Here is a 62,965-nt window from a genome sequence, read left to right on the forward strand (position 1 = left end):
TTCACATGTTTAATTTACACTTAATTATCTTGCAAGAAATACAAAGAGTAAGTTAAAAAATAACAAATAAGCTCAATATATTTAAATATTGACTAAAATTTAAATTACTGGAATGATTGATGACTATTTTGAGTGAAACAATGTGTTTCAATGTGTTTCAAAAAATTTATAAGCCATAAATAAATTATTCATGGCTGCGGCCAGAAGAAATTAAAATCCTCCCGGCCACTAGATGGCAGCGTGATTGGTTGTCACCATCACTGGTGTACGTCACTATTGCAGGAAATGGTGATACCTAGGCACTGAAGGAATAATCACTAACATTTTAAGCATTTTCAGCGGCATAAAGGTAAATATATCCGCATATGCAGTTTTACTACGCTGACAGGTAGCAGCATGCATGACAATACTTCATTTGACTTCTAGCGTCTCAGCGTCACGGTGAAAGCGCGAAATTTAAAACGCAAGCTTAGCTAACCTTTGTTCGATGAAGAAAGCTGACCAACTTTACATTAACTCGTATGAGCATATGTTTAATTTAGTATTAACTATTAAAATGTAACTTTCGAGAAGAAACACTGCATTTAATTTAATATGTTTAACTCGGTTCAGGACAAGATAGAAGCAGTCGTATTAGTGATGTTTTAACTGACATGTGTGTCGTCATAACAGGTTTTTTTTCTCATCAGATGATGCGAAGACCCAGAACCACCGCCAAATGTGTCAGTTACAATGAATACGAAAATACTGACACCGACATGTGAGTAATTTTCATCACTTTTATCACTGCTTATCTGACAAAGGGTCCAGAGCGAGGAGGACAGATTGGAGTATTCTGCTTTGTTCATTTAGTTATATAATTTAAAAAAAGTATTCTCAGATTGTTTCGACTCCCGGCCTTAATAACTATTCTGATATAAACGCTTAATGTGAATCATGCAAGTATCTCAATCATTTCTCACCAAATGTTCTACACTGAATAAGCATTATAAAAAAGTTCTTCAAAATAAAAAAAGTGAATTTCAGACTTGATCTTTGTTGTAGTAGGACAGTAAGGTCATATTCGTTAGTAAGTTTGGTGTCAATAGCTTCAGTATCTTTAGGGCTATTGAACATTTTTGACCAGATATGATCCATATTAGAAAAAAAACAACCAATCTTAATAATAAACAAAGTAGATTTTTGACATCATCTTTAATGTAGTAGGAGAATAGGGTCATGATTAATCAGTACAGAAACAGTTTGGTGACAGTAGCTTCAGTATCTTCAGAGCTATTGAGCACCTTTATTATGATTCATATCTCTATTAAAATGTGAAAAAAATTTATACAATAAAGTAAAGATGGACTTTCACACAAAATACTTATTTTATTATGAATATACTGACAAGTCTCCATTACCAGCTCATATAAATGTAGACATTTATTCATTTTTTAGAGATTATGGATTTTTACAGAATGGTCTTATTAAAAGACAAAAAATAAAAATCTTTTTTCTTTTGAAATGCATTTGTAGTTCACTCTCTGTGTTAATTCAAAATGATTGAGATACTTGCTGTCACATTTGAATTTCTATGAGGCCAGAAGTCTGAAACTGTGAATATCTGCCTAACTTTTCCGATATTGATATTTTCCTGTATTTTTTTGAGAGAATAACTATCTTCACTCTGCATCAGGTCTCTTTCTCAGACAGTGAGTGATGGTGAGGACGATGAGGAGTGGAAGCCAACAGATCCACAATCCAGTGTTTCCCCCAATGCTGCCAAAATGTCTGCAACAAGGGAAAAGAAAGCTGCTGTCACAAGGACTGCTAAACCAAAAGAACAAAAACGACCTAAAGTCACCAAAGTGTCTAGAGATGCTAAGCCTCGGGCCCCATGCAAGCCTGCTGCAGGACAAAAAACGACTTCTAAAAGAGCAAAGGATGCTGCTGAAGCTGGAATGCCTGGTATAAAAAGGAAGAAGACCCATGCTGGTTTTGAGAAGGACCAGTGTGAGGCACAGACAGACTTCCAAGAAGAAAAAATGACAGATGAAAGTGACATTACTATCAAACCAAAGGAAGAGGTAACTCTGGTTTTTCTCTCCATACACAGACGATTCCTTAACTAACAAGTAACAAATGAAATTGCTGAATGGGCACAAAAAAATTAGTCTGATGAGGATTTGTTCCTTTATTATCCTTTTATAATTTAAGAGAGTTCGAGATAATCTAAGGAAATGTGAGGAAATACACTATATATAAAATTTAACAATCCCCTAACCTGTGTAATTTGAAGATAAACACATTTTCTTCGATCTATGTTCTCTTCTTCTTCTATTTTGCTTTCTCGTTTATGTAGAGGTTATCATTCATTGTTTCACAAGTCCCTGGCACAAGCAACTGGGGAGACGAAGGATCATCTCAAATTCATCCTCCAGTGAAGAAGGAAAACCTGAAAGAGGAAGATTTCACTTTTGATGAGCCCTGTTTAAAGAAACAGAAGACTAGTGGGGCTTGTCAAGGCCAACCCACTGCTAGACCCCTTTTGGAAGGACAGCCTTGCTCTCTAAAAAACGAACTCAACATGAACTGGAACGTGACAGAGGTATGATTCATAAAACATTATGATGCATACTAAAAGGTCAAACAGATATTTTAATGAAATTACCAGTTTTATAGTAATCAGATAGGATTACTAAAAAATTTCAGAGTCCTTAATAATTTACTCATTTTTGTTGTATTGCTCTGTGCAATGTGTAAAGTTTCTTTTCTAATAGGCCTATAAGAGTTACGGTATCTAAATAAGTGAAAGTTAGATTATAAAACCCCAAATTATTGCTATTCTTTTAGGCAGAACCTACCAGCTTAAATTGGAAAAAAATATTACAAACCAAACCTTTACTCATACCATTTTTTTTCTCAATGTTTTAATCACTGAATAACGTTGTGGCAAAATAGTGATGTTTGGCAGTCATTAATTCCCACTTGAAGGGTGTGGTCTGTTCATTATAGATACACTTTAACTGTGAGAATCAGAATGTGAAAATAACAAATCCAGGAAATCCTAAAATATTGTATGAAAGTTCTGAAAATAAGCTTCTGGTCAAAAACTAAATTCACATTGTAGCTGCTATTATGGTCAATTCTTCCATGCAGAATGTTTCAAGTGCTGTGATCTGGAGACTGGCGAGGCCACTCCAGAACTTTGAAATGCTTTTTATGCAGTCACTCTTTTCAGAATCAGAATCCTTTTATTGTCATTGTACATGATGATACAATGAAATTGCAGCAGCCTTGGAGTGATGAAGATAAATAAAATAAAATAGAAATACTGTACTCACATCTCTAACAAGAAATGTACAAAATGTGCAGAAACAATTAACTATTAAATATATATGGACAAAGTTGCTAGGAGCGCACCATATAAATATTGTGTGTTATTGCACAGAGACCTGGTTATTGCACAGAATTCAAGATATTGCATTCATGTGTAGTCAGTGATTTAGCTTTTGTAAAAAGTCAGAGTGGGGTGTAGTGGGTTGAAGTGTGTGTATTCCGTATGGTGATTGCCTGTGGAAAAAAGCTGTTCCTTAGTCTGTTTGTCCTGGTTCTGATGGACCTGTACCTTCTGCCAGAGGACAGCAGGTCAAACACAGAGAAAGCAGGATGGGTGGAGTCAGTGGTGATGTTAGTCACTCTGTTAAGGCAGCCTAACTGGTAGATATCCTTCAGTGAGGGGAGGGGGCACCCGATGATCCCCTGTGCCGTCTTTACCATTCTCTGGAGGCTCTGCCGTTCTGCTTCAGTGCAGTGGGAGAACCACACTGTGATGCAGTAGGACAGGATGCTCTCGAGGTTGAGCGGTAGAAGGTTACAAGCTGCTCCTGGCTCACATTGTTCTTCCTGAGCCTTCTCAGGAAGTACAGGCGCTGCTGTGCCTTCCTGATGACAGCCATGGTGTTGTTAGACCATGTGAGGTCAGCTGAGATGGTGGGAGGGTGAAGCTGTGGACCCTCTCCACACAGTTCTCGTTGATGTACAGTGGGAGTGGGTCTGCTCTCTCAATGCTCTCACTGATGGTAGGAGGATGATGCCCCAAATCTCACCAGAAATGGCCCCGTTCATCTTTTCCTTATCATGGATCAGTCCAGTCTGTTTGCAGAAAAGCAGCCTCAAAGCATGATGTTTTCACCTCTATGCTTCACAGTGGGCATGCTGTTTTTAGGATGAAACTTCCCCTTTAAACATGGTGAGTGGTGTCTATGCCAAAGAGTTCCATCTTGGTCTCACATGACCTTCTCCCAGTCTTCCTCTGGATCTTTGAAATGGTTTCTGGCAAACCTTAGATAAGCCTTGACATGCTCGGACTTAAGCATGGAGACCTTTAGAGCACTGTAGCATTTGGATCCATAAGTAGTGCATAAATGGATTGTTCTGGGAGAATAGTTCTGGGCTGTTTACCATTCTCTAGATCCTTTTTACGCCACCAGGTCAGATCTTACATGGAGTTTCAAGTGGAGGGAGATTGTGGTCGATTTAGTATGTCTTCCATTTTGTAATAAGTGCTTCAACAGTTGATCTTCTCACTAAGCTGCTTACTTATTGCAGATTGGTTGATTCCAGTGTTGTTCAGGTCTACAATCTTGTTCCTGATGTCCTTTGACAGGTTTTGGTCTTGGTGGAGATGTTGGGGTCTGACATTTTAAGGTGTCTTTTATACAGATAACCAGTTCAAGCAGGTGATATTAATACAGGTCACAAGTGGAGAAGACAAGAACTTTTTAAAGAAGAAAATTGTCTGTGAGGGAGCGAATTCCTGCTTGTTTGTAGGAGCTTATTTTTGCACCAATAAATTAATAAATTCCTTTAAAATCATCATCTGCCTCACATTTGAAGTGTACCAATGATGAACATTACAGATCCTTCTCATCTTTTTAGGTGAGACAACCAGCAGAATCAATGACTGCCAAATCATTTTCTGCCCCACTATACATCAAAATCTTTCACTTACCGGTAAATCTGTTCAAGTATTAGGCTTAGTGAATGTGGACACAGGAAGCACTTATCCTCTAGGCCAACTGGAGCAAGTTGTAGATGTTTTTCTGCAAGTGCAAACCTCTGCTGTGCATTAGCCTAGTAGCAAAACAGATGTTTCAGTCCTGAATGAAAAGTTCGGAGCAGCAGAGCTCAACAAACAGAAGATCAAAAACTCTATTTTGGCAGCAGCATTTTTTTGCCTGTAAAGAGATTTTATTTTTTTAAGGAACACAAGCTTTCCATATCTTTGATGTCTTATATGAAAAATACAAGTTGTGTATTCACTGTGAAATATGTAATATATATATATATATATATATATATATATATATATAAAAAAACAAGTAAGATGCCAATTTCTTTAAGTATTTTTCAAATTTTGTTTACAGAAGCTAAAATCCTGGCGTACGCTTCAGTGCCATATTGCCTGCTTTCTTTTGTGTGGATGTTTGTTGTTTCCATTCATTTGGTTCTTTGTGTTTCTCCTAGCTGCTCTCTGCACTGACATGTGTAGAGAAATGGGTGTGTGCGAACATCATTCTTCTGCTTCGTGAAGAAAACACCGTGCCGTTCATGGTGCGCTATCGCAAAGAGATGATTAACCACTTGGATGCAGACGCCGTCCGAGACGTCCAAATTGTATATGAGGAGTTATGGTGAGACTACAAGGAATATATAAAAGAAATAGAAATGTAACAGCTTTAACTTTACACCCATACATTGGATTGAGACAGTTAATTGCATCAGCAAACTAACAGAAATAAATATCTGCATTTCTGAAAATGTTCATGGATTGTAGATTTTTTATGATCCACAAGATGGTGCTAGTGCACAGATGGTGAGTATTTTACTCACTTTTGTGAAACAACTTTTTGGGTGATTACTTGGTAGGTTTTTTCCCGACTCTGTAGGATTTTTTAGCTTCTCTTTTCTTCCCCACCTTTTGTGATCTGTTTGTGTTTTTTTTTGCTTTAGTTCTCTGGCCAAGAAGACCAATTCTGTGATACAAACTCTAAAGAAAGATGGGGTTTTGACCCCTGAGTTGGAGAAAACAATGAGGAGCTGCCGGTCCACTGATGAACTGGATCATGTGGTCAGAACTTTTCTTTTTAAACAATAAAAAAAAATGCATATATATATATATATATATATATATATATATATATATATATATATATATATATATATATATATATATATATATATATATATATATATATATATATATATATATATATATAAAATAATTTTTTTTATTTTATGTGTGAAACTTTTAATTATTAATTTACTTTTGTGACATCTGAAGTAGGTTGGTATCACAGTGTGTACCGTAGGTAAAAAAAACACCAATAATTTAAGTTATGTGGTAACCGGTTAAAATGCTTTGCACAAATCTAATGATTAATTTTATTAAGACATTTTTGGTTCTGTTTTCTGCACTACCCTAATCTCCTTATTATTAACAGAAAATCCAGATATTAGCCAGCAGGTGATCCCTAAAAGTCCTTTGCTTTCATCTTCCTCTGCTCCACCACTGTTTTGCTTTCACAGACAGTTTTGAGTCTTCTGATTCCTCTAAAAGACTTATATCATCCATTTGCCATCTAGATCTACTACTAAAGACTTTTATTAAGGCTACTGTCTTATCCTTTGCTCCTAACTACTTATGTGTAATTCACTCCTTTCACTTACTACTACTACTAATTGCCCCTCCATTTCTCAAAGCAGCTGATGTGCATCCCATACCTTAGAACAGTGCAGATTCCAGCTGCCCTGATAATCTCAGTCCCATCTCAAATCTTCTATTCTCTAAGATTCTTGAACAAAAACAAAAAAAACTGTTGTTTCTCAGCATCATGCTCCTCTCCTATCCCATGTTTATGAGGAATTCCAGTCTGGTTTTCAGACTCATTTTTCCATTGAAATTGTCTTTTTGAAAAAGGACCACATATATCAATCTATCAATTTACATCCATCTTGATCTGAGTTTTATTTTTTTGGACAAACTACTATATGTGTGATGCTGAAATCATTCACTGACTGGTTCACATAAAGTATGGTCACTTCTCAACACAACTCCACAAACTCATACTCCTTCATTTGGCTTAAAAGAATATTCATTACCTGACCTCTATGTACCATAATGATATCTTTTATATTTCTGTCCCTGCCCGATTACTCAGATATCCTTCTCCGTCCATCTCACTGGTCCCTCACAACAAAGGGGAGAGCATTCAGATTCTCTGATCCCTTACTTTGAAAATTCACTTCCCTCTAAAATTTGCAATATCAGTTTACTTTCACTTTGACAAAAACTCAAAACTTAGCTGTTCAGGCTTTTCTATATAATGCACTTTTATAATGGATTACTTTTTCTGTGTCTGAATTTTTTAACTGATGTCTTTTTTAATGTTATTTCTTTTTTGCAATTTTACCTGTTTTAAGTTGGTGTCTGAAAGACCCCCCCCCCCCACATAAATAGTATTGAAAAAAATAATTTAATTGTTTTTAACATCGTGTACTCCTTGCAGTATTCTCCATATAAGAAAGGCAGCAAGCTGACTAAAGCTCGTAGAGCAAAGGCCCTCGGCCTGGAAGCAGCTGCCTCTGCATTGATCAACGCACCACAAACTCTGGATTTAAGCACATGGGTACAACCTGCTACTCAAGGTAGGGAGCAAACTGCTGCACTTGCAAAGCCTGGAATTAAATTAAATATTATCTAGAATGACTACATGATCAAAGAATAGAACATTTTTGTCAGCCTTATAAAGAAAATATACTTTTTTTACCCTTAAGATGACTAAACTTTATTTTTTGAATAATTATTTGAATTTTAAGGTTCATAAATAATATAGATTTTTCTCATTGTTGAATTTATGGACCTAATACTCTTTAATGAGTAATAATAACTAATAATACACTCACAACTAAAATCAGTTTAAAGTGTAATATGTGAAAAGTTTGCACAAACATTTATGAACATATATAGGTACAGAACCTAATTTTTAAAAGTATTTTTTGAAATGAGATAATACTTCATTAGATTACAGTACATTAGATAACATTAGATTACGTTTGTTTCTGTGCGGCAGGTCTGTCGTCTCTGAAGGAAGTGACAACAGGTGTGGAGCATATCCTGGCTGACATGATAGCCAAAGACCCTGAAACCCTCACCTATGTTAAGGCTTTGTAAGATTGCTTTTTCTATCCTCCTCTGATAGGCATTATTTAGCTATGCTTTTTGTTGTTGTTTTATATTTTTATGCATGCTTGCTTTTTGGTTTAATCTGTAAATTAATTTCTTGCTTCTCACCTTACAGATGTGAGAAGAGTTTTGTGACCATCCAGTCATCTGTGTCAAAGACGGCCCTGAAGGAGAAAGAACAAGACAAATCGGGCAGCAAAAAAGCCGGAGCTGAGCACGGCAAACCTAAAGACATAGAAAAATTTCATCTCTACTTTGAATTCACCTGTAATATCCAGCGCATCCAGCCTCACCAGGTAACATCTTCGATCCAAAATTAACCTTTTGCGGGATTTGCAAATGTTTGGAAGTGTAATATTGACCTAAATAATAGGTTTGAATAATTTGTGCTTCTTTTCTATATTTTTTTTTGGTGACATGTTTTGCACAATTGAGGGTTGATAGGTTACTAAACTACCGGTATATGTTTAGCCTTGTGCAAACAACATACTAGGCACTGTTGTTTGTGAAAACACACCCTGCACATTAAGATAAACACTTAGTTATCCATTTTTTTTATTGGACATATTACAATCAGTGGCTATCCTTATTAAATAAATACTTGGATTACTCTTTTGGCTAGAGTGCTTCAGATGAGGATTTGTAATCTTTTATTCATCTTTTATACACACTTAAATAAAAACACAGATGAAAGGTTGAAACATTATATTTGGTTCAATATTAGATAGTCGGTTTATGTAACTAAAAACAAACAGATGACTAACAGAAAGGCAACCCTTTTCCTTGTAGTTGGTTTACTTAAATGTTGCTGATCATACAACTGTCCTCCTTTTATTACCACTAGAAATACACCCTTAGCAGTCTTTTCAATGAAGAAACAAATATTATTATAAGCTTAGGTAAATATATTATAGTAACGATACTTGAAAAAAAGCAAAAGAAACTGTTATGTCTCGCTGCACATTAAGACATCTCCTTAAACTCTCTCTGTTTGTCACTTTTACTGGCTTCATGCGGGCCGACTCTTGAATGCTGCCCATGTCAGTCGCTGTTAGCCTTGTCTGCGCCTTCGTATTTACCCCTCCTGTGCCTTGCTCTGCCTCCTCTGCTCCCCCTCTGTCCCTGTAGTGACTGGTGGGTTACTCAGAGTTGGTCTCAGGCCTCATGTGTCACCACAGCTTCCATCACCCGCTGCCTCTGCCACACCACACTCCCTGGCAACCTGCTCTGCCCTACAGTCATTTAATCACAGACACACACATGCATGCACACTTGCTGACACACAAGCACACCCTGCAAGTCCCCTCGTTCTCTCCTCTTAACATATGTGACATGTCCCCTGCCGACATGCCATTGGATTAGGAGGCTTTGATTGACAGGTGCCCTCCTGTAGTGACAGCTACTGCTGCTGGGCCCAGGGGCAAACAAAAGGAAGAGGAGAGGGAGTGGGGGCAGTCCTGGAAGGAGAGCATGAGGAGCACTGAGGTGCGCCCGTCACTTATCTCTCTTGCTTCGTTCTAATCTGCCTCGATCCCTCTTTTTCTGACTAAACCTCATCCCTCCAATCTATTCCTCACCTCCAGTTCTCCCCTCTCCTCTTCAGTGTGTTCTTCAAGGCATTTAATATGATGACTCGCCTTTGTCACGGAGTGTTAATCCACAGGCTGCTGTGACCCTGCAAGCTGTCAGATTCCGGCTAAAACAAACCTTTTCTAACCATGAGGCTGGCAGGAGGAGAGATGCAGGTGGAGATGTGTTTTGACAGGAGGCATGTGTGCCACCACACACTTGCCTGTATGCTCTAGCATATATATGAAGCCTCAGTGCTGGAGTTTGTGAACAGATTAGTACTGGGACGTGCACTATCTTTTATCGCAGGTAGGTATTGAAATTAAATGAGCCTCTTTGATGTAATGCACACATTTAAATGGATTTATTGGAAATAAAACACAAAAGAACGCCCCCCTCCATTCTTTTAATGTTTTGTAAGTGAATGATTGTGGAGTCCATCAAAGGAAAGGAAACAAGAAGATCACAATGCAATTAGTAAAACATTTTTTCTCTACAATATTTATCCATTTATAAACAAATCTGTTTTTTTCTTATATTTACTTGGAAAAAAGATTGGAAGGCAAAACATTTGACAAAACAATCAGTTTCCCTATTGTCCTTAAAACTAACAACTTGGCATACATTTCTTTGAAGTAACCTCTAGAAGAGCAGGTAAGCAGGTACACAGGTCAGTCTATTTTTAATATTAGGTAACACCTTTTTAAATCAATTTAAAGTTTGTTTAATATAAACTTCAACAAGTCTGGAAGCACAACTCTTAGAATTCACTTTCTTCCCAACAGATTTGACTCCTTTTACAAAGGGTCCACACTCATCTTATAGCTATGAGCTATAAATACCGTAAGCATTTTGAAATGCTAGGATACATTTATTGAAGTGGACTACTTTTTTAATGTGAACAGCTTTGTTATCTAATGGAAGTTTAACACTCCATACTAGGGTTTGCCTGCAGAGGCGCTTCAATAAATGGAACTGTTTCATCAATGAAACAGTTCTGTTTGATGGACGAGTGAACGAAAGCAAGTTAATCGGAACTGTCACTTGTTAAACCTATTTTATGTTTTCCTGCTTGTGTGAATGCTTCTTTAAATAACTTTTAACTTTAAATAACTTTTGACTGCTTTTGTCTGATGCTGGCACAATTTTGGTTTGTTTTTTAAGCATTTATTTAAAAAAAAAACATATTTTAACAAAAATAAAAGATTCAAAGATTTAAAAATGGTTCTAACTTGAAGTTGACCTAAAACCATGAAATAAAATACACATCCCATCATTGTCTACATCACCATCTGCAAAGGGATTTAAGTATAAGCTGCCCAGAAGTAAATGGGAGAAAAAACACTCACTGGTCACTTAATTAGGCACACCTGTACAACTGCTCGTTAACGCAAATTTCTAACTAGCCAATCACATGGCAGCAACTCAATGCATTGAGGCATGTAGACATGGTCAAAGCGATCTGCTGCAGTTCAAACTGAGCATCAGAATGAGGCAGAAAGGGGATTGAAATGACTTTGAACGTGGCATGGTTGTTGGTGCCAGACAGACTGGTCTGAGCAATTCAGAAAGTGTTGATCTACTGGGATTTTCACCCACAACCATCTTTAGGGTTTACAGAGATTGGTCCAAAAAAGAGAAAATATCCAGTGAGCGTCAGTTCTGTGGGCAGAAATGCTTTGTTGATGTCAGAGGAGAATGGCCAGACTGGCTGATAGAAAGGCAACAGTAACTCAAGTAACCACTGGTTACAACCAAAGTTTGCAGAAGAGCATCTCTGAACGCACATCGCGTCCAACCTTGAGGTAGATTGGCTAGAGCAGCAGAAGACCACACCGAGCGCTACTCCTGCAAGCTAAGAACAGGAAACTGAGGCTAAAGTTCACAAAAGGCTCACCAAAAACGGACAATAAAGGATTGGTAAAACGTCGCCTGGTCTGATGCGTCTCCATTTCTGCTGCCACAGTTGGATGGTAGGGTCAGAATTTGGCGTGAGCAACATGAAAGCCTGGTTCCGTCCTTCTCGTTTGTTGTAGATGCATCCTCTTTACATTTTGGCAAAAGGCCAACTCAGCACTGTCATTTTTCTTAATGCTCATGCAGGATACTCAATTAATTGGCTTATCTTTCTGGTGACCTTTTTGGTTGCATGCATGTTTTCTAAAAACAGAGCTTTCCTTAAACTCTATTTTTACTCCAAGCTCCAGCTTTCCTCAGAAGTATGTGAGTCTTCTTGCAAAAAAGCTTAAACCACATCCACCATCCATCCTTGCAATTTTGTGTATCAGCGAGACAAATGGAAGTTTGATGTGATGTGTGGGCTGGCATGCATGCATCTGTTTGTATATCTTTGGTAATTTGGATAGATAGATGTCTTTGTGACAGTTTGCCTCTTAAGTAAGGGTGAGAAAGAGGAGGAGACAGATAGTGGAAAGTCCTTGGCTGACTGCCCTCCCTTTGGGGCTGATGAAAGGATCAAGGGGCATCGAAGAAAGACAGTCTGTCTGGTCCTGTCAGTTCATTATGATTGGGTTACCTGTCACTGCTGGAGTGTTTAACACACTAACACACTTGTTCTGTCTCCAATCATATAGATACTAAAATATTTTGAGACGTGAGGTTAATCTCATTAGGAACTATCACTGGCTACAGAAGGCGAATGAGTATAACCAAAGATTGTACTTGTTTGCAAACTGTAACATTAAGAGTTCAGCTGGTTCAAAGTATTTAATGGATACAAATCCTCAAAAGAACCCCTAAAAGTGTTTAACCCTGAATGACATTATGGACTCATTGCACATTTTTTTCTCTTCTAAAGGATAAAAATGGTTTAAATGTATTTATTCCATGTCCTGTTGTTTATAAATGAAAATGTTAATTTTACAACAAGAAACACTTTTTATTAGACATATTTGACATATTTTATATATATTCTTAACCTCCAAGAAGTCAAGACGATGTGCTATCTTCTGTTTTAAAAATATTCTACACATATGTAACAATAAAATACCTACTTTAATTTTACTCATGGGCTTATGTAAATGTTCAAATAAGTCAATAAGAAGTGCATTGCTGGCTTTCCTTGACAGCATGTTAAACATCATTGTTTTGATGAAGATTGTTTCAGAAATCTCATCACAGTCAGGGAGGGCGCCTTAAGTCAGAATATGCCAAAAGAGGAGAAATCTAGCTTTCGTCATTATTCAAGCTAACTCCCTGCATTAATTCTGGCCTCTGCCACGCCATTAGCTGTGCTTCGAATGTTTCCTTTTTGTGTGTGTTGCATATGGGCACGCCGCATTCAAGGGTGATGCTGAGTCGTAGTGGTTGTGGCACCATGTGTGGGTGTGGGCGGGGGAAGGCCTTGCGGTCTCAGTGCTGATGGTGGCATAGTGGTGGCATTTGTCAGCTCGCTTCTTCCGCTTGGTCTCCAGATTGACGTCTTGCTTCTTGGCCCTGTTCTATGGCAGGCTAAAGGTTCCCCACTGAAAAGGTCAGACACTTACTACTGTTTGCTTAACAGCATGTAACAGTTCCTCTAAGGGGAGAACCGGCACACAACACAAGAAGCCTGGCCACAGGATAGACTTAGGGTTGTCCCTTTTTATGCACGTGTTTTCCTTGAAGATTCACTCTTTATGGCTGCGAGAGGAGAATATTTTTTAACATTGGGGATTTGTGAGGATATTGTGTAATATGACCTTTAACCTCATGCTGTTTCAGCAGACCAACATGCTTAAGGACCATGCTTTTTAATGCAAACATGTAATATAAATATCAAAGTTGCATCACTGCTCAATAATTTAGAACCGTACATTTGTGCTGAAATGTTTCAAACCTATTTATCTTTCAAGTCTCTAAAGTTTTGAGGTGTTATGATAACAGTTGCGTCACTGTCTGCTTCAGCAGGTGAAATGTGTGCATTTCATTCATGCATATTTGTGTACAGACGCTGGCCATTAACCGAGGGGAGAGTCTGAAGATTTTGACAGTGAAAGTTAATATTCCTGACAGAGTGAAGAGTGACTTCACCTGGTGGTGTGTCAACAACAGGTCAGAAGCACAATATTGCATTTTCAGACACTGGAATGATGGTCTTGCACTTCCATGATGTGTCACAATAAAGTTGTCAGCTACCGGCAGGTGCCCTGACACTTAAAGCACAGATGTGTTTTTTTTAATGCAGTCAATGAGATAAAGTTTTAGCCTGATAAATATTTAAATTTAGGGGAAAAGTACGTAGAAGTTACATTTTACTAATAAAACGTGATTCTCAGCTTTGTTTCATTTACGTTTTACTTAAAGTTCATATTTTTTGTAATTGGAAGTGCAGCATCACACCTAATGATTTAAAGGAGTTTTTTTTATCCATTGCATTTAAGAATTTTTTTCTTTGTTAAAATATAGATGGAGGCCAAAGTCTATGGCAAAAGAAGAACAGAAAGCAATCATAATGAATGCTGTGGACGACTCCTATAAGCGTCTTATCCTGCCTTTTCTCACAAGGAGCTACAGGTATTTTTTTTTTTTTTGTTTATGGTAAAGTTTATAAATGATTTGACATGAAGGGTGTGGCAATGAACAATGACAGCATATACAAAGATAGTGTCTTTTTATGCGTTTTCTGCTCCCCCTTCTGTTTGTGGTCCTTATACCTTCCTCCCATTAGGACAAAGTTAACAAGTGCAGCAGAGAAAGAGTCGATTGCAATGTTTGTGCGAAACCTCCGCCAGCGCCTCTTGGTATGTCCTGTCAGAGGCTGTGTCATTATGGGAGTGGACCCTGGCTTCAGACATGGCTGCAAGCTGGCAATCCTCTCCCCAACTAGTAAGGGGCCCTCCAAAACACATTCACTGTAGTCAGTATCACCCATGACTGTAATTATGTTTACACCAAGGATAGTTCTAACGTTTAGAAAACACTATCCTCTTCACAAATGCAATTACAATCAATTTATACTTTTGCATTTTTATAATAAAGAGTACAGTGAAGATTTTATTAGGGCAGTGAACAAAAATGAACGTAACTGCAAAAGCTTTTAAATTCTCACATTGTATTGTGAGTGTTCATTTGTATTTTGGGCTTATGACTTTTAAGAATATACATTTTTTTACTGTGTTTGCATGTCTGTGTGTGTTTGGTTTACTAAAAAAGACTTGCTTGTGAAGCCAAAAACAACCTTATTTCTCAAGAGAAGCTTTCAGAAGCTGCAATGATGAAAAATGTTGAATTTTCAAGCACGGAGTCAGTGCACATCATTTCCTCATAACATGATTCTTAAGGGCAGGTAAAGGGATTCCAACTGCTCATTTTTTACTACATAAGTTTTGTGGCAATTATTATTTTAGTAGAAGGCATAAAAAATAATATTACGCTTAAGAACTAATATTAGAAACAGTATTTTTACAACTTTGCAGATTCTATTTGTCCATGTCACCCTTTTGCTGTATTCATTACCTAATGGAAAACTAATATCTGAAATAAAAAAAGACATTGATGGCAAGGCAAAGTTGCCACATGGCTTATTCTCGACTGGGTTATGTGTGTCCTTCTCTGCTTTGCTGACTTTTTTGTGGGTGTAGGAATGTCACACCCTCTTGGAAACTTATATGGCTCAGATGATCACCACAGAAAAATTCCCCTGTATCAGGTGTCAGACCCAGCATTACATTGAAACAGGTCTTGCCTGTCAGTTAACAATTTCATGTCGAGCTTGGAAGAAGCTTTTGAAGTGCTTTTGACAGTGTAAATGCCTGGCATTAGATTTTGCAACCTCTTTAGTGCATCATTTTTACCATCTTGAGTTCTAATCAGATTTGTATTTTCTTTCTCTGATCTAAAACTCTGTCAGGTCAGATTATCCACACAGATGTCCTGTATCTGCACAATGCAGGACAACAAAGAGAAGCGGAGAAATTGCGCCACCTCATGACCAAATATAGGTATTGGTGCTAAATTATTATTATTTTTTTTATTTAAACTTGATTATAATAAACACAAGAATTGTTAATATGGACTTAATAGACATTAGAAAGACTTTAAAAATTTAAGATTGCTGTCCTTATTCCTCTTATTTGTCTTTCTCTTTCTAGCTGTACTAAGGTTGTCATCGGCAACGGGACTGCTTGTCGTGAAACGGAGACCTTTTTCGCAGACCTTATCGCAAGACGTTTTTTTCACCCTTTGGATGTGTCATACTGGTAAAGTCTTTATCTTGCTACTTAAAAACCTCTCAAACATAAGATTTCTTTTTAGACTTTAGTATCTAGAAAAAAAGGAGAAAAAAATTAAACATGTATGTCAGAGTAAAAAAAAAAAAAGGTAGATGAGCCTAAATGAGACAAATTGGAATGAGTCTTCGAGTGAATGTCTGCTGAAGCCATCTGGACTTCATTTCACTTTAGTCCAATTAAAGAGACGTTTTAGGGTCCACGTTGTGTCTGTAACCCGACCCAGTCCAATTTTCAGAATGCAGCAGCAAAGAACTTTGGTCCAAGCATAATAACCACCGGCCTCTCTTTGCACCATCTTCTTTACTCTGTGCTGAGTTCCAGGTGGGTTTGTTGAATCGAGGTTAGCAGTAGGACCGCAGCCTAAAATGATTCTGAGCTGTGAGTCTTTAAGTTCACACACAGACGTGCACTTCAGAGGTCACACCTTGGGTGTAAAGGCTTATGATTTTTCTCTAAAGTTACATTTTCCTTTTCAAGAGCACAAACGGTAAAAGTGGGGCCCTTATTAAGTTAATGTCCACTTGCTTATTTTTTTTTTCAGTGGTCCACGTCCACAGATACTTTTTTCTTTACAACCGTTGTGGGCTCATCCAGAGAGCAGCTGTTTCACATCTTGAAATAATGTCTCTGTTGTTTTTACTTCTTCTGTAGCTGTTGGCATCCACACTTTTCACAAACCATAAGAATGTTGGACCTATGCATTTGATGTGGTCCAAACTGAATGTCCTCCAGCACCCAACTTCACGGTTCAGCATGTGACACAAATGTAAACAATAAAAAAGGAACTTTTGCAAGTTTATGAACTTTTAAAAGTTAAAAAGATTTTATTCGGACTCTGGCTGCTAAAGTATAGTTCTTAGTAGGAATAAATGGCATGTAAATATGCTCACTGTGGACTTCAGCTTGTAGGGCCTCATAAATATAAGAAATATCAAAACCCTCTCATATTTTTATGTCTATCTCTTCATCTTTTATTATTATTTTATTTTACTTAACTCCTTTCTTTACTTTTTAAACATTTTTTATTTTAAGAAGAAGCGTAGTTGGTAATCTTAAAATAAAATAATAATTCCTATTAAACCAATTCATGCTGTAATATTATTATTAATTTGAATATTATTAAAAACTGTTCTATAATGTGACAAACATATAAAAAAAATTGTATATAATAAATGTATTTTAATCGGGATGAAGGCATGTCATTTTAAATACAGCTTAAAAAATATTTTAAACATTTATTTAAACTGGTGTTTTATTGAAAACACTGCAAATGGTGTAGAGACTTGTTTGGTTAAATTCAACGATGTACGGTATTTAAAAATGACTACCGTACTTTTCCATCTAAGGAAATGTAAAATCTGTTTTTTCCAGCTCACAGCAGCTTCATTGAGCTTTAAAAGGTTTATTGCCTTGGTGGCCTTTTTGTAAGATTTTGGCTTTTTAAGTGCCCACTCTGCAGGACAATGATGATTTAAAAGCAGACACGGGGGAATGATCTGAAGGATTGACAGCAGCTGAAAACCGAGAGTTTACTTCACTGGTTACTGACCCAGAGCTGACCCTGACTTACCACTGAAAAAACTTCCTTACCATTGCAAGAATGGTTGGAAAAATGGAATGAAGGACATCATGAAAAACAGAAAGACAGCACACTTCTTTATTTTAACATATTTATATCTGCATTCAAGTGACTTTTTGACCCTTTTTTTCTGAATGTTGTTGAATTTTTCGGGCTCTAGATGAACTGAAATGTGGCTTAAAATTTTTAGATTACCATGTGTTAAAGAATCAGACTTAGAATGTGAATGTCCATGAAAGCCATCTGGAATTCAGGCTATACTGAGAAGCACTGCAGGAAGATGGCCTGATTTAAGAATCCTGTTTTTGATCAAAACACCGGTTTCCTTGATCACTTAATAGTCCGTGTTTTTTTATTTATCTATTTAATGACATTTATTTTGCTACTTGTTAGGGGAGAAAATCATGCACACCTGTCGCAAATTGCATAGATGAAAATATTTTCAAAGTGATTTAACCAAGTGATTTTTTTCTCAGTTCAGTTACTTTCTTATCCTTTAACCCGACATATGCTCGACTCCTGAAAGCAGCTGTCAGAGGTTTGAGGTATGACATGGCTGTGCTTTGTTTACATGTACAGGCGTTCAGGTTTGCATAGTTCATTAACACTTTTCTCCTCTCTATGTGCCTCCTCTGTCAGCATTGGCTGTTGGGTAGTTCATTAAAATTCCCAGCCTCATTTACACCGTCTGCTTCTTGTCTCCCTGCAAGCATTCATTGTGTCTCCTCCCCCACCCTTAGCCATGTGTCTGTCTTCCACTTTTCTGTCCTTTTGCCTGAGTGCTCAGTTGGAATGACAGCAAGAAATGGCAGCCTGCAGGACATCCTAACTTGCATGGTGTTTGTTTGTATGGATGTGTATGTGTGAAGTATGGGAACATGTTAAATCTTCTATGTCTTTTTTGTCTGAGTCTTATCAATCTGAATACAATTCATTTAAAGATTACCTATACTATCAACGCTTAACATATTTGAATATATTTGTAATAGTTCAAAAAACACGTTTGTTTTTAACTTCTGTAAGTAAGGTCAATAGGTAGCACTTACTAGTCATTGGTAAATTTGCAGCCACTTACAATTTAAATGTGATATTACTGTTGTCATTGTTACTTTTACATTTGGTTTTGATGCATTTCGATGCCTCATTCTGAATATGGTTAAACTCCCTCTGTGATCATCTTTTGATCTACTTAAAAGTGTTCCCAGTGGCCTTTCAAAATAAGAAAAATGTGTCCTTTTCTAGGACATAGTTTCTGCCGAGCGGCAGAGTTGATTAGAAATTCGCCTCTTGAGTTGAGGGTGGGACTGTTGGCTTTACAGTCACAGTCCCATTCACACACTGGAGCCACCCTTCCACCAGAGGCAAGGTGGGGTTCAGTGTCTTCCCCAAGGAGTGTTCGACACATGGTTGGGCAGGGTGGGAATCGAACCTGCATTTTTCCGATCAGAGGGCGACCGCCCTACCACTGCCCCCTAAACTAAGAATAATCCTCTGCTTACTTCCCATAATCCTTTTGTTTACACTCTCTCCCGCTGGCCAACAGCCCCTCAACATAACTACTGGTGCAACAAAAAATGACGAGTAATATTTGAGCTATCCAGCAGTACAGTTTTGAGACAGATCCCACCTCAGACGAGGGAAACAAGACGTCTACAAGTGGATACATCAGAATGGAGCAGAGCAGGAAGCTTCTTTAAATGGCATTTTTAGATCTGCTTCTTATTCACAATGATTTGAATAAACAAATGCTCTGAAATGCAATTGTAAACTTAATTTTCTTTACATATGTCTTCTATGATGAGAAAAAGGCCACAAGAACACTATGACCCACTGAAATAGGTCTTTAGGGCAATAGAGTTGAATCGTATCTCATTAGACTGGTTTTGAGTTTGCTAAATTTTGTCATTTTGGAGGGATGCAGTACAGTAGATCCAACTGGACTTAAAGTCCAAACAGGAAGTTGCGTTATGTCTTCATCAAGTAAATGCAGGCTATTGTTCTTGGATCCACTTGAAAACCAAAATTAACTTTGCATAGTAAAAAAGCCTTATTGAGTTCACCATTGTATTTAGTGTAAATAATACAAGCTGTTGACATTCACTTTATTATTATTTTTATTACTAATTTCAGTATGAGCTTACAGATTTTGTGACTGTTGACATTTTTGAATTCTAGGTGTCTAATAAACCTAACTGTTTAAATTACATAACATTTTTGGTGGAAATTTTATTAAAGGAATGGGAGATTTCAATAATCATCACTTCAAATACAACAATAAGCAAATGCAACATAATGTAACATTGCAGTATGGTTTTAGACACAGTGATGCCATTTCTTTTTTCTATTCTTTATCCTAAGTGAGGAGTAAATCACCTGATTTGACTATTCACCAATGATTAGATTTCCAGCAAAGGAAGCCAACATGATTAACTTGAACAATGGGCCGCCAACATCCTGCAGGACATTAGACAGCATGAGGTATTATTGAGCTGACAAGGTTTGTCTGTGACTGTAGTGTCGCTCGCTGGCTGCACCTTAGGTCATTTGCTGTACAGCTGTGCCACAATAATTTAGTGACTCCCTGCTGCAAAATGCATTGTAACTGTTTTTTTTTTTAAATAAATAACCACGTTTTTGACTAGAAAAGGTTTTATAAATCAAGTTTTGAATAAACTTATTTTAATATTTATGCACACTATGTCAAAGATTGTTTGGATAAAGCTCCATATGGCTACCTTCTGGCCTGTAGGTGTGTGTCTTCTTTTCTCATGGTTCCCTGACAGGATAGAGCTGTGTGACCTTGAATACCATTAAGCTTTAACACTGATGGGACACCCAGGCTTTGTCAAAGCTAATAGGAACTTTTGGAAATGGTCAGAGGAATGTTTGTCAGTATGTGTGTATTATAGGAAATACAGAAGCATGCCACAAACATTGATCTAATGCATAAACATGTGAATGCTGCAAGGTTCTGTAAAACTCCTTAAGCTCACACAAACACAGATCTTTATCCAAAATTCATTTCTGCATGACTTTTGTATTTTTTTTTAGCTTAACCCAGCTCTTGTTCTGACTTTGCTTTTTTTGTGTCTGATTGCATAAAGTTGAACGATTATGTAACTTTTAAAATGACGTTTTGATGGTACTGGAAATGAACAGTGATCCGCACACTTTTGTATTTTGGGCTGCAAGCATCACAGATGACATGTTGTCTGAAACTGTTGATGGAAATGATATCAGAGGACAGCATTATGTGGGGTAAGGTCGGGGAGGTCTATCGGCACTTATGATGATACACACGCTGTGACCACAGCTTTAGGCTAGTAGAAATGACATCCAGTTTTTAGACCACTTGTTCTGTCGTTCCTGGAGGTAATTCGATGACTGCCCCTCTTTTTTTTAAGCCCACTAGTGATTCTTAATGGTTTTAACTTGAATAAATTAAACAGGTAGACTTTAATATTTCAATAAATTAATAACTGCTTCTATTGACGCACCAACAGATACACACCAGTGCTTGACTGCTCTGCCCTCTAGCTTCCTCTAGTTGGGATGAGATCATTATTACTGGATAGCTGATGGAGCTGGAGGACAGTGGTGGAGACTGTATTTATGACTCGATGTGGTGCGGGTATATGTATCCCCTGTCATACCCTCTGTCCAGGCATTCTCCAAGGGCCAAGCTAAGAGAGTGATGAACATGCAGTGGCAGGACAAGCGATGACTGGGTGAGATCCAGGGATTTAGGCCTCTGTGAAGGTTAAAGGTTGAACATGAAGGGAGGCAGAATAATTTACAGACACAGAAAAGCCTCTTCTTTGCTGTTGGTTTATTAACTATATTGCTCAAAATAGTGATTTAGAACAGTAGAATGACTTTCAATAAAAAATGATATTACATTCCATTTTATACTAAACAAACTTTAAATCTTAACTTTAAGATGAAGAAAATGTGCTCCATAAAGTCTTTTCAGGACACGGGGAAGAACGGAGCTCTGACTGGACCAATGATCCAAGTCAAGGGCAGTCTGAGAAGCATAGACATTTTTTATGATAATGTGACATTAAAAAAAAACTTTAACTGGAGATTTCATTTTGTATTTGACTTTCTTTTTAACTAAAGTTCTGTGTATGACACTTATCTCATTCTGATTTACTTTTGCGAATTTTTCCATTTCGATTTGCTTTAACCTGACACTCTTTAATATATATGTACCACAGAAAAATTAAATCTTTCTCACACTTCTTAATATTATTGAAATTAATTTAAAAAGAAGACTGGTTTTTGATGAGGAAACTGCAAGATGTTTCGCTTTGCTTCTCCTCACTCTGTTATACCTAAAAATGTAGTTTTTTATTTTTAACCAATGAAGCTAACTAGTTATACTTTGTTATTATTCTTCTATGGCTGCTTTTTATTTTATTGTATTCACTTTTATTCACCAATAGTTTTTTTTGTCAATTGTTTTTCATCATCTTCATCATCATCATCCTCATTTCTTTAAATCTAAAGCAAATTTAAACCAGCCAAAGAGGCCAAAAGTACTTTACACAGGGGAAAAAAACATTGTAAATGGCATAAACTTATATAGCGCTTTTCTACCTACAAGGCCCAAAGCGCTTTACAGTCACAGACCCATTCACCCAGTCGCACATACATTCACACACTGGTGGCGGCTCCGCTGGCGCCAACCTCCCAGCAGAGGCAAGGTGGGGTTCAGTGTCTTACCCAAGGACACATCGACTCATGGGCTTGCAAGGCGGGAATCGAACCTGCAATGATACGATCATGGGTCGACCGCCCTGCCGCTGCACCACGGCCGGCCCTGGTTGTACAATCATAAATCATATAAGAATTATTAGCATAAAACCAAATTAAAACAGAGATTAAAACCAGCATAATAACATGGCTAGGCTGATACTAAAGCACTGAAATGGAGGAACAATTCTTTTTTAAAACTCTCCAGGAGTGTCACTTCTCTAATTGCCAGTTGCAACATATCCTATAGTTTAGGAGACAACATGGCAAAAGCACGGTCCCCATGAAACCTACATTTGGTTTTAATCATTAAATTCACATTTTTTTCCGTATCCCTGTTGGTGATAAATTACACGGTTGAGTAAGTAAACTGAAAAGACTAAAAAAAGATGAACAGGGTCCTTTGATTTATTTTCGGCATTTGCAGGTAGTAGATGGTAAAAATACCTGCCAGTTATCCCTATCAACCTCTACCCCCTCCCTCGCCATTCCAAGCCTTTCTGGTTGCAAACGCTTGTCCCTTCTTCTATTCCTCCATTCATCTGCCATCATCCCCTGGGGTTACAGTGTTTCCTGTGATGGTTTTTCATTTGACAAACATTTGTGATGAGTTTGTGTGACATGTAATGTGTGTGCTTGCTGTGTATACTGTTGTGTGTGTGTGAGTGCGTGCCACAGGAACATGCCTTTCTTACTACCAGAATGATGCGAGTGTCTGTGAGGCTTTGCTCTTTTCAGACACACCTAACACCAACAGTTGGACTCTGTGCGTGTGTACGGCTGCCTGCCTGCCTGCCTTCTAGCGCCTCGATAGAGACTGACGGCCCCTGACACCTGCCATTTGGACGCTTTTCTCTGTGAAAAATGTCATCCTCTATAGACCCGACGTGTGTCTGTGTGCGTTTGTGTGTGCGAATGAGGGAGGTATGGCACATCTTCTATTCTTTTGCTCGAGGTCAAGCTTTGCAGCTGACTGAACAATAGACTCAAGCTGTTTCAGCAGCTTAGACAGAGAAAGTTGGTAATATAGTTTAGATTTTTTCCCCTTTTTTGCATCTATACCCGATCTGTTATTTTAGGTGTAGCCTATTTCTAATTCAATTAAGCTAGGTTCAATCTAACTTTTTTAGAAGAAGGAAAAAACTGTAAAATTCATTGAAAGTGCTTGAGCATAAAAAGAAGATTGTTTCATTTCTTCATTTTCGTTTTTAAAAGGGTGTTTTTGTTCTTGACAGTGTTTTTCACCACATTTCTAAGAGTCTTTCCACATGTGAAAATATTGTCTAATGTTCCTTGAATCCCTCAGTAACTGACTATGATGGATACCACCCATTTTTTTCTTGGAAGTGGTCTGTAACGTCAGACCTGAAAGGATCTGTTGAGTCATGTAGTGCGTTCAGTTCCTCTTCTCTAATTTTAGATTTTATCGATTTGAATAAATACAGTTTGAAAAAGTAATCAGGAAAGGCTTTTTTTGTTGATATAAAATGGAACTTACCTGATCTCTGGATAAACTGGTGGCATTTAAGCTGTTTTGGTCGTATTCTGTGCAGTGTCAGAGAGTTCTAAAAGATTCTCTTTTATTGGTTTTGTTCATCATCAACTTGGATTAAAGTGCATACCTGGGGTTTGAAATGACCTGGGAATAATATGTTGCGCTGAAAAAAGCTACCATTAACTCTATGTAATTTGAACTGTTTTGCTAGTTCATATTAACATTTGTAGGCATGATGTCCTACTCAACAAATTCAACTAACATTGTAATCTTAATTAAATTCTGTAAGAAAGATACAGACATTAAAGTTACATTTTTTTTATTTCATCCAAACTAAATTATTCAATTCAGACTTTGCCAGGTCTGTATGCCCTATTTGAGCTGTATGAAAACTTACCCAATTGATACAGTTTTATAGGAAACACACAATGGGGAAACACTTGTATAATTTTTCAATCATCAAAAAAATGTCGTTCTCCACTTTAAGGATTTTTATCTCATTTTAATTCATCTGCTTGTTGAGGATAAGATACTGATGTTTGCGTCTGATTCGATGATTGTTTTAAATTTAAATTGTAGCAGTTGAGCATAAGGGCTATAATAAAGTATCAAACAGTGTAGCCATCTCTTTCATTGTTGATTTTCTTGAGGGGTAGCAGGGAGTCGGTCATAATGTGAACATTTTTGTTGAGCCAGAGGCTGTGTCTTAAACAGAATTGGTACAAAGCACAGATAAGGGAGCCAGTATGTGACTTTGCCCTGGGATTGAATGGGGCTAAAGGCAGGCCTTTGTCTCTGTGTTCAAGCAATCAAGAGAGCAAAGGAAAGTGCAAATAAGCAATAAACCTAGAGGGCCAGAAGTCATCACGTTACACCGAAAGGCGACCACTGACTTTGGATATTACTGTGTGTTTGCATATCTGTCCATACACTGACCATCTAACTTCAGACGACCTTCTGTTGTGTGCCAGGGCATTGCCCTCTCTGTGGTGACAGTCATGGATGCTGTGGCGGTGAGGGCTCAGAGCTGTATCTATGACAGCCATGTTACTGAGATGCCCCAGCAGCAGCCTTTAATTAAGTTGGACGTGATAAGGGGCTGGTGGACACCCTTTTCTCTTTTCTTTTCTCTCTTTTTAAAGTCATGTTTAAAAAACTGAAAAAACATTCTGCTGGGGTGCTGGAAGTATTTTTTATACCTCACCTGTCTTACTTTTTTTTTTTTTTTGCAGGAGTCTTTCTTTCTAATGGTTTTTTTTTTCTCTTTAGATTTTTGAAAGTTTTTTTTGTTCCTGACAGACAATATTTTCCCCCTACCTGCTATATGTTTATCTTTTTGCATCTAATTAATGACCAGCTTTGTCTCACTTCTTTGAAGGTCATGTGCCAGTGCTAGTTAGCAACGTCACCATGGCGATATGTCAGCTGTCAGCACGATGGTTAGGGAGCTGACAAAAAGAAACGGTGGGGGCGAAGAAAGGGTTAAATTGAGAAAATGGGACAGAGAGAGGATAGGAGTGAGGGTAGACGAGTTCATTTAAATGTGATTTTCATCAGAAGGCCTCTGCCACTCCTCATTAACGAGAGACTTATTATTGGCAAGGTTGTTGTGGCTGAGTCTAGCCCTCTGGGATAGTATGCATATGTGTGTGTGCGTGCTGACACACCGCAAAAGGTCTTACATTTGGACACAGGGGAGGTGTTGTTGACCTCACTGTCATATTGATTAGCCCTGAGGAAGCTTCTTTTGCTTTCTTTCCTCAGCCCTTCCTCAGCCATTCAGTTGACAGAAAAGGGGGAAAAAAGCAATATGACAGCCTATCTGTTGCCAGCATTGCCGCATTACTGTAGGTTGTGTATACTTTATTGTGAGACTGCCACTTTGTGGTGAAAGGGTGAGAAGCACTCAGATTTTATAGTCAATGTATGTACTTATAAAGTTGCTTATGTCTGAAATTCACCATTGGACAGAAATGGCTGCAACGGTACTAATTTTCATTTTGTCTTTGTTAGTGTTGCTAAGCAATATTCACCATAAAACTTCATAAGACAAATATTTTACATTTAGACATGATAAATTGTACTTCTAAGCTTGTCATCTTTGTCACCCTAAAGGTTTAATATGCTTTAGAACCTAAGAAAAAAATCCTCAATCAGTATAAATAATAGTGGGCAACACAAATATGGAAATGGAATTCAAAAATGGTTTCAACCTAAGTGGTTTCCATGTTTTAGCAAAATTCGGTTAACCCTTGTGCTATCCTAGGCACTTTAACACTGGGAGTGGGGTCATCCAGACCCCACAAGACAATGCACTAAACCTTTTTTCTTCAATGATTTGTGATGTTCACTGGTGTCCATGAATTACATGAAATCTTTCCACCTGCATCCACCTTTGTCATGGTAGAAATAACACGTCACTGTAAGGGTGGGGTCATCTGGACCCCATAGGATAGCACAAGGGATAAACGTGTTGTGGTGGTGCTCAAATCTTACACAGATAAAACAGCAGTGGACCCCAATGACCTCTAGGTGGCAGTATTGTTCCAGGAATTGCACTTAGAAGAGGTTGTCATGTTTTCAAAACCTCAACTGCTTATGTTGCTTTTTTTTGAGTGTCATCTATTTTTGTCTATTTAAGTGTTCCTAACAAAATTTACGTTTGCTTCTTTTTTCTGTTTTTATCCGTTTATTTTCAACATGCAAATTACAAAAGTGAAGATAAAAGAAAACTTCTCAAAAGCTTTAACAACAACCCTAATCTTAACTCATCAATAATACTAATGATCATTTCTAAAAAAGCAGCTTAAATTTTGGAAGGCCCTCCCCTTATTCTTTTCATTCCTTTTACAATTAAATCTACATCAACTAAACGACTCACCATGAACAAAGTATGGTAACAATATAATAATATTTTTGTATGATTATCACCACTATCTTGTTCACATCATTGCCTTCCCCATACACCCAAATACCAATCACATGCATCCATCCTCATTGTACAGAAACCAAAGAATTAAAAAAAAAGTTCTGGCTTATGTAATTGGCAAAAAAAAGGGTTCCTTATGGCTCCTGTTCACTTGTCAGTAATGGATTCGGACATAACATTATTGATGGAGCACAAAGGGAAAAATTACATCAGATGTGGACCAACATGAGGTTTTGTGAGGAACAAGGCAGTGACAGTTTTTCACTTATTGCCATTATGTCTGTAAAAGAAAACAACCTGTCCATGACCATTCTCCCCCAACTCCTCTTTTTGTGTTGTTCCTTCAAACCCCATTCTTTTTCTCAATCCGTCACTGGATAAGTCTGTTTTAATATCTCTTAGCTATCATGTCATTCCGTTTTCCCCCCCAACTTTCCTCTAGAATAAAACGTTTTATTCTTTTCACAGTATAACTAACGAGGCAGGAGCTTCCATCTACAGTGTGAGTCCTGAGGCAGTCAAAGAGATGCCAGACTTGGACCCTAACCTAAGGAGTGCAGGTAGATCATGAAACCAGGCAGAACTGTCTTCATTTGAAAACACAATACATGTGTGCTGCGTTCTTCTTGCTGGAATGTTAATGGCTGGCTGCCTCAAACTCTCATATAGCTCCTTCATAAAATCTGTAGTTGTCTTAGTTTAGGTAAAAGTTAGTTTCATTTAAACAATTCACTTTCATCAATTGATTTTAGGATTTAAAGATTTCGACCTTGCAAAAGATTTTTTTGCACAATCGGTAAAAGTAACTCATGTTGATAAAGAGATTAAACGGGTTTTGAAAGGGATTAGAATGTAAAAACAAATCCCTCTGCCTTCTGCAAACATATTTGCCAACATACAGTGAAACAGAAATGGTACAAACCACACATCAATCCATTTTAGTTTTATCATATTGATTTTATACATTTAGAGGTAGTGGCTCATTGAAAACCATTACAAGTTTCTCTACTTTGAAAGGGAGATCAGGGACCCCTGGTGGACTCCAGTTATTTTAGCCATAGTGCTTTTTTTGCTTTGGGCTTTTCTGTGCCTCTCACTTTCTTTTTTAATAAAAACCATAACTTCCTTTCCCATTTTGATATTACTATATTTGGCTCATAAACTTTTAATGAATAGTGGAGAGTTATGCTGGACTGCCTTTACAACTCATCTCCTCACTGAGAGGACTTGGCAGAAAGTCAGAGACAAAGGGAAAATGGAAAGAGTGCTGGAGAGGTCTGTTGGTGTACTGAGCAAGGTTAAGGTTGAAACTTCATCCCTCTCTAAATATTATCTCAGCCAGCAGCCTCCTGCTGCAGCCGGAGGAGAGAGAAGACCCATTGATTCCAGACATACTCCCTCTTTTATATCCCATCCTTTTCTTCTGCTTTGTCTTTTCCTCCTTGGAGATATAAATCTGACACATGTCCTGCAAAGAAATACATCAACACAAACTTCAAAGGTTTAACTGTACACACATTGTACACACAACAGTGAGAAGGAAGAGACCTGAAGGTCCGGGAAAGGGATAAAACTGTATGCCATAGGTTTTGGTCAGTGATATTTCCTTTGTAATGCTTTGTTTTTGGAGCATCCTTTTAAAACTTTATTTACTAAATGATATTCTTTTTGTGGTTTGTTTAATTGTTTTTTTGTGCAACCATGAATTAGGAGGAATTTTATCTTACAATGCAGTATACAGCAGCCAGAGAAGTTTTGTTTTAGACTATCTGTTCGATTCAGGGCTACCGGTATTTTAAATGCTAATTTATCAATTAAATTTTCCAACTATTCAGTTTGGTTTGGTCTTTATGGAATTTACTCATATATTGTACGTAATTTTATACTTTTTAATAAAGTGCTCATTTTGTTTTTTCCTTTTGCAAAAAATCTCTAAAAAAAAAGTCTATTAAAACGTAAAATAATGGAAATAAAGAGCTGTTGTAATAAAGAAAATAAATCAGCATAAAATTGATAATGTGTTAAAAACTACAATGTGTGAGTTTTTGCTAAAGTTATAGGACCTAGACTCTAGGATCTCAACATCTTATTGCAAAATGTTTTATTCACTAAAGGACTAATTGTTTTCTGGTTTCAGGCAAGTTCATAAATGAAATGAACTAAGGGTCAGTTCTAAAAAAAACCTGCTTGGTGGAAAGTCAATTCATGCAGTCTGGTTTCCAAACCATTTTTGGTCTCTGTGGTTACATTCATCATGTCATATCAAGCTAATTTGGGGGTTGTTTTATGAAACCTTTGAAATTTCATTTAGAAACAGACTGGCTCTTCTGACTGGCATGTCAGTTTTAAAAGTTTCTATATTGTATATGCAGTTCAAACGCTTCTTTTTCCCATCTATTTGAACCATTTTAGGCAAGCCCGTGTCTCGCCAAGGTTGGCAAAGCTAGCAAATTTGAAAACAAATGGGCAACATTTCAACAAATTCTCTGGTATTATTACATCCAATTAGAGAGGCTGGCATCATAGCCAAAGCACAACTGACAAATATTTGAATAGGTTTTCCTAAGCATCCATTAATTCATTCATCATGTGTTTCCCACTTAAAAAGAGACAACTGACCACAGCCTGCTGCAAGCAAAACATGTTTCTTGTTGCTCTACAGAAAAACGATTCACAAAGAATTCAATAGAACTGGATTAGCAAGTAAATCAAACACACCAGTGTTACTCTGTGATTTATTTATTTTCAGCACATTTGTGATTTTAATCAATGCTGCAGTCAGCATTGTTGGAAATCATTTGACAATTCATTGGTTTATTCTGCTTGATGTTGGCATTGAACAGCTGCTACTGTTAATTTTACACATCTATTACATGCTATCACAAGGTTATTTTTTAATGATTTCTATGACTTTGTTTTGCTTATAGTATCAGGAGAAAATATTTTTCTATTTGGTTATGTTTTCTTGCACTGCTGTTTCACTAAGTGGGTCAATTGCTTTTAGGTTTGCTGGTCCAGCCTCCAGCAGATTTATCAAAAAGCCAAATATTATGTGCAAAAACTCAAGTTAAAAGGCATCTTTAACTATTGCTTGGTTCAGAGGCCTTACAATTAGGTTTGTCTCACCCTCAGGCCCTGCATCTGAATTAGGAGAATTTACATATCCAGTAATTTCAAGCACTATAGATTTGCATATTTAATAACCGAGTTTACATGTGAGTTCATGAAAGACAAAACACATAATGCAATCACATAATTTGAGTCTCACATTTGTGTTGTGTGTTTGTGTGCACACATGTAGTGTCCATTGGAAGACGTGTTCAGGATCCACTGGGTGAGCTTGTGAAGATTGATCCTAAACACATAGGGATTGGGACATATCAGGTGAGAGTTTCCTTTTTTCCTCCTTTGCTTACTCTCCTTCAAAGTGAACAATTTATATAATGTGAAGAGATTACATTTAGTATCAATGACAATAATGCTTCAGACGGGGATCAAAATTTTCAGGTAAAAAAAAACAAATAAACCACTTTGTCGAAAGACTTCCTTGAGGACCTTTTGTTTTATGTGTTTTGCTTGGCAGAGTTTTTAGAGTTTTGATATGATTTGTTTATTTCTACTAACCTCAGCTTTACAAAAAGGCTATTTAGCTATTAGGGGGATATTAATGGAAGATAGAAGATATATCAGCAAAGCATATATGGAGAAAGAAAAATGAAATGGCTTGAGAGCAGAACAAAAATGAACTTGCTGTGTCAACAGATGATATTTGGGATTACCAATTCAATTTATGGAGATTAGGCATGACGTGTGTTTGAACATTTGTTTTTGCTTGTCTGATGGCTGGACTTTATCTGTATGTTTTGCAAAGGCATAAATTCCATACGCTAGAAGTATTTCATGAAAACACTTGAGCGTGTCTATTTATCTCCACTATTATGAGTTCAGTATCAGTTTCAATTTATATAAACTCCATGGAAAAAGTGTTACAAAGGGAGGAAAATAAGGCGTGAAAAAAGGCTAAAAACAACAAATAAAAGGAAAAGATAAGAGATAAAAGATAAAAAAATGTAGAGGTTAAAGTTACCAAAGCAATAGAATACACTCAATAAAAAGCCCTTCCGTCCATCTATCCTTTTTTTCTGCTTGTCTGAGCTCTACCGGGAGGATACTGAGGTTTTCCCAGGCCACAGATATGATCTCTCCAGGGTGTCCGGGGTCGGCTTCAGGGCCTCCTCCCCCTTTGGACATGCATGTAACGCCCCACGAGAAAGGTGTCCGGGTGGCATTTTTGCCAGATGTCCAAACCACTTTAACTGGTTATGGACAGATTCTGTGTTCTTTCTCTCGGTTGACCAATTCTGAGGCGTCATGTTTAAGTGGCAAAATTCCTGTTTCTGAGGATGTGAAGCACATTTAATCATTGAGCGTTGCTGCGTGAGAAGATCCTTTGTGCTTCAGCAGTGTATTTTTTAAAGAAAGAGAGTGAGGGTTTTGCCTTTGTAAAAAACATCAAATAGAAAATATACAATGTTTTAAAATGATTTTTTAAGAATTTGTTTGGAAAATGACAACACAAAATGACAAAAATTGTCAACTTCACTGAAAATATATGTGCCTAAAAGGCTTTAAGGGAAATCCTTAACAGGAAAGGCTGGGAGGAGCTCAGTTTTGCTTCAATTTAGTTATTTATCATGTTATAGCAATATTTAATTTTTTGGTGTTGGACTATAGTTCTGTCTTAACAAGAAAAAACAGTAAAAAGTCAAAAGGAGGAAAGAAAAAAGTGACAAAGAAGTTATAAAGAACAGCAGTTGGGGACAAAAGTTAATAGAAAATTGTTAAGGGGAAAAATGAAAGTGTGTGAGAGAAAAAAATGAAATTGGAGTGTAAAAAAGAGCAGGTTTTTTTTTAAGTGCAATTGCTTTTGTGCATGTGTGTTTTATGTGTGTCTTTGAGTGTGTTGGATAGCAGGTCCTTGTCTCTCGTCACATTCTGCACAGGCTCTCTGGGGTGTCCAGAGCTCTGCACCTTTTGCTGTCAGATCATGTGACTAGGTCAACAAATGATAATATAACCGAGTAAATAAACTCTGGCCGCTGACAGATATGAGATGAGACATTGTTAAGGTTTGTGTGAGTTAAGGAAAAACATACTAGTGCACACTTTCCTTCACAGAATTAATGCCTGGGTGTTCATTTGCTTAAATATACAGGCACATGCATTGGTGTCTGGATGAATGCGTATGTGTGGGAAATCTTCACTCATGCATGTCTGCTCTTTTGTGTGACTGGCAGTTTGAGCCTTCTGAAAGTTTATTGCCATTAGACTCACCACGCATCAGGACAGATGTAACTCTAGACAGCTGGCACAGCAGGCGCTCTTTTTCTCTCCCGTTGCTGACCCATTGAGTGACAGCTCTGAGAGAAAGGCGGAAATGAGCTGAGGGCTGAAAAAGTAAGGCCCATTAAAATCGGATTGAATGCAAGTATTGGTGTGGGAACAAGGTTTTCACTATATCACTGCTGGCTGGCAACTTTTGCTGGTTACCAATATTGCAAGATGCCATAGTTGTTTTTTTTAAGCTAAAAGTCAAAACAGTACAGTGCATTTAAAATGTACTCCTATTAAAGATCTGAACACCTACATGGACAAATGTGTCATTTCTTTTTAAGACTTGGCAGAATTGGCTTATCATACAAGCTTATGTAATTCAACTCTGTGTATTTTTTGTAGTAGTCTGTTAACAGCTGGGTAATCCCCAACAGACACACGAAAATACACACACAGACACACTCACACCGCTGTGTGAGACAACACTGCCCACTAGCCGGATATTAAAGAAACTGTCACTCTTTCCCTGGCTTCATCAACCAATCTCCACATTTTCCTTCTCAGCTTTTTGGTAGTGTTTCCATGCTTCTACATGCCTCGCATCTTCCATTTCTTCAAGCCAGTTTTTTCTGTGGTGCTACTTAGTTGGGGAGCACCAAGAGCTTGATTTGGGATCAATTTTTGGTTTGAGTTAAGGTAAATGCTACTTGTTTTATTTCTTATGAAGTACCCAGACTTGCAGGTTATTACACGCTGTGAACATCTTTCTTTTGAACATGGGAATGTTTCAAAATCTAGTGGCTTTTGTGATCAGTTAAGCACACTATGAAGTAACGCAGAAAAACTAAACATGTTGGGGCCAGAAAACCTAATTTTCCAAAAAGGAAAGAAAAAACTGATTTTAAGAGCAAGCTTATGAAATAGTGGATCTATACATTCACTGGCCACTTCATAAGGGACACCTGTCCAAATGCCCGTTAATGCAAATTTCTAATCAGCCAATCACATGGCAGTAACTCAATGCATTTAGGCATGTAGACATGGTTAAGACGATCTGTTGCAGTTGAAACTAAACATCAGAATGAAGTGGCATGGTTGTTGGTGCCAGACAGACTGGTCTGAGGATTTCAGAAACTGCTGCTGCTGATCTACTGGGATTTTCACGCACAACTCTCTCTAAGGTTTACAGAGAATGGTCCAAAAAAAAGAGAAAATATCCAGTGAGCTGCAGTTCTGTGGTCAAAAATGCCTTAGTGATACCAGAGGTCAGAGGAGAATGGCCAGACAAGCTAATTTAAAAAAAAAAAAAATACCCAGTAACTTGACCACTGGTTACAACTGAGGTATGGTATGAAGATTATCTCTGAACGCACAACACGTCCAACCTTGAGGCAGATGGGCTACAGCAGATCACACCGGATGCCACTATTGTCAGCTAAGAAGAAGAAACAATTCACATAGGCTCACTAAAATTGGACAATAGAAGATTGGAAGAAGGTTGTGTGGTATGATGAGTCTAAATTTTCCGCTGTGACATTCAGATGGTAGGGTCAGAATTTTTTATATTTTCATAAAAAATAAAAAAACTTTTTTTAGCCAATGATGTAAAGCTGTCCAGACCTGGCTGGTCTTGTGTTAAAAGACATTTAAGTGTCTAATCTAGGTTTCTTTTTTTGCCTTCAGCTAGGGCAAGCAAGCCATTTTCTGATTGAGTATCCTGTTTCTGTCCTGTGTGGGCATTCTAAAATTCACTCCTCAGTAGTAGTGCCTAGAGGGGAGACAGGAACAGACACGGCAAATAAGCATGAGAGGGAAGCTTGACAGTGATTGATAGTTCCTTTGACTTATTAAGGCGTGGGAAAAGAACTGATCAGTTTTAGAATTCAATTCAAAAAAAAAGTCAGAAGCTAAAAATATCTCATTTGTTTGCGCAGGTAGAAGACAATTTTTCAGCACCTTTTAGTTTATTCAACACTTTTGGCTGATAGCCTATCTAGTTTCTTTTTGTTGCTGAAATTATAGAAAATGTATGCTTCTATCTCTGATTCCTGACCTTTAAAAAAACAAAAGGAATTAACTTGGTGACTTTCATTTTGGGGCTGCACGGTGGTGCAGTGGTTAGCACTTTTGCCTCACAGCAAGAAGGCCCCTGGGTCAAGTCCTGTCTGGGGGACCTGAAACAGAACACTATCAGGGGACCCCTCTGTGTGGAGCATGCATGTTATCCCCGTGCATACGTGGGCTTTCTCCGGCTTCCTCCCACTAGGTCTGCACAATAAATCGCAAATGTATTGTCATCGCGATATCAAGCAGTGTAATACCCAGATCACAAAAGTCAGTGAAAATTGCAATTAATGGTTACCTTAAATGTGTGAAACGAAATTACGTTTTTGGTTGTTTTGCTATTTGTTCATTTATCGCAAATTATATCATCATCGCAATATAATAATATAATCACTAATATCTCATATCACAAGCTCTCCTCATATCATGCAGCCATACCTCCCACCGTCCAAAATAATGTTAGGTGTTAATGTGAGTGTGCATGGGTGTGTGATTTGTGGCCCTGCAACAGACTGGCAACCTGTCCAGGATGTCCCCTGCCCCCTGGATAGGCTCCGGCAGCCCCATGACCCCGAAAGGGACAAAACGGGTTCAGAAGTTTAGATGTTCATTTTGGACTTCCTTCAGTTAATTCTGTTCTTCTTTGGAGTCTTTTCAGTTAATCTGAAAAGACTCTCAATTTAGTCTCAATTTACTCATAATTAATCTGTTAATTATCTGTCATAAATTTAAACCAGAAAGTTATACGACAGCAATAAAATGGTTTTATATTTCCCCAACTTTTGTCAGTTGAATAATGACTATGACACAGCTTCCTGCCAAACAATCACTTACACAAGCACACACTTATGTGCACAAACATGCACACTGAATCTCTGCCAAGTTTTCACAGCAGAAAATTTACAGTGTTTTCCCAGAGGCGTTGAGCAAGCCGTCAGTCAAGAAAAAATTGACTTTTAGTTAACCTTGCAGATGTGGTTCATTCCTGCACTGTTCTTTGGTCTGAGAATGATAAAAGAAAGCACAGACTAAAACAATAAAATGTGCCCCAAATTTTCTTTTTTCATTGAATAGTAAAATGGCTTAAAAATTTACAGAAACATGCAGACATTTATTTTTTCAACATGATGCTTTGTGTGGTCTGATAGTCAAATTTTCATTTTTCATTTTGTGATTTTCTGCCATACCAGTTTTTTCAGTTACTGTCAGACTGAAGACTTCAGCCATTAATATCAGTTAGCACAGTAGGTGTAGGCAGCTGCTTTGCCTCTTAAGTCATGTTGATTCTTATTTACCTCATGTGACCCTCACGTCTCTCTTCCTGCAACGCAATTTAGGGCTGTAGAAGTTCAAATCAAAATAGAAATGCTTGAATTCCGTCAAAGGTCATAAATATATTCTATTTTATCCTTGAAATACACAGAGAAATAATGCTTGCCTTGCATTTCTGTCTTTAATTGTTTTTTTATATCAATGTGTCTTTCCTCCCCTTTCTGATTGACGTGTGGTAACTGCAGCCGTTAAGTTCTCGTGGTGCAGACAGAAGCACTTTGTTCATGCCTATTGGTTGGCTGACTTTAGCTGGTTTAAGGCCAATCCAAACATGACCTTCACACACACTGATCCAGTCCATTGGTTCTGAATGACTTTGAGGTTTGGGTCTGACGGTTGAGACTAAAGAATGAAGGAGTGAAAAAGCCCTAAAAAAGTATTGGTAAAACCTCAACCTTTTACTCAATCATATACAGTTCTGGATTCTGGCTGTATTTAAATATCTTTTTGAACAGTGTTGACTAAAGATCAAAACACAAGAGTATACTAGGCTTTCACTCTGCAGACAGTTTATTATTGATTGAGGTGATAAATCAGAGTTTTTAAATTGCATTTATTTGTTCTCTAATGTTTGTCAGTCAGCTTTCATTTTGCCCTAAGTAATGGAAACAAGATCCATATATAAACTGAAAAACTCACGTTTTTGAGGGACACAGGCCAAAATTCACCACTTGTGGTTACAATAGGAGCTTGTAAGAGCCTCTAATTTCAAGTTGTACGTATAGAAACATTAAAATATGTTTGCATGGATATACTTGCTAAATCAGTACCGTTGCCTAAAGGCTGGTTTATGATGAACAAGATGCAATACATTGCAACATATGGGCACATTACAAGGCTACCAATGGCATAAATTGGTTAGTTGATAAAGAGAACATCTTCAAAGCAGGAATTGATTTATTATTACTCTTTATAGTATTACTAAAGAGATTAAGACAGAAAATGAACATTTACTTTTTTTAGTTCAGGTTGAAATTCTCCGCTCAACCCCGTTCTTATTTTCAGTATGCACATCTTTCAGCGTTTACTACTCGCTAACTGTTTCACCAATCAAACAACAACTGTTGTGAGACACCAGAAAAAGTTATCCAAAGTGAAATGTTGGAAAAACTCTGCATATTTGGGGTTTCAAGGTGAAATGGACATCTTTCTGTCTTTCAGTTGTGCATGTACGACAAAAGGTTTCTGCGTCTTGCAGAGTCAGACTTTCATTTATCTTAAATTAATCAATTAAATCAGAATTTTCTATTTAATGAGACATTTTTTTTTGCTTTGGACTGTTGATTTATTTTTAGCACTGTGAACTTCTGTTCAGGCCATTAACACCAGCAAGTAATTGTTTTGATATACCTTTTTCTAAACAGCTCTAAAATGTATTATGTTTTATTTTTTAACACCTCGTTGTCTCTGTCAATGCTCAGAAAACACTTTTATCTAAAGCCTATGACTTGTTAAGCTGAAATTAATCAATTAAAAGGCATTCTCTACCTATGTACATATATGCAGTTAGAACTTCATTTTGAAGTTGCTCTTAAAAATATCTATGTTGCGTTCTATGTCTTCTATATCTATGCTGTTTCAAACAATCTTGTGTTAAATTGTAGTGGGAATGTAACCACACAGTAATTGAGCTCCAGCTCATAACTCATTCTACATACCGTACCTCCTCTTCTTGTCTGAAATATTTTCTTCTGGTATAACCATTGAGTTCCTCTTCATCATTCCTTCTTGATGATGCTTCTCAGACAATTTTTTTTTTCCCTTTAGAAGTAAAAACTTGAGTCCTAAAGGGAACTAAAATGAACCAAAAATCACCTGAGTGCTGTTCAGCTTTTTTTTTTATACTTGCAGATCCATTTTATACATTTATACAGTAGTATATAGGGATTTCTAAAATCTTCACATGAATTTTGTTATTGAGAAAATACCATTAACCAAAAATGAATAACTCTTAAAGAGGCTAGTCTTTTGCTTTGGAAGAATATGAATTTATTGCTGAGTGTGTAGTCTATTTTATGTGGCTACATTGTGTATTTGTGTACATTGTTATTTGTTTTTAATTCTAATGAAAGAGAAGATTATTGTACTTTTTTCTGTTAAAATGTTTCCAGCTGTTTCCGTTGTAAATGTTGTTGACAAAAGCAGAGAAAAGCCGATTTACTAAGTACTTCCTAACGTTAAATGATATTGACTTTTAACTCTTTCAGTATAAAGCTGAAATTGTAAAATGTTTTTAAAAAGACATTTCAATGAAGATTTACAAATACTTTAAAAATCTGGGTTGTTATTATTATATTAGAGTTCCACAGGGTTTTTATAAAGAAAAATAGCTTGCATAACTATTTCTAAGTGAAATAACTGGTTGTATTAGTGTACATGTCAGAGGTTGTATCTGTGAATGTTAAGTCAGACAACTTACAGTACTTGCTAATGTTGCAGAAATGTGAGCAATGTTTTCTCTCTCTCAATTACTGTTAAAGTCCCTTTTCTTCTGGGTCTGCCTGTCTTGCTGTGCTGTGATGAACAGCTGTTTTCTGGTTAGAGTTGTGTGTGTTTACAAGTATTTGTTGGCAGCTTGATCATTTTACAGGCCTACTCTGCTTGTCTTAAGCTCTTTCTTGCTCACAACACAGGGACTCATGCACGGATATATTCACATTGATGGAGAGATCCAACAGCAGTCTGCCATAAAGTGTCTGCTATTTCTCAACAGTTGCTGAGGCATGGGTCTTCAGCTGTATTTCTTAAATGTTGGTGGTGTCACAATTCCAAAGACTTATATGTCCCTGCATAGTTTTAAAATCCCATAAAACAGTTTTACATTAACCTTTGTGGGACTAAAATAAAAAAAAGCATTAATTTTAGTTTCCATACTTTATGTATGTTTTTTGTTTGAACTACTGCTTTTAAAACACAGTCTTATATATGTTTGTTTTTACTGTCTTTATTGGACTATTTTTAGTTCAAGTGTTTTGCGTTTTTATAAACAACACACATACACACACCACAAACACAATACCAGGTAGTGTTGGTCATAAAAAACAGATGATAAAAAGAACATAGTCGGCATTTGACACCCTAATAACTGTTCTTTGGTGTTGTTTGTTGCTTCAGAGTTTAACTGCAATTAAGGGTAGTAGCAACTACTTCTATAAGGCATTTTTGTTCTTTTTTATGTTTGTTGTATGAACATTTGCATATTTTACCATAATTTTTAACCTTCCTACATGTCTACGCATAGTTTTACTGAAAAGCTTTTGAACTGACTAAAGAGACATGATGGACATTAGCTAAGATCTGACACAAGTGTCATCAAAACAAGTTTGATGCAAGTTTTCTTGGAAAAAGAAATTATAAAGCAAGTGGTAAAGCAGATAAAAAAAATGTATACAAATGAAAATATAGTTTGCTCTGTTTAAGTACCTAACAAAACAAGAAGGTGCTTTGTAAAACTAATGAAACATTTTTGCTGAAGGACAAAGCAAAAATAATTCTGTTATTTGAGTAAGGGCTTAAGCTTGTTTAAGAAAACTGTCCAATGCAGCAGACTGTACCTGTGTGTTTAGAACCGCTACCTCATCTTTGAATAACAGATACAATCTTTAATCTTTTTTTGCTTTTCACTTTTGAAACCAAAGGTAAACTCTTTTGCTCAATAGTTTTTTTTGGGTGTGTGTTAACAAACATGTTTCTTCATTGTGTTTTTATAGCATGATGTGTCTGCTGGAGCTCTGAAGGCAGCGCTGGAGGGAGTGGTGCAGGAGTGTGTGAGTTTCGTCGGTGTGGACATCAACATCTGCTCTGAGATACTGATGAGGTAGATTATAAGTAAAGATAAATGTAAAGCCGTTTGCAAGTAAACTAATGGGTATTCATTTCAACTTCACTATGGCACATCTGAAAAGCTGCGTACGAGTAAATAAATTCTTATTTCAATAGTTTTTAAGCAGGTAAAACAGCAGTAATTTGTGAAAAATATATTGTGTTTTTATTTGATGATGAAAATGTTTGTTTAAAGGTGTTTTGAAGGGACTGTCCCAGTCTGGTTAGTGTTTTTATTTGTCCAGTTTCCTCTTTGATTCTTTTTTTTTTTTTTGGTATATTTAATGTTTGTAATAGTCAAGTGCGTCCATGATGGTGTTAGATAAAAGTGATTCATAGATGGCAAAACCTTTACACAGCACTGTCTTTATGCACATTTTAGATAAACATGAAAATTCTGACAGAAGAAGTGGGATTGCTGAGCATATTGGTTGATTCTTTAAACTCACATAGTGGGTTGACCGGAATCAATACAAAAGCAATATAGGACACAGACATATGCACTTTTATGAAACGCTAATTTGCATGTGTGCTCTTTGAAATCATTGTCTAGCACACATTTGCTGTACATTTTGCAGCTTATGTTGAGAAGTATGCAGAAAGTTCACAAATTAGAATTTTTTTACAGGTGAAACAAACTGAAAAAAAAAAAAGGTTGGCATCTGAAGACCAGGCATCAGGTCATCTGTTTACCTGTCTGCTGTGCAGGTTAGCTTTTTCCATTCCTGCCACCAGTTATGCTTTGCTTACTTTCACACTAGAGGCACACACGTACGTGTTGATGACTGAGGTATTATATGGAGTGTTGACATAGAAATGTGTTTTAGAGAGTGAGTCACTGTGGGCAGTAAGAGGGTAATTCAGTTTCACATTCCCTCTCTACTTTGGTTCACCAACATGGGTCATATATACTCTCTAAATGCCAATTTGTGTGTTTCCAGTTATTCTTTGAAGCTTCATTTTTGTCAGTGTTTGAATCTGTTGTGTTTTCTGGTAAGAATTAGAACATTTATATCAATATTTTTTAACATTTTTTGCAAAAAAAGACCAAACACTTAAATCAACTACCGTATTTGAAAATTATAACTAAAAAAGATCATTTGTTTAACATCTTAGGTAAAAAGGTTCAGCTCCCAAAAATTGCCAAAGGGGGTAATATTTATAATCCTTTCAGCCATTCAGTCCATTAAATGAAAACTACTTTTGTTCACACCATACGTGTTTTTTTTTAAGGTTTGAGGTTTAGAATTTAAAAAAGGGGCTTAACAAGCCACTTAAAAAAGGTTTTACTTGAATTTGCTAAAAGTTATTTTATTAAACTCCAAAGTTTCTAGAAAAATATATGTTAGATATATAAACATAAAATTACATTGTTAACATTATGAAAGAAAGGAGATTCCCATACCTTGTATTTAAACATCTTGAGTGGTAGTTATTTTTTTTGGGCTGCTTTATTCTGGTTGACATTAGTCAGTGCACAAAAATGGGATTTGATCACCCAACCTAGGCTTCATTTGCAGGTCATGGGTTCTCTGGCAGGGTAAAAATCCAAAACACAGTTGAAAATATCCAGAAATGGCTGCAAAGAAACCACATACTTTGATTAGCCTGGTTTTCTGTGAAGAAAGTACTTTTCAAACACAGAACAGTTTGCACTCCGTGCGTAGGCTAAATGACCTGTAAGGTAAGGTGACCTATAAAAATATGCTCAAATGCATTTCCCCCCGGTAATTTGTTGTTTCGTGTTCTAGGCACGTAGCAGGGCTTAATGCGGGCCGAGCTCGCAATATAACCGAGTGGAGAGAGCAGAACGGTCCCTTCACCAATAGGGAGCAGCTCAAGCTGGTCAAAGGCATGGGGCCCAAGTCCTACCAACAGTGTGCTGGCTTCATCAGAATCGACCCTCAGACTCTGCAGAGGTACAAACCAGCATGGCACTTACACAGATGTTAAAAACCACATAGAAAAATAAATATTAACTTTTTTTGCTTATCTGCATTTTTTTTTCTTTTTCTAATTTTTATTTTTTATTTTTTTTGTGATTTAATCAATCAAGTTTTTAAACAGAATCAAGCTTTTGGTGTAAAAACTTAAATACTTAACTGTCTTTTTTTATTTTTATGGAACAGTGTGAAATCCTCACCGCAGCCTGCAGCAACAGTAACGGGGAAAGCAGCAACTAAGAAGTGTAAAGGAAAAACCGGTGTCAAAACGGCCGATTCATTAAACCCTCTGGATCAAACCTGTATTCATCCAGAGTCCTACAGTGTGGCGCAGAGGTAGGAAACACACAAACCTACCAATATGCACACATACACTTGTACAACAGCTTACCCTGCTGGCCAGAGCATGTTCAGGCTAAGATGAAGCTGATTTGACACCATCACATATGGGGTTTGTTATACTGGTGAAGGACTCTGATTTGATTTACGCAGACACGGGATACAAGAGAAGAGGCTTTGGCTTTGAACGCATGTAGTGTGGTGTGTGTGTGTCCTTGTGTGAGAAATGATTGTTAGAACTGCTGATGCTAATATCAAAAGCACATTGAACATCAGTCCCTGTACTCTGACTGGGCGTGCATGCATATATGTGTTTGTGTGTTCTCTCCCTTGCAGCTGTAGTCACTCAGTTTTGTTTAGTCTACATAGGTTCTGACACAAGTGCCTTCAAGATTTGCTCTCCTTTTGTTGATGTAGCTTTAATGGTCTCAGTAAACGTGTGTGAAATAATGTATGGGTGCACATATACAGATAAAATTAATTTAATATAATAATTTTTTTTCTCAAATGGCTGAATGTCTTTAAGGCATTTGAGTTTTTAACAATGTATCAAATAAATCAATAAGAATTGTTTCACAAAATACCCAGGTAGCTTAATTTTTAGACTTTTTTTGTATTTTTAGTTTTGCCTTTTCTGTTGCATTCTTGTTTTATATTGTGCTGCTAATATCTAAAGATGAAAGGCTATACCATCACAGAGAAAGGGTACAAGAAAGGATGCATTTTTTGTTCTTTAGCTGTGTGTCGCAGCCAGATCTGCACAAGGAGTTTCACTTATATGAATCAGTTTCATATTTTAAGTGGGAAAAAGCCACAACAGTCAAGCATTTTTCCTGGAAAATAAAAAAAAAAGTTTTTTTCTTAAAATCTCAAAATATCATAAAAAACATGTTTAAAAATGTATAAAGATTCTTTTTTTTTTTTCTTTCTTGATCATGACGTGTATTTTTTCTTTGAGTGTAAGATTGCATATTCCAAGTTGCCCTAGTCTAGATTATTCAACTCATTAGTTGTCAATACTTTTCTAACAGTGCAGATTGTACTAATAGGATTTTAAAAACTTTCTACGGTTGAGGATGAGGAAAGCGCAAGAATATAACAGTAATGTAAAAAACCGGTTGAACTTTAAATGAGATAATCTGTTAGGAGATAAACACTTTATGCTTGTTTCCTTAACATGCAATTGAACACTTGAAGAATAATTCTGCAGGAAAAACCTTCACACTTCACACAAATTAAGGAATTGATTCCACCTTTACATCTGTTTGTCTACAACTCATCTTGTTTTCCTCTTAACTCTTTAGTTTTTTCTTGTTTTCATTTGGACAAAATTTTGTCCTTGTTTGTTGTTGCTTTTGCAACATATGTGTCTTTTTGCAGGTACAAATGAATGTGTTCAGTTAATTACTTTAAATTTTAGCTCCTTTTTTAGTGCATGGCTTTTTTTGAAATAAGATGAAAATTCAGATGAAATATAAAGCCCACCCTGAGGTTGCAAAGTTTATTGACACAAAAACCTCATTGTTCCGGAAGACCTAAATTGAAATGGATTATTGGATGTGAGGGCATCAGTAAGATGTCTTTTTTTCCACCTCCTCGCCTCCAACCATTAAAAGGGAGTGAGAAATCAAAAAGGGAGAACCTGTGTGTGTGTGTAAGCATGCATGTGTGTTGTGTCTTTATGGTGTGTAAAGAATATCATGTTCATCACATTAGTGGAATTGGATCCTCCATTACTGCACACAGCCCACACATGAGCCTCCCTTTTGAAACTATATGCACGCCCATACAAACTTCAGAAATAAAAAAACACTTGACTACCTCACTGCTGACTCCTGCACTTTTAAGACTTGTATTTATCTTGTATCAAAAGTTTGTGAAAATTTGAAATAATATGATTCGGTATGTTTATACAAAGCTTTTGTGATAGTGGGCGAATTTGCCTATTAATGGGCTTATGCCTGTTGGCGAAAATGTATAGATAAACACTGTTTCTCTATCTTTGTTTAAGAATGTGTTGGATTTCTTAGCAACTTGCTAAAATGTAATATTTATTCAACCAGTTGGGTCCATATGTATACAGATGCAGGGACTGTGGTGGAGGCCTCTTAACTACTAGTTTTTCTTCAAATACCACTGCATCACACACAATGTCAATAATAAAAGCACCATGTCTCCTGAATGATTTGCTCACTCATTGGATCCTGTTTAACGGATGAGACTAGTTTCACAAAAACAATCAGATGAAAGTATGTAGCGGTAGTTTTGAGGAATTTGTTTCAGAATTTGTGCTAATGTACGGTATAAAAAACCCAATTGTAATAAACTTGAAAGCGCTCCTAAATATAAACTAAATAATTACAATTCAGCCCTCGACAGACTGGCGACCTGTCCAGGATGTTCCCTGCCTTCGCCCACGAGTGGCTAGGATAGGCTTCAGCAACCCTGAGACCCCGAAAGGGACAAAATGGGTTTAGAAGACGGATGAATGAATTACAACTCAAAATACCTAAAGGTTTTTTAGTGGTCAACAGTTTATACCAAAGTTTTTGGTCTAATTCTTGTGTTAAACCAGCAATGAGTGACAGTGGGGAGAAAAACTCAAAAAAAAGGAGGAAACCCAGGGGTACCTACTGGCCATGACTGGTTCTCTTCAGACCTTGGAATTGAGATTTACCAAGTAAAATTTCAGAAAGTCAATGTTTGCAAATTGTAAAACTGAAAAAATAAATCATTGTCATGGAAAAACAATGTAACCTTTGTATCTCTGACTCAATCAAAAGATGTCTCCATCACAAGACCATTTAACTTGTAGTAATGCCATTTACCTTTTACTAGATATTTATTTAACAAAAGTTTGGGTATACCGAAGAGAGGCAACCACAGTAAATACTGATATCCATTAAGACCTAGAGGTGTTGATTCTTCAGCAATATCTATTTTTATCATACTCTCCTACTTTGTAGTGACTTTATCCCTGTTGGAGGATTGATTTGGCTAAGGCCATTCTTTGGGACAGTGGACAACTATGTCTTACGAAAGTTTGTACACAAGTTGTTTAGTGTCATACATGCAGTGTTCTCACCAGGGCCAAATGAACATTTCTAAGCAACGTTGTGCTTTAGTCAGTCTTCTGAGTGTCTGTCCCCACCTGTTGTGTCCATCATGCGGTGGACAGCTGCGGAGTCTGTTTGGCGTCAAGCTTCCAGTGACCGACATCCATCATGGACGCTACCCAACTGGTCCACACAAGAACACATGCGTAGAGGAAAACATGTTCACATCTTTCACCAGCTGTGCCCAGTGTCTGCTATAAAAAATATGCAGTATGTGCAACGCACACATATATCTTTCTTCCATTACTCCGTTTTGCTACTTTGGTACTTGAGCAAGTTTGTTTCCATGTCTGTTTGGATTATAGTGGAGACAATTAATAGAGATTTATATTTCAAGTGCACTAGATGTAATGGTGAAATCTGACTGAGTGTCTAGACATTATGAGGTGAGATGTTACATGCCAGGATAAAGTTATACTAGTGTGACTGGCAGGAAAGTCCTGTCTTGGCTGTGTAGTCATGGCATAGGCAATGTCATTAGACAGAGTGTCAGGGTGTTTACGATCTGTTGTGGATGTACCTCATTTGTGTAAAATAGGCGTGTTTTCATGACAATGCCAAGATGGATGAGGGTGAAATTAGAAAATGGTAAATCTGGGAGCATGAAACAATTGTCCTAATTTAATTCACGGCTATGGGATATTTTGTAAAGGTGCAATCATTATAAATAGTACACGATCTTGGTGTGTGAGCGTGGTATACAACAAGGAGAGGCAGAGAAAAACAATAATTAAATGCCTTCGCCCACAAGTGGCCGGGACAGGCTCCGGCAGCCCCGTGACCCCGAAAGGGACAAAACGGGTTTAGAAAATGAATTTTCTTAATTTCTTAATTTATTTCAATAGATCTGCTATCTGCCACTTTCAGTTTTTTGTTTCAAACCTTTGGTCTGTTCTGGGGTCTTTTTCTATTTGTTGTTTCATTTTCTTTTCATTTATTGTGTTTTATTTTATGATCTTTTAATATATGTCCCTTTCATGAACAGATTTCTTTCTCTTGTGGATGGGAGTGTGGACCAGATTGGGAGTGCAGTCTTGAAGCACTGTGTGGAGAGCAAGATTAAGACAAATTCTGTTGAGGAACTGGCCCGAGTCGTAGACACCACACCAGAAACTCTCAAGATCATCATAGACGGCCTCACACAGCCGCCAGGCTTTGACATTCGACAAAGTAAGTTACAATTCAGTAAGGAAACCAAAATACACTTGTCAGCGATATCCAAAGGAAGTTTTGAAATCATTGCAGGATATCTGTTGATATAATAGGTGTTTTTCTTCTTTAAGATGCACAATGAGGAGATGTTTGAACAAAAAAAGCATTATTACATAGTTAATTATAGCTTTTTTGCATGCTTTGGTTATTTAAATTCTACTAAGAGTAAGAAACTCATTTTCCTAATCAGTTAAATACCTTGTATTTTTGAAGTTCCACCTCATTGTGTAAAGTTATTGGATGTAATTAATAGATACTTGTTCGTACAAAATGTGTATGTGAATGGATGTGTGTGTATACATGCATGGTTATGTGTGTGTGGATGTGCATGTGTGTACATTTTTGCCCAGTGGAGTCACTTTTTTGGCTGGCGGAGGCAAAACAAACAGAGGTAGAGATGTAATTTATTAACTTGGCTTCAGAAACGTTTTTTTTTCTCTGTTCTCATGGCTGGACAATTTAAAAGCTGCCTTATTACTTTTTTTATGGTTTCATATTACCAGAAAAAAGTGTCTGAACAGTTGACTAACTTTTCCCAAAATTAAGGAACACAGCTTCAAGGTTCATTTTCAGGTTGGGCATATTCAATTACAATATGTCAGTGATCAGCTGAGTAAACAGATGGGCTGATGCTGCTGGATAAAGTCAGTGCTGTTGGTTGAATAATTGGGGAAAACTATTTCCAAAAACTATTTCCAAGAAGTCTAGTTTATTTATGTATTTATTTATTTATACTTTAAGGGCACTGAAAGGAAAGAAGACCTTAGAAACTAAAAGACTAAACAGAATACTAATAAAAAGGGGAAGTGTTCAGTTTCTGCTTGTAATATCATATCTGTTTGTGAGTCCTAACCCAGCTCTTATTCTCTTCTGCTGCTTGTCTTTAACCTTCCTACAAAACATTTTTCATGCTGCCACCTGTGCTTTATTGTAATGTAAAAATTAAATGTATATAAATCACCATGATCATTTTGCAAACTTAAATATGTGATGTTGTCTGAGTTGATCTGTTTTTGTTCCCCAGATTTTGGGCAGCCGGACTTTAAACGAGGCATTGTGTCCATAAGTGATCTCCAGCCGGGTACGGTGTTGACGGGCAGGGTGGACAACACTACTCTGTTTGGATCTTTTGTAGATATTGGTGTGGGCCGTTCAGGCCTCATCCACAAGAGCAAGATAACTCTGGATAAGCTGCCTGTCAGCCAGCGACGCCGGAGCCTGGCGCTGGGACCTGGGGAGCGAGTTGAGGTCCGGGTCCTCAATGTGGACTCTCAGAGGGGACGGATTTCACTGGACCTCATCAGAGTACTGCAGTAGAGTAACCTCATTTTCATAAAAAGTGATGCGGTATAGCAAATTATTGCTTTTAATAAAGTTAAATTGCTCGTTAACCTTAACTGCAATTGTGGTTGCTAAGTTATGTGTTTTTTTGTACTCCTAATAAATCTGTTAGTGTGAGCATTAGCTAAGCCAAGGTCACCCTGCCACCTTCTGCCTTGTCTCTTCAGCTGTCCTGAGCGGGTTGCCAGGGACTTTCTTCTGTTTTGAAGGGTCACCGGGACCCTGTTCTTGTACCTGCATTTTTTTGAGGGGTCACTGGGACACTCCTCCTCCACTTGCTCATTTTAAAGGTTACTGGGATGCTCCTCTTCTACTTGCTTATTTTGAGGCGTCATTGGGATGCTCCTCCTTTACTTGATCTTTTTATGGGGTTACTGGGATGCTCCTTTTCTACCTGCTTATTTTGATAGGTCACCAGGATATCCCTCTTCTACTTGTTTGTAGAAACCAGGAACAGTTCTTGCTCATATGAAGGTTTAATGCTAGAATTAATTGGCATCTGCACTTTAGGTTTAAAAAAAAAAAGGTTTAATTATTTAATTTTGTTAAACAAAAAATGTAAAAACACAGATTTGGTTGGGACTGATGGAGGTAAGAAGAGCCTCCCAGACTGCAGTCAAAGCCTTAGGCTTTTTAGCTTATTCTTAGGCACAATAATTCCTCGTTACACACACATATGCACACCCCCTACTAATCAGATGCCTCAAAATTAATCCCAGATTCCCCATCCGCATTATGTAATTTGTTTGGTTTTATGAAACTATAATAAATAAAAGAATAAATATAGTTCTGGGAAAGCCTGAGGTCCCGTATGCTAAACATTACACTGAATGCAGATTACCTAATCACTGTTGGCCCCGCTGCTTTGGTGTCTGCCTTTAGGCCAACAAATGGAATATATTCTACATGCACAAGCACAAAAAGATGTTCCATCAAGATGAATTAGTAGTGGTAGGTTGCTTGGAGATGACCTAGGAAATTAAGACTAGCACCAGTCTGGATTTTCACTGGGTTTCATCATCACTCATGAATTTCTTTTTTGAGATGGTTCTGTTCCCAAATCAAAGCCTTATTTTATTTGATGTTTACTCCCAATGTCGAATTGTTGTCTTTTTTTTGCTTTCCTCATCCTGGAAGACTCATGCTTTAATTTTTCCAGTGTTTTTTGCTTTTCGTATTTCATTTTAGGGAACATGTGTATTTGTCAAAGTAGACAGCCTCTCTCAGCACCAGTCCTTTTTTTTCTGCCTTTAATTTTCCTCACTCTGCCAAACGTGAGCCTACAGATGAAACGGCCAATCTGGCAGCCTGCCACTGCTGCCTTTTGGAGTTTTTTGTCAGACACTGTCCAGTAATGAGCTTGTGATAACAAACAGGGTAACTGTGGGAGTACTTGTGTAGTTCTCTGTTATGATCCACTGCAAAAGCTCACTGCTGCTGTGTTATAGAGGGATCTCCTCTGTGTTTGTTGAAATTTGAAGAAAATTGATGGCGAGCATGCCATCAAATAAATGTCACTCTTTGACTCAAAGCACATCTTCTGTTTGGGTTTTCATAGGTCTTGTGCTATTAAAAAAACAGAGTAACTGCGGTAAACCCAAAAAAGTCTGCAGGGCTTCTTGTGTTAGTTGTACAAAAATCTAACAAAGGAGACAAAATTGGATCCAGTGTCTTTTTCACTAGGAGTTAAGAGTAGCTGTCATGCCAAGTGCTATATTCATATGTAAAATGTTTTGTACTTTTCCTCCCAAGGCTACCTTTCAATGAATGTAACTGACTGTGCTCATTTTGTTACGACTGCTGCGCTGCTTGATTAAAAAAAAGGGGGGGGAGCTGAATGCAGGAAAAAGTTGTTGGAGAAATCAATACAATAATTTTCTCAGTGAAAATAAAAAGCTCAAATATTAGATAAATTGTCATTTCTAGTTAAGATAATACAGTCTTCTTTAGCCAATTCCTGCTGTTTTCATCAAGTGTGCATTTACTCTGAAATGGTCCAGCAGATTTGGTGGTCTATTGGGTGGTAAATGAAAATTGGTCTGGTCTTTCCTTAAAAACCCTAACACAGCAGACGATTCAAAATTTAGTGCAACTGCTTGTTTGGAGGAAATATTTTACATGTGAATCCTCCAACTTTAAGGGCCTATACAATGCAAAATCAACGTTTTGAGCTTTTAAGTGTATTACAATGTTCATTCCTCACCATAAAAACCTCCAAAGTGGTATTTTGATCTGTTCATGTATTTCTGAGTATTTCTTTAAAACCCTGCACTCTGTGCAGCAGCATTCCCAACCCATGAAAACAGGCTGGGGGCTGGCTCGCTGGGATCCTCTGGGGATTTCCCTCCCCATCACAGAGGGGAGAGGGCATTGAGGGGGTTGGGGAGGGGGGCTCAGATAATATGGCAAGTGGGGAGGGTTGTAGTGGGTAGGGTTATGGGGGATGGCTGTGGGTGCGCGGCGAGCTCTGGGTTGCTCAGGTCGGGTGCCGGGGCTGGCTCGGGTAGACAGGGCGGTGGTCGGGTGGTGGGCGGTTCATGGGTTCCCAGGGCCCTGGCTTTGTCCTTGGCCCTTGTCTCGGTGTCCAGCGCCTGGTGGCCCCCATGGCTGCCGCCTGGTACGGCTAAGCACTCATGTCCTGTGGCCTGAGGGCCGGACGCCGGGTTCGCTTATGCCTTTGGGCGTCGGGGGGGCCCCTGTAGGGGGGCCTTCTCTGCGCCTGGCTGGGTGGGTGGGCGACCCCCCCCCCCCGAGCTGCCTGGGTCCGGATGCCGGGGGGGCTCCTGGCCTGGGGGTCTCTTCTCCCGTCTCCTGGTCTGGCTGGGTAGGATCTGGTTCACCTTATGAACATACGGTTCACTTCGGCAGCATGCATGTATCTCCACCCCCTCGTGCACATGTACACTGCTCCCTGTCTGCTTCATCCCTCCTCCTAACCCACAGTGTATTGATGGACAGATATTTTCCGCTCATCTTCGTGTCAGATTTTCACCTTTAATGTAATATTTGTCTTTCCAGCAGATCTGGTATAATTGTTACAGCTTAAAATAATAACTTATTCAAATCAGTACTTGTATACCCCACTTTCTCACCTCTCTTCCTTTTACTCTCTTCCACCCCCCACCCCCATCACATTCTGCCCCTCTCCCTCCCCACACACTAAATGTAACAAATAAATAAAAATAATACAACAAAAAGGGGTTTATACAAATCTACACTCTGGTTTCTCGAAGCTATACAACCTCTTCTTGTGATGGTAAAACCTGTCCAACACAAAAGGCTTTCAGCTCTAATCTGTTTGCTCAGCTGTTGGACAGAACAAGTTAAAAAAAATAAAAATAAAACAGGCATTTTCTCACAAGCTGTCATACACGATTGAGAACAGCCCTTCCAGGAAGAGTTTGGAAGGGGCTCTTCAGGAAGAGTCTGCACTCCCAGCACTGGCCCCAGGCTAACACACTCCCACTTTCCCTGGGGAGCAGTTTCTAACAGTGGTCGGGCTCCTTGAAAACACCCCACCCCCGCCCCATGTCGCGCAAAAATTTTGGTTAGACACCAGGTATATGAAAGACATTTAGGGGGGGATCCTAAACGTGTCAGAGAATGACCCAAGCTTTTGGGTGATATTGAGAAGACTGCTGCAGAAAAAAAGAGTAAACTATTTCCTGGTGGAGATGCATAGACGATGAGTGACATATTAGAAGAACTGGTTTGACCACGGATTGAACAAAGACGGAAAGGTGCGCGGCTCCAGGAAAATGATACGCATCATGGCGAAGGGGATTTTTGATACAAATACTGATGCTTCAAAGAGAAAAGAAACATTCAAAGCCAGTGCTAATCACAAAATAATACATTTATCGAATCATTTAAGCGAGTCCTGAAATTTTCATCTGGTGTGATTTTCTTCATTATCTGACCAAATTTCACAGCAAAATGAACCCATTAGCCATTACAATTCTCTCTGTGATGGAATAAATGCCGGGGCCTCTAAAGGCAGATATACTTAAGGGTTAATGGCCGACGTAGTGTGCATTGTGTAAGGGTTAATGGCCGACGAAGTGTGCGGTTATTACTTTTTAAAGCACGCCGTGGAAGCCTGAACCGCGAAGTGCATTAAAAAGTAATAAACGCACACTTCGAAGGGCATTAACCCGCTTATACCATGGTCAATTATAAAAGCAATACATATTAACCAGGTTTTAGTCCTTATTCTTGTTTTTTTTCCCGATTTGGATCACTTTACGCGATGCGCCGCATCACGTAACATATAGTCCGCGTCGTGCAGCACCACCGCTGCAGTAAAGTCTCGGCGATTATATATATGCTGATCGTCTCGATGGCTTGAATAAAGCGTCAGTTCAGAGAGAAAGTTCTCCTCTTACCGATTGTTTTTGTCCAGTTGATGAAGCAAAAGGTTGTTTTAAAGAAGCCGGCACAGTGATACAAAACATTTAAGCTAGCTGGCCGAACTTCTTTTTTCACCATGCGGTTATCAGGTTTTAATGCATACCCAGCAGCCAATCAGAATCAAGTATTCAATTGGACCATGGTATAACAGAAAATAACGTGAAGTTACGTGAAGCAGCGGAGCACGTTGTCGTGGCTCCACCGCTTCGACCTTCGGTCTTGACTGCAGCAGCAAAGGAAAGCGATATAAATGCCGGGTAAATAAAGCGTCAGTTCAGAGAGAAATCTCACCTCTCAACCGGTTGTTTTGTCCAGATGATGTAGCTAAAGTTTGTTTTAAAGAACCCAACGCAGTGATTTAGAACATTAATGCTGTGTGTTCGGAACTACTTTTTGGTACTTTTTGGCGTGGTAAATCACTGGTATATCACGTTTTAATTTACACCCAGCAGCCAATCAGAATAAAGTATTTACCCGGACCATTGTATAAAATATGCATATCCATCTTTGCAAAAGTTTGAATGTTTTTTTTTGTGGGAAAAGCGCAGACACGCTGCCGAGGGCCAGTACTAGGATGATGTCATTAAATGGGCGGCCCCTAAAATGAACAAAAGGCGGTGCTTCAGAGATCGAGTTGACTTCTTTTTCTGTAAAAAAAATAAAAAAATAAATAAAAAGTGGAGCTGCTGAGTGTGCAGACTTGGGTAGGTTGCTCGGTCATTGTGGGATAAATGTACGTGTTTTTCATTGATCAAACAAAAAGCCATACACAGTACAAGCCTTCACAACAGTGGTTCATAGTGAGAATTTCATGGAGAAATCCATTAATAAGGTAATTAAATGCAGGTTGTAGTTGAATTTAAAAAAACTAAATTTCCCCCAAATATTTTTTCCAGTGTTATGAGAAACACATCTCTAAATATGATATAGCCAGATGCCAGCGAAAGGCTTTTGCTTTTAATATAACCAGCGGAAAAAGAGCAATGAACAGATGGATGACTGTAGGTAGGAGAAAGAGGGATGGAATGAAACAGGAAATGAAAGGCTTTCTCCGGTTTCACTCCCTGTGACCTCATCAGTGTGATCATGGGTTTTATGAGCTTTCCCTCTTGACGCCCACACACCACCTCACACGTGCCAGGATACACACACACAGACACACACACACACACACAAAACGCTTCAAACGCTATATTTCATTCTGCGCCATAGGTCAATACACAGTACATATGCTTTTGTCTCTTTGTTCATTTCCTCACACTCTTTCCTTCAGCTTTGTTAAATGTATAAAGCTCACACCATTATTTCAAATGTACATCAAACTGAAAGATGATTATGAATCTACTGTTAAGTTTTAACATTAGCATACTTGGTGTGATGTCATGTCTCTAATGGCACCAAAAAGATAAAATTAAAGGGAAGTTTTAATGTCTTTTACACTGCACCCACAAAGAAAACTACCGTATTAGACCATCCATTGACATAGAAATAAAAATTCAATAGATCTGTTGAGGATTTGAAATGTCAACTGTTGAGAAAAGCAGAAGCATCTCCAATGGAATGAATATTTTCTTTTTTTCTACTACCTTTTCATTTTGCCAAGTAAGACTTTCCAACCTCCCCTCTTAGTCTGCACAAAGTGGCTAATGCATTAGATTGTGTGTTTTTTTTAATCAGTATTAAGTCTTCTTGGCATAGAAATGAAATGGATGGGAAACCAAGTGATTGGGTAAGTAAAAAGCTGTAATTCCAACCTGGGTAAATATTGTCGTAGGCACCAGTTGTTCACTTCCACAGTCTGGCAGGGCAAGTTTATTTGTTTAGCACAATTCGTACACAGTAATTCAAGGTGCTTCACAAAAAAGAAACATGCATTAAAATCACAAGACATCACAGTGCAAAGATTAAATATACAGAATGAAGTCAGCTATTTTATTATGTTTCTTTTCCATATTTCTACAGTACCGGTATTTGGTTGCATGAGGCTTATTTGTGCGTAACAACAAATTATACTAAAAGTATTTTTTGTCTGAAATCTTTGGAAATGTAGCTGTAATTAAAAGAGGGCATATTGTGAATCAACTATTTTTTTCATTGAAAAGAGCTCAAGTTTGGGATTTTGTGATAATTTATCATATTTTAAGGATATAGAGACAAAATAATTAGAACAAAAATGTTCCAGTTTTTATCACCACCCATGGAATCATGTCTCATTTGTAAATTGGCTTTAGGGTATAATTAAGAAAGCTTTTTCTTTTACATTTTTCTTATAATGTCATCAAACTTTGTTGCTTTTTGTTTTCATCGTAAGCAAGAATAAATCTGTAAAAATGTATCATTTTGCTTGTTTAGACCCAATTTGAAAAACAGGTCATGTAGTTTCCTTAAGCTGCTCTGAAGTTTGTCCAGCATGTCTTCAACTTTTCAGAGTTAAAGGTTCGAGACATAATTCATAATTCCTGTTTTGAATGTTTTGCCCCCCTTTCAAAACCTGAAATTGTTTGCTATATTATGTTTTCTTTCCCCCGTTACTTCAGGACTATATACGAGTCACACTTTTTACAGATTCAAAGTTTCTCCAGATGTCAAGATATATATTTTTCTTTTATTTTTCACAATATTAGTGAAGAGCTGTACCAGTAAAAACCAACATAAAATAAAAAGTTTGCTTTCTATTATTTTGTGTTGATTTTGTTAGCTGATCACTTAATCATCCATAATTAGTCTTCTTATTATGATGAGATTTATAGTTTAAGGAGCCAAAAGGTCCCCACTATCACTTTACTGGACCCCACACAAGCAAACACTAAGCTTGACACACAACTGCAACTTAGCATACAGGGCTTCCTCCAGCTTAGCATTGTACAATCTGTTCAGGGACAACACGGCTTCTTCCTGTTACCGGGTTACGGCTGCAGTTGGTGCTTGTAGTGATTGGCAGATGAATGTTTGGGTGAGGCTGTCACCTTTGGGAGTTTACAAGGGAAAAAGCTGCTTTGTGTTTCCATTACAGGACACTGAGGATCACTGTCATTCAACCCTTAATGTCGTGATGTTCAAATCTAACCCCCCTTTTCTCTTCACTGAAATACAAGTGTGTGCATGAGTGTGAGTTTATCTCACTGACATATCTCATGTTCATCCCACAGGACACAGTCCATAGTAACAGACAAGGGGGGCTTTGGGGGAAAAATCATCTTCCCTTCCCTTAACAATAGTAAAGAAAAATGTAATATAAAATAATTAAATTATACATATTTGGTAATGTTTGTTATTTCATATAAGTAAAATTGGCAGTTTGTTTTATTACATAATCTGTTTTAAACATAACAGTCTGGCCCCACTCTACGTAGATTCAATTACACTAGCCAAACTTTCAACTGAAAAAGTTCCATTAAAAAACTTTCCTGCAAGTCTGCTTATGTTTAAGAATCCTTACAGATGGAAGGGGTTACATTTTCTAAATGTTTTCTGCAATCTTGCTCTGTTCTCCAATAAGTGAAGCATATGTATATCTATTTAGCATAAACTAATATATATCTATATCTAAATATCTAAAACCAATTTAGTAAAATCTTATTAGCTTCAACCCACTTGAGTAAATACAAAAATGTTAATTTATGGGATGAAAACTGAGTAGTGCACGTTTTCCTCTTTATCTGCATCTATAGATTTTTTTCCTGTAATTGTGTATCGCTGCAGGAAAAACATTTTATCTTTTGACAAATATGTATCTAGACTAACAAAAGGAAATTAAATGCTTTAAACAGCACAAAGTATGCTTCAAGTATATGTTCAGTTTGAAAGTATATAGATTTAAAATATTTTATTTCTTTATGGAGGATTTATAAGTTTCAGCTGGGTGCTTCGCAACCAGGAAGAAGAGTCTCTACTTGATTCAAGAAAAGAAGTGAAATTTGCCAGTTAGGATAATACTCATTGCCTAAAACGTCCTAGAGTCCCACTCCACTTATATTTAGATCTATCGTAACAGCATCTTTTAAAGGTCCTATGTCGTGAAAAGTCAACCTTTTGCGCTTTTAAGTGTATTATAATGTTCAGTCTTCACTAAATAACCCCAAAGCGGTATTTTGATCTGTTCATGCATTTGTGAGCATTCCTCTAAAACCCTGTGCTCTTAGCAGCAGCCCTCCCAACCCACAAAAACGAGCTGACCCTCACAAGCTGACGTAGACCAGTGAGAACAGCCCCGTCCAGGAAGAATACACTGCCAGCACTGCTCCTGAGTCATCCTGATTTGAATAAAGACATACTCAGAAATGTTTTACTCTTTAGTTATTTATATCTGTGTCTTCCATTATGAGAAAAATGCTATGAGAGCATGTTAAAAACAGCAAAAATGCAATTTTCACTCAAGTGCGTCTTTAGGGAGTTGTACAGTTGTTCAACAATTGGGTAAAGGTTGCAGTAAAAGGAAAAGTGTCATTTAATATTCTAAGAGAGTACTCTATAACTGGAAGAGATGTGTCTGGTTGACACTTCAAATGACCATTTAAGACACTTCAAATGGCCATTTAAGGAGAACTTTTTTTTGCCATCTACCTGAGGAATTTATCCATTACGTTTTTGTACTGTTTCTATACCAGGCATCACCATAGCATCTGCTTATATCTATGAAATTTACCATAGAGTATAATTTATGTATTGCAGACCATTCATGCTAATAGTTGTTTTGCTCCTGTGTGAAGAATCCATTAACATCTCCAACCTGTGTAAGCCTATCAGGGCAACTCAGTGTTAGCTAGATTTGGCAGGTATCTGTCTTGCTGTGCATTTCAATTTATTGTTGCAAACAGGACTGGCATTAACACACATAGGATTTCCTTGAAAAAGATTACACATATTTTCCCCAGCAAAGTTATGTTTCCCAGACATGGTTTTGACATTTATTCAGATTATGATATGAAAAAGACAATTTCAGTGAACGGAATGAACCTGCTAAAGGCCATTTGATGCTTAATTCATCAGTGATTAAATTAGCAATACAATTTGTTTAAATTAACTGACAACTTGAATCCCTTTTTAAAATCACAACCTAAAGGTTATTAATTTTCAAATACAACCTGCAGTGGTCATTTCTGAGAGCTAATGGATCAACAACGGGTAAACCAGATTTTATAAACGTATTATGTCAATTTTTTTATATATAAAAACGCTCCCAGTGGTGTTTTAATTATGATTGTGAAGCATATTTCATGTCTATCTGAAGCCTCTGTTTCCAAAATCTACTCTACATGGACGTGGCCATTGGTACTGAGCTGAGTAGCCCCGCCCTTGTTCCCCCCTTACTGCAAGCTGTATCTTGCATGAGTGAAGAGCCTGACACAAGGGGGGCACAAACAACACAGACTGACAGTCTCTATTCTTCAAAGTTTCTGTTTAGCGATAAACTGTGAAAAGTGATATATTTTTGGTTTGAAATCAAGACTTTTTGAACAATGTGCGGACTGACAAAACAAATGTGTGTACCAGACACACTGGCTGTGACTCAAACTGATTTGATGCTAGCCCATGCAGATTGTTGAATTTACATGTACAGCAATTATATTGAAATGCCAGAAAGAAAGTGTCTATTCGCACGCCATTTTTCAAGTATGTGCGGCCAGTGCTGAACTTTTTTCTTGGCCGCATTGACCCAGGGGAAGGGTGAAGGTTAGGACTACAAGTTAGGGTTAGGCTGCGTTCACACTGAACACGATTCCCGTGGCAGAGGAGGCCATTTTCAATGTTAAGTCAATGGTACACACACTATCCTAGCTCCTGCGGCACAATTTAAGTGGCGTGCTGTGACCCGGCACAATGTGGTACCCATCGGAACCGTCTGAACTAAATCGCCCAATAGTATCCATCCCGGCTACTGTTGCGCAAAGATGGGTACACCCTGATGATACACCATGGACACTGTCACAGGGTCAATGGAGCTGGAGTGATCACGATCACTATGCGGGCTCCCAGGAGTCGAGCTGGTGGCCAGACAGAGAAACGCTGCGGGGGAGCCAGCCTGCTCGGTTCCGTGGACTTTGCATTTTTTCTTATTTTCATTGAGGCAGTAGGTCCCCTGGTTTAATTTGTGTCTTTATTTTTACCCTTTCTGGTTAATGCTGGAGACCGAGCCTTCAAACTCGGTCAGAGAAAGAACACAAATGCGGAAAACGCATTTGGGACTTTAAGTTTAATTTTAGATATTTGCAGCAACAACAAAATCCAGTCTTGGACACACTTAAAATTGGTGCAGAGAATGCAACAATGTGCCATCTCCTCTTCTCTCACACCTGAGCTTGTGCAGTTGAATGGGGCAGATCAGGGAGCTTGTGCAATGCGCATGCGCTCCTGGGACATTGTGATATCACAACAGCTCATTAATTCAAACTGGATTGATAGCAATTTAAAAGGATAAATATGCAGAAATGCAAAAATGAAATTATTTCTAATTATATTTATTCTTTTTCATAAGAAAAATGCCACACATACATGTCAAAAACTCAAGAAACATGACTTTCATCAGAGGTAGAGTCTAATAGATCGCATCTTCTTCTTTTCTTTTTAAATGTATACCTATTGAAGACATTTTTCTTTAAAATTTGAGATTTTAAGGTAATAATCACAGCAAATGCAAAGCATCCAGTATTAACAACATTACCGGTAGTCATAAAAGAAAACATTGTAAATGGTGTAATGTAACCCTTTATAGGGGTTTGTACTCTGAACTGTAAGAAAAGACTGGAGTTTTTAAGTTGTAATCAATAACACTTGTGCTGTTTCCATATGAGGTTATTTGCTAAAAATCTTTCCCTTTCTAATCATTGTTAGTCATGCCAAAAGTTGCTCTTTGTAAATTTCACAGATAAGTTAGAACAGGTACAGTAATAGGCTGCATGAGATTGAGCTTGTTTATTTTTGATCGCTGCACAGATTTCACATGATTACAACTCTCATTTGAACATAGCCCATCCTGCGGTTTGCTAACATCCCCAGATTAAATATTTTTCACACTGTAAGTTTTCATTTAGAAAGGAAATTTGAAATAATCAGTAGAAAAAAATAACTGCAAAATGCTCTTTAGCTAGTTGCCCTTCAGCAGATTTCTCAATATGTATTTTTTAATTTCGATTACTGTGTAAAAGTAAAAGAAAGACAGACATCTTGTTCCACATGGAAGAGAAAATGTGATTTTTTTTTAAATAAATGAATCATTAAATCTGTACAGTTAAATGTCAAAGTAACTACTGGAACTCCACTTAAGTAATTTTATAACAAAGTAGAACTGACTCCTTGACAAGACCTATATGGTGAACACGCCTTAAGTCAATACAAGGTAGATCTTCTTTTGATAACAATTGTATTTTATTAAAAAGAAAAAGAATTAAACAGGTCTTACAATTTACAAAGATAAAATCCTTTGCAAGATTTTTAAGCACAAAAATGGATACCTCTGGTATAACACTTTAGCATTATTTTTGATTTAAAAAATGTCCAAAATGTGCACATACTGTAGCTTTTTGAACATCTGGCTGTTGGTCACGACAGTAAACCAAGTCACATCATTCTCTTTTACCTACTACATGACAAAACATTGTTTTATTTTCCAAGAGACTGAAACTTTTAACTGTAAGAAAAACGCATTGTTTTTTTTAATCTGCAGTTTCTTGCTATAAAATTACAAAATACAACCTGTAACTTTGAGATTAAAGACAAAAAGTTGAGAATCGTATAGCACTAGAATACTCACTAACTCCCTCACATGTGGATTCATTCCAATGAAACCTGAGATGGTAATTAAACATAATGAAGATCTATGCACAGTCAAATAGCCTGTGAGGGCTGGAGAGTAAGTCAGGAAAAGCCTGAACCAGTCTGAAACCGAGAGGTGTAGATTTAGGAATTGTCTTGTTAGTGTGTGTGTGTGTCCACCTTTGCTGCCTGTGGAAAAACCCAATAGTTTGGTGTGGTTTCCTGGGAATACACTTCCTCTCTGTTCCATCTGTTCCACCACACATCACCCAATCAATCGCTAACCTGATACTCATACCGTTCAGACAGCCAGCCAATTGTAGGAGCTGTTGGTGGTCATGTGATATTCCAGAGACAGTTGGCAGCCCATTTGTAATATACAGTTAACTGTATAATGGTATTTCTGCTCCACTGGAAACCATTTGAGTTTCTGTGTGTGAGTGTGAGAGTCTCTGGGTGTCTGATATTCTTGACAATTCATGGTCTAAAGTGAGGCAGAAAACGTATTTGGCAGCCATTGATTCCCCAGGTTGTCCCACTTATGAAGATGAGAAAGGTCTGTAATGTTCATCTTAGCTACACCTCAACAGTAAAAGACAAAATGTAAAAAGAAGAATCCAGAAAATCACATTGTAGGGATTTTTTTTATTGAATTTTTTCTCCTGATAACCAGCTCATTAATTTATGACCTCTATAGACTTTTATTTCCCTAAGAAACTAAAATTCCCATTATCCCACCCAAACACATGAGATATCATTGGAAATGCTTGGATGTCCTTATTTAAGCACAATCAGGTCTCAGTAGAGAACTTCAAATGAGTCAAAAGACACAATTCAAAACTAAATGTCCCTTGCAGAAGACATAGATAAATGGGCTGCTTCTCAGGACGCTATAATGGTGTGGAAAACAAATACTTAGCTTCTACAAACAAGAGTTCCCATGGACTCGTTTCTTCTTTTTGAGAAGCTGTTCTTTCATCCCCTTGTTACCTGTATTAACGACACTCCCTTAACAGTCAGACTCTAACCTCTCCACTACAGCCAAGACCAAAGAGCTGTCCGAGGACACCAGAGACAGATTTAACACCTGAACAAGACTCTGATGAACCAGACTACAATAAGGAAGCAGCTTAAAGAGAAGAGATTATTTGTTGTAGCAAAATATTAGAGAATATAGTAAGTACAAGATCACAATCTCCTCAAATCTACTGCCCCATGCTGGATCTTCAAGGTTCGAGAGTGATCAAGGTCAATAACATCCTTTGTCTCAAAGTTGAAGTGTACCAACGAAACATGGTAAACAACTTGTAGAATTGTGGACTTAAAAAGACTGTTTTGCTCCATGTAAACACGTGTTTGCACACAGGCCATGTAACTATGCCTGTCTGTCAAAAATCTTGAAGAGTGCCATAAGTCAGAGTTTGCTGTTGTGAACCTTTCACTTTTGCTGTCACTCGCAATAGAAGACAAGTTTGCACCACATATAACAAAACTACTTTATATCTGGTGTCCAGGTTCTTTAGGATTGCATGGAGACCATGAATACACATGACAATGATAATGGTCTTCTTTGTTGCACATGTAATTTTATAAATCAATCAAAATGCATGTATGCCTCTTTTTAACATCTCGGGACATATTTATTCTCTATAACCACTTTTTTTGTCTTAAGAAAAGCAGTTAAAGCAGAACTAAACAAGGGGAATCAGCGTTTCAATATTCTGCAGCTAAAATCTGGAACAGCCTCCCTGAAGGCGTAAGACAGGCCTCTTCTGTGTTCATGTTCAAATCTAGACTTAAAACATTTCTGTTTAGCCGTGTATATGACTGAAAGGCCCTATCTGCACCTTTCTTTCCTTCCTTCTTTTTAAATCTTTTTTTTTTTTTCCTTTTCTTTTAAAGTAAATTTTATGTTGATTATTTCTATGATGTATTGTGATTTTAATGCATTTTTCTGTTTTGTGAAGCACCTTGAATTACTTTGTGTACGAATTGTGCTATACAAATAAACTTGCCTTGCCTTGCCTAAAGCTCCCAAAATCCTCCAGACACACCAGTAGTGTGATTAGTTACAATTTAGAAAAAGTCCACCCCAATGTGTGGTAAGCTTAGACCCCACTTAAATCTAAAAGATTCTGCCAGCTGGCAAGCCATGTTGGAGGCCATAAGGCAAGCCTATTAGAATTTTTTGTTTTGTTTTATTTGTGTTTCCAAAAGATACAATTTACATTGTTCAGTTTATGGTTAATTTGAAGGAATAAGCTAAAGGTTGCAATAAATATTCTTCTACTTTTGTTTCTCTGTGAGACTAGGCTGGTGCATGCATTTGTGAACCTGCAGCTCTAGCCTTTGTTTTATAGTAACATGAAATTGAGTGATGTGTTGTTTTCCCTTGGCATAGGGGAATGATCACATGAACACACGCTCGTGCAGTTTAGAATATAATTCACTAGCTAAATGCTGTACGTTGGTAGAGCAGTAAAGTGAGCTCAAACTTGGCCAGTATCCGTAGTGATGGATAGTATGCGTAGTACTCTGGAGTGGGGTTCATAATATTTACCCGGATACCACAGGAAATGAATGATTTGAAGTCGGTGGTTTTGACTTACACATTTTTTAGAGCTCGTTTTTGGACTTCCATTTAAATAGCTAAGAACATTATCCCTGTCACTCTGTGGCTCATTTTTTTTTTGTTCATTGTACTTGCTGTACCAGAGAAACTGTGACTGTTTTAAACAAGCCGGCTCATGAACTCTGTTGCAGCCCTTGTGTCATTGGTTCCTTATATTATACTCTCACAGGCCATGACAATAAAAAACAACAACACACAGTTACTTCTCTTTTACATTCCTGAACAAAAAATATTTGTTATTTCTTGTCCTTCTGATGATGGGTACGGTACATAAGTGTAAAGAAGAGTGACAAGACCTGCAAACATTATGTCTACTGAACACCGTGGATGTCTGTAGTGTTGGTATCATGATCTGGGGTCACTTCTGTTGACCTTATCTCAGCTGAAAAATCTTTTTCTGCCATAAATAAAGTGAATTGATCACGTATGCACTCAATGCTAACTGAAAATCCAGAGAAACCAGGATTAACCATGTGCAGAAAGTTAGAACGAGTAAACATGAAACATTCTTTTGATTCCTATATAAACCCCCATGAATCGAGATCTAAATTCTAAGTACCAAATCAAAACCGTCTTTGAAAAATATATATATATAAGCCATCAAACGTTAAACACATATTTTTTTATCACACCTGTTTTAAAAACATTGATTTTTCCTTGGTATATATGTAGGATTATTTGCATGTTCTTTTATCTCATACACATTTGTTTTATTGTAACTTTAAAAAATTGAAAGAACTCAAACAAATAAAAAATCAGTTCTTAGAAGGCTATGTTTAACCAACAATGATGGGTTCAAAAAGTCACATAACCTAGCTGTCTGGATGACAGCTGAGTTAACTAAATCACTTCTAAATATAACTTAATGGCAAATGTTG

The 62,965-nt window shown here is 37.5% G+C and overlaps 1 protein-coding gene across 1 annotated transcript; it reads left to right on the plus strand.

The window, feature by feature from the left end:
* Positions 1 to 203: 203 nt before the first annotated feature.
* Positions 204 to 48,824, plus strand: srbd1 (S1 RNA binding domain 1). Its single transcript, XM_023963391.2, has 21 exons — positions 204 to 349; positions 690 to 760; positions 1,676 to 2,066; positions 2,342 to 2,587; positions 5,509 to 5,675; positions 5,995 to 6,112; positions 7,551 to 7,689; positions 8,115 to 8,211; positions 8,343 to 8,523; positions 13,746 to 13,849; positions 14,204 to 14,311; positions 14,466 to 14,623; positions 15,648 to 15,738; positions 15,889 to 15,996; positions 27,259 to 27,350; positions 30,092 to 30,174; positions 39,231 to 39,337; positions 41,094 to 41,261; positions 41,472 to 41,621; positions 45,726 to 45,910; positions 46,977 to 48,824. The coding sequence occupies exons 2-21, from the start codon at positions 690 to 692 to the stop codon at positions 47,267 to 47,269; spliced, it is 3,057 nt and encodes a 1,018-aa protein (XP_023819159.1). The 5' UTR covers positions 204 to 349; the 3' UTR covers positions 47,270 to 48,824.
* Positions 48,825 to 62,965: the final 14,141 nt, after the last annotated feature.

The sequence above is a fragment of the Oryzias latipes genome, chromosome 15 (assembly GCF_053564925.1).
Source record: "Oryzias latipes strain Hd-rR chromosome 15, Olatipes_Hd-rR_3.1".
NCBI lineage: Eukaryota > Metazoa > Chordata > Actinopteri > Beloniformes > Adrianichthyidae > Oryzias > Oryzias latipes.

Excerpts from the sequence above, each read along its gene's own strand:
- srbd1 (XM_023963391.2), top strand. The coding sequence starts at position 690 with ATGATGCGAAGACCCAGAACCACCGCCAAATGTGTCAGTTACAATGAA. Across the intron at positions 8,212-8,342 it reads CTCACCTATGTTAAGGCTTT|ATGTGAGAAGAGTTTTGTGA; the intron begins GTAAGATTGCTT and ends CTCACCTTACAG. Across the intron at positions 8,524-13,745 it reads AGCGCATCCAGCCTCACCAG|ACGCTGGCCATTAACCGAGG; the intron begins GTAACATCTTCG and ends ATTTGTGTACAG.